This window comes from Myotis nattereri, assembly GCF_964212035.1.
Source record: "Myotis nattereri genome assembly, chromosome: 4".
In the NCBI taxonomy this organism is placed as follows: domain Eukaryota; kingdom Metazoa; phylum Chordata; class Mammalia; order Chiroptera; family Vespertilionidae; genus Myotis; species Myotis nattereri.
Genome location: NC_138079.1, coordinates 65,045,954 through 65,106,901, shown reverse-complemented (window position 1 = coordinate 65,106,901; position 60,948 = coordinate 65,045,954). Strand labels below are relative to the sequence as shown.

The window sequence follows — 60,948 nt, the reverse complement described above, 5'->3', positions numbered from 1 at the left end:
ATCAGTGGCTTTAAGTTTATACACACTTCTAAAAGAATAACAAGAACATAAAACTAGATTGGCTTATTTCTTTAGCAGTTTACTAATTCTACCTTATACAATTAAACTACATGCTTGATGTAAGTTATCACTGACAACTCCTTGTGAGGACTGTTCCTTCTGGAGATTATTCTGTAAAACCTTCTTACCCTAATGAGAATGATGATAATTGGCATTCAAATACAACCAGGTGAATTTTGTGAATTACACTACTTTTAAGTATATAAACTAAAAATTGTTTTTACTTTATTTTTAAAAATATATTTTTATTTATTTTAGAGAGGAAGGGAGAGTGATAGAAACATCAATGATGGGAACCATTGATTGGTTGCTTCCTGCACGAACCCCACTAGCTATGGCTAAAAATTGTTTTTAGAGCACTGTGCTTTTAAGAACTGCTTATTTTTAATTCATGTATTGCTAGAGTTTTGAACCATGAAAGGAAAATAATGGTGAGAAAGGAGGAATTGCCAGAGCTATCTGGTTTCACAATGGTGATGAGAGAAAAGTTGAGTCAGCAGTTTCTTGCTAAATAAAGAGGTCATCAGTAAGGAAGACAAACCTTTGAAGGATATCTTCAATGGAATTTGGGATTTCCCTCATCTATCTTAGGTATCTGTTCAACTGTCTCCTACAGCAATCTGCCAAGTCAAAGTGCCTCTCACATCCCTAAGAGAACATTCAGAAAGGCTGCAATGGAGGGAGAGGGCACTAGGGCAGTGTCAGAAAACCTGGCTCTGACGCTGAGGTCCCGCGCTGACATTAGCAGATTCCTCCTCTGACTACAAGAGGGCTGCACTAATGTCTGACAGCCTCCCAGCTCTGAGAATCAATGACCCCATGTTCAGCAAAGGCCACCAAGAAAGGAAACACACCTTTTTACTTCATATCATCAAGGTGCTTTCATAACTGTACCAGAGGCCCAGTGCATGAAATCTGTGAACTCAGGGGGCGGGGGGAGAAGCAGGGGGTCCCTCAGCCTGGCCTGCACCCTCTCGCAGGCAGTCCGGGAGCCCTCAGGGGATGTCCGACTAATGACTTAGGCCCACTCACCTGCTAAACCATCAGTCAGACATCCCTCTGGCAGTCTGGGCCCCTCACTCCTTACCGCCTCCCCTCCCCCCCCCTCCCTGCTCCTTACTGCTCAGCTTGCTGCTCCTTAGCACTATGGCAGAGGTGGGAGAGGCTCTCGCCACTACTGCTGCGCTCGCCAACTGTGAGCCCGGCTTCTGGCCAACCGGCGCTCCCCTGTGGGAGTGCACTGACCACCAGGGGGCATCTCCTGCATTGAGTGCCTGTCCCCTGGTGGTCAGTGCACATCATAGTGACCGGTTGTTCTGCTGTTTGGGTCAATTTGCATATTAGCTTTTTATTATATAGGATTATATATCAGTTTTATCTTCCACATGATTAAGCAACATTTTACATGAAATATCCAGAATCTCTTATATACTACAAATATTCAAAAAAACAGGAGCTTGTGATGACAATTTTAAAAAAAGTCATACCTAAGTAACTAATGTGAAGAGGATCAGAAAATAAATTATTTGAGTGGATTCTTTAAGTTTTTAAAAAGAAAGGCTGGTATAATTTTATTTCAAGAAAGTATTTATCTTTTAAGTAGAAAATGACTGACTAGTCAGTAATGCTACTTTCTCTTACAATGAAACTTGAAAAACAAAGTATGAGTTAAACTGAACCCATTTAATATAAAAGTCTTTGGTTTATAAAAGTCACAAATTTATTTTTATTGTAACAAAGCACTTTTTATATAATTTAAAATGCACATGCTTTGATTGAAGAGTGATTGCAAATGAATCCAGTTTTCTTCCACCTGGGATGACAACTGTGTCATTTCTTCTAGAAGTTTTGGCTCTGAAGGAAGCATTTTAAGGTGTAACTGAAGGGAAAAAAATAGTTGACCATTTAAGAAAATTAAATTTTGTTTATTCTGGACTCAACTTTTTTACTAAGGAATGTCAGAAGACACCACCCATTCTGAATATTTTTTTCTTAATTGCTGATTTGTTACCATCTCCCATTTCCCTGTCCTCTATCAAACTTTTCTTAGTTTGAGTTCCTTTAACTGTCTTACATGTCACACCCTTAGCAGAAGTGAAGTGGTCCTCATTCCCCTCCACTAAGAATAGTCCTCAAACAGACCCAGAAACAAGGACATAGTTCCTACACTAAATCCTTTTTCTGTGCTTCTTTAAGTTTCTCCTTCAATTGTAACCCACTGGTAATACATGCAGATGGGCTCTTTGTTTTCTAAAGATTTAAGTAACTTTTTATTTTTTTGATAAATTTGGGAAAAGATATAGAAACTATTAGTGGAATTTCAGTATTTTTCATCCCACATGCTATCAACTAAGTATCTACTTTTTAAATAATTTTAAATAATCAGATCAAGTGAAAAGATTTTATATATTAATGAAGAATCATATATGCTATCATTGAAAAATGAGCATCATCTACCTCCTTCAATCCATTATACCATTGAACTTAACATAAGTCCTCCATTACATTAGTCATGATAGCAACTCTGTTATTGCCAAATCACTTGAAACTCCTTCAACCAAGAGAAAAGTATTTTTACCTCAGCATAGAAAAAAAAAGCAAAAAATGAATATAAACCTGACTTTCTCTTCATGATCACAGAAAAACAGCCAAAATGTAACTACTTTAAAAGTTAATAGATGTCATAGAAAATTCAGAATTGAGTCTAATTTCTGCTGAGTAAAAAAATTTAAATAAATAAATAATTAAATTAAATTACAAACTACAAAGCTGTGTAGTCCAGGTGCCCAGCATGGTAGTCAGGAGGTACAGGTGACTGTTCACATTTACTTAAATTCCCATAAACTAAACAGTTCCGTTTCTCAGTCACATCAGCCACATTTAAGTGCTCAGGAGCCACATGTGACAGATAAATGGCTGCCATGCTGGGCAGCACAGGCATAGAACATTTCCATCTTTGCAGAAAGTGCAATGAGACAAGTTGCTTCAGAGGAAGGCAAGCTGAGAAGTACTGTCTTACATTAGACTTACCTTTAGAAACAAAGCAAGGTATGCCTGGGCTAACTCAAAATCACGCTTTCGGGCCAACATCGTTCCAATCATTTTTAAGAAACTCTGCATAACTTCTACAGACCCACCACATTCAGGAGACAAGCTCCGCAGCTCTGTTTCAATTGCTGATGGACCTAATTCTTTCAGAAGGTTAAGAGCAGCATCATCTGTATTAAATTTTAAAAAGAATCCAGTTATTACCTGTATCAATTTACTTAGGAAACTAGTTTTTCCATTTCATATCCCAAGCAACATATACATAAATTGCACAGGAAATTCTCTCTGTGGATTAATTTTTTTCTGTTAAGTAGTAGAATAAACCAAATTAAATAAAACCAGTACAAATAATGAGAGCAATACAATAAAAAGTACTAAAAATACTAAACTACACTAGTGCTTCCCTTCTTTGTCTCCCACCCCCAAAAGTAAAACTCCTTTTATGAACTTGCTGTTCTTCAGTCATCAGTACCATCCTTTGACTTTGCAAATGTGGACTCGAGTAATTTTGGTACAAAAACAAAAGCATTTGGAACAGACAACAAGAGGATAAATCAAATAAGAGAGTGATTGTGATTTTGTAATTGCTTACAGCTCTTATTGTTTATCATTACTAGCTACAGACTATAGCTTTCAAAAAGGTAAATCTACTATTAACAAACTCAATAAATTTTAAAATTATCTTTTGATGAGATAATTTGGGAATATCTAAAATCATTGAAGACAAAAGTCTCTGTTATATTTCCAAACTGTATGGCAAACTGTTTTTGTAAATAAAAACAAAAGCATTAGAAAAAAATCTAATTTTGCATGTAAAAAGTGTGAATATTTTCAGAAGACTATTCTGATATCAATATCATCTTAGTTTAGCATCACTCATCTATAATAATAAAAAGGTATTATGCTAATTAGGCCAGACGTCCTTCCAGATGAAGCCAGGGCTGGAGGGAAGCCAGCCCTGGGTGCCAGTGAGAGGCCGGAGGGAGGCCAGCCTGGGCCCCGGGTGTGAGGGAAACCAGTGCCGGCAGCTGGGGGAAGGAAGGCCTATTCTTGCACGAATTTCATGTATCGGGCCTCTAGTTTAATATAACAGTAGAAAAGCTAAAGTTACTTCAGAGTAAAACCCAAGTTCCAACCCTTTTAGTTCTTACTATCTTCTTTTAGCTACTGAGAAACCTGCTAATATTTCACTCAATTTCTTTTCATAGAAAGTAAAAATACTTGGTAAATATTTTATAATTTTTTATAATTAACTTACATTTATTATTCATGAGTCCTTCTTCAAGTTTCAAGAAGAAATCTGATTTTTGAGCCAAAATTCCAAGATTTACCACTTTAGACTTAAAAATAAATACACATTATTCAAAGAAGACAAGTGTAAGGAAAAATATGTATAGTCTATAATTAAAAGCTATCATTAATTTCCTCTATATGCATAAAACTGGGTGTTGGTAAAAAAAAAAAAAACTACAACTGTATAATACAGAACACCCCCCAACCCCCATCCCCCCCATATACTTAGAATGCTCCAATTTGGTTTTTACCTGCTGTGGATCATTATTTTGCTCAGGCGCAGCATATCTGGGTACAAGGCCAGGAACTGTTGGTATAAAAAATGGTGCTGACTTGGGTACTTTGGGAGGTTCCTTTGGTTTATTCTTTTTCTGATTAAGAGGAAAAAATAAAAAGATGAGCAAGTAATCATCTGGCTAACAGTTACTAATATTTAATTCTCAATAAATTTTTTTTTTAAAAGTCCAAAAAGTAACAAAAATTTTTCAGATTAGAATGTTTAAATAAAATCCCATTAATCAATATCACAGATATCTTTAAAATAGGTTTCCCAATGCAAATCTCCAGAACCCCTGCTAATAAGTCAGAAGAGAAATGACAGGGTTCAGGAGAAGCCCTAGGACAAACACACCTCATTTTCCTGAAACATGAATATTTAGGTGAAGAAATAATAAACACCTCTGAAATTCTTTAATATTAAAATACAAACTTTTTATCAAAGTGGGCTAGAAAGCAAAATTTACAAATGCTCAATATTTTCCCAGAGCCCAGAGCCTTTAGAAGTAATTAGGTGTAATATTTTTTGTGAAGTTTACTGCTAATTCTTCTACTTTGTTAAAATTTTTATTTTTCCTTAGTAATCTGTGTTTTTAAGAAGAGAATACTATGGCCTGTTTATAAAATGTTTCAAGTGTTAGTAAAATTCAATCAGGAAAACCACTATCAGATTTCCCACCGACAGAATTTAGTTTTGATGACTACAGGCTACACATCACTATCTCAAGAACATTTGATGAAGAGCCTTTGTATGGTAAACTGCCTGATAAAGGGGTCTCACAATTTTACCTCCCACTATTTTTCTTCTATTCCAGGAGCTCTGTAACCTTAGGGAGATTTGCTTTTTGAAAGAAAGCTAGGGATATTGGTGGCCTTAAGGAGGAATGGAATAAAAGAAAGTTACTACCTGAAAACAGGATAAAGTGCTGCTAAATTACAGGGTAAGCACAGCCCTTCTTTGAGATGGTAGAGGAATAAGAGTCACAGTTTCACTTCTAACTCTCTTTTACAGAGTGACAAGGGAGACAGTCCCTGAACTGTAAATAAAAATAAAAGGCTTTTGGAGGAGTTCCACAGTGCTCTGGAGATTATTTATCGCCTACGGAAAACCAAAAGTAGAAAAATTGCCACAAAACAAATACAAAATTCTAACTATTTTCGTTCAGTAGGATATAAAAATATTGGAAGTGAGAACTTCTCTCATAAAATCATTCACTCAGGTTTGTATTTAAGTTTTTACACAGAACAAACTATGTCTTAGCAAGGAACAGAGTAGTCCAAAAACTTAGCTCATTAATTGGGCATTACTCTGATTACTCCCTTCACACTCATCTACTACTTATACTTTTTCATGCGTCGTTTTTAAAGCTAGTCCTTGGAGGACTACCTTTAGCTGACAGACTGGGCAACAGCTTTGAGGAAATTAACATGTGAAAACTTTCCTTACCCAAGACACTCATATCTATCTGTTTGGGTACTAAGTTATTGGTTACAAAAAAACTTACTACTTTGTCATAGTTATCGATGTCCTTACACTTTTTTTATGGCCAGACCACAATATAACTTAGCATACATACGACCTCTAGTGAATGTATGTGTATATCTATCCAAACCGAGCTTCATAATCAATGCTTAGCATTATCACAGGACAGCCTCTAAAATTTTCTACTCTAGTCTATTCCTCTCAATTGTTTTCACTACTCACAAATGAGGATCATGAAACATTCTTTGAAAAACACTAATATATTATCTATTTTTCATGAAAAATTATAATTTCCTCAAATACAAAGGGACCAGGTTTTTTTCATTGGCATTGTCACAGGACATTACCTAGTACCTAGTTCTTATTAACTTACATGCCTGGATCCAACACAGCAAGCTCTAAACATCTTCTTATAGTTGGCAGAGTAGCATATAGAATAATAATGGTAGTTGAAGTTTAATTTTAAAAAGACTAGTGAAAGTCTTTTCGTTTCCAAATGACTAGTGATAGATATCACACATGGTGGCAATATTTTTTTCTTGTTTTAGAAATTAGGGGGTGATTGGGGGGGGGGGGCGTAATGTGGGGATAAGGACACATATGTAATAACTTAGTCAAGAAATTTAAAAAAAAAAGTTAAAAAAGTAGTTTAGAGGCTGGATTAAAAACATCAAATTTATAATAGCTCTGCAGTTGTAGGCTGTACTTCTGCTATACCCAAAGGTCTGCTGAATGCTCTCAAAATTAATGCATATAAAGAGAATTCTGTGATAATCACACTAGATTAAACAGGATTCAACTAAATGGCATGCTCTTAGGTATTAATACATTTTATGCGGGAAACGTGTTTACACGTTTTACGTATTTATACGTTCTACCAGTGTAGTAGAGCGCGGGGCACGTATTAATACGTTTTTTATAGACTAGCGGTAGAATGCGGGTAACGTATAAATACGTAAACTAAAGTTATCGTAATTTTACTGAACGTTGCCATTTGCGCAAAAAATTAGCAAAAATGGCCCGCACCACCTGTTAGCGCGCGATAAAAACTACCCGCAAACAATGTGTTAACTGTTCCTCCTAAAGTTCTCAAAGTAGGGGAAGCTATTTCTACTAAAGAAAATGCTTCTGGAATGTGTTTTTAGGGGTGAATATTCAGTGTACTACAGTAGTACCTTAATAACATCAAGATTAAGAAGGTTTTTCCACCGTGATTCAGGAAGGAGGGATAGAGTCACCAACTGCTCATTCAACTGTTCTGGGGAATCATACTCTATCATTTCATCACTTGGTTCTATGGTTTCTTCTGATAATTCTACATCTGAAAACAAAAATTTGGGGGTAAAAAAAAATTAACACAGAATATTTTTATCATGTAAAAGAAATTTAATTCAGACCAAATCCATTAGTATTTCATAACACATTTACTCAATGTAGATTTGTAAACTCTTAATTTCCTCATCTTCTCATATTAACTATAACTCCCATCACAATACCTAAAACACTTCTCCCTAATACCAAGAGATTACCAATAGATAATCTTATCAATTACATTTTTGTAAAAAATTTATGAAGTCATTCAAAATATTTCATATCAGTTAAATACTTTGATTGAATCCACTAAACTGTGCCTTCATTAGCAATACACCCATGTTAGGTTTATGATCTTACACTTCAAAAAATTACTATTTTGTGATTACCTTCAGTTTGACAAGTTCCAGGAAGCATCACTACTGAAGGAACATAATCTGTGGGAAGTGGCCGTAATGAAACAACTGAATACAGGGAAATATTGGACCTGAGAAATAAAAACATAAGCCATATTTTAAAACTTAAAAATACAGGTTTTTTGGGAAAAACTTCAATTACTGGTCTGAAAAAACTTCAATTACTCTACAATCTTGAATTTGGCTACAGATTCCAATCACGTACAACTTAAAAACAACCTCAAAGATAAATAAAATAGTATTAATTTGAAAATGCCTTGATTCATGTCATAGATGTTATCACAAGAAAGCTGTGCATAAACATTACTAATGTAGTACACAAAAGTATTTGAGAGATCAGTACTAGGGAGTACTTTTATAAAGTAACATAAACTCCATGTCTTTATATTGTTTTGACAATTGTCAATCTTCAGTTAAGAACATAATACCTAACTGAAGGAAGGACAGACTCAGAGAGTTAAGTCAGACACAGAATAAGATAATCAGATCCTTGAGATTGTAAACAGTCATGGATTTCTCCTTCCCTAGAATGGCCCTCTAAGTGGCCATGTTTCTGCTACCTTGACCCTGCACATGACCTTGGATGACTAATCAAGATGTAGCTTCCTATCCCCAAGTGAGTTAATCAGATTCTGTTTTCCATACATTATGAATTTAGAATGAAAACAAAAAGTTGGGGAAATCAGGTTCTGAGCTATATGTATCACATTGTTGCTAAGGTCCCACAGCTACTATTCTTCTCTTATCTTGATTGTTCAAGCCTCACAGATTCCAGGAGATACTCCATTTTGCTTATTAAGGTGGCCAGAGTGTATTTCAATTGCACACTGAATTTTTTTGTGTGTCATAAAAACTTAATTAGAAAATTTTATAATTAGAAAAAAAGGTAAGTTTTTTTCTCTTCCTCAATAATTAATAACAGTTAAAAGACATAGACATCTGACCCTAAGAAATACCCAGCACTTTTTCTCGGTCCAGATGATGGACCATCTACCTTAACCTCTTACATGTTCATCACAATGGAGTTGGGTGTGAAGAGTTATGTAACTAGAATGATCTTAGCAAGCATCTTTCCCAAACAATGCCTTATAGATAAAGTAGTCTGAAGTTGACAGGTGACTCACTAAGGTTATAAAGCAGTATTGGGGTAGTAGCAGGAGGGCCAGAACCTGGCTAGGGACTCCCATTTTTCTAACATTTTAAAATTCACATATCCTTTTTGCAAAATAAAAGCTAAATAAGAGATAAAAATCAATTGTGTGGTTGAACAAAGGTATCTAAATTATCAAGCAGATGTTGAATCAGCCATAAACTTATGGTAAGTTAACCCTCTGTCAACAATGTGACATTTCCATTTTATAAATTAGGGAAAAAAAAGGTTATCTTAGCAACTATGGTTGTCTGACAATATCATCTTTCTTCTCCTCCTTACCCCAAACAGAACTATATGAATGAACTCACCATAGATAAATTCCAAGGTGGTCCACGTGGGAAGTGGCCAGAAAGTCTCCGGTAGGGGACATCGTTACATTGAGAGGAGCTGAGTCCAACAAAAAGCTGTCTATAAGGCTATAAAAAGGATCAAGATGTTAAACTCTACCAAAACATTTAACTCACAAATATATTTTTGTTAAAAATAATACGAAATAATACAGAAAAGTTTCATTTTTTATTTTTTAATAATCACCAATACCAGAAAGGCATCAATAACAAAGAGCTTTGTCAGTTATGTTACTATTTGAAAATAACCTCTCTTAATGAGAATGACTTGGAACTTCAAATTACCAATTAGCGAGAGAAAGAGTTTCAACAGGGAGAACACAGGAGGAAATACTTTTCCTGGAATGCCATTTTGGTAGACTGACTTGGGAACATTTCTCTTGTATTTTTGTTATCCCAGTGAAAATAATAAAAGGCTTAGGTAGCCGTAACTGGTTTGGCTCAGTGGACAGAGCGTTGGCCTGCGGACTGAAAGGTCCCAGGTTCGATTCCAGTCAAGGGCATGTACCTTGGGTTGCGGGCACATCCCCAGTAGGAGGTGTGCAGGAGGCAGCTGATCGATGTTTCTCTCTCATCGATGTTTCTAACTCTCTATTCCTCTCCCTTCCTCTCTGTAAAATCAATAAAATATATTTTTTTTAAAAAAGGCTTAGGCAACAGAAGAAATTAAAATGACTGTAAATAAGAATAAGAAAACAGTAATGGAAAAAACTCGAGCAAATCTGTTTTTCAAATAGGTAACCACACTATACATGAAACATATGAAAGAATTCAGTCTACAGAGCATAACCATAAAGCAGTGTATAAAAACTAGTCTCACAGCTTGAAAAGTTGGAAGGGTTGAAAAGATGGGTAAGAAGGGGGAGTGATCACCCCCAGGTAGGAGGCCTGGAGTAGTTGGAGTAGGCTTCTCAGAAAACACAGTGTTGGAGATGAGCCTTCCAAATGGATGCTGATGATAGAGAAAGCGTATCCTGGATGAGGAAAGTGTGGAGGGCAAGGCAAAGGAAAACACAACTGGGTTTAGTGAGGAGTGCAGTTTGGTACATAAGCATAAGGCTACATGCAGGCTCCTCAATACAAAATACCTAAATTTGTTTTTACTTTAATCAATGAAAAGTCACTGCAGGCTTTGAAAAGATAGTAATGTAATCTTCCCTTTCATAAGAAATCTGCCATCAGAATGTAGAGTATATTTGAACAGGAAGAAGAGTGAAATTGTGCTAGCAGTCATCTAACAGCATTAAAGATCTGATCTAGGATGATGACAGCAGGAAGTGACCTGAGTGAATTTAATGAGCAAAGAGAAAGATCCGCAAAGGAAGCTTCTTAGGTTGGCTGAGGGTGCGAATACTTTGTGTACTTTAAGAGAAATATACTATTTTAATCACAGCTATTTTAAAAACTATTTTATTCACTGAAGGCAGTACATTATCCATGGGAAGGCACAACAAAATGCCTTAAGTTCAGAATCTACATTATATAAAACATCATCTTAAGAAAAACAATAATAATAGTTAACAGTTTTTAGGATTTCATGCTAGGAAGTATCCTGAGCCTTTGAGTCTACTAATTGAATCCTCACTACCCTATAAGGCAGATCTGTATTATATAAATCAGAAAATAGGCCCAGTAAGATTTAAAAACTTGCTGAAGGTAGAAAATTGAGCCAAGAATGTCACACAAGCAGTCTGTACTCTTAATCACTATAAACTCAGTAAAACCACTGCTGAAACTAAAGTATAACAAGCTGCTCAACAGCATATTTACATGCTGGGAATGTGTACACTGGTGATTCATGAGCAGCGTAAATGTGAATGAAGTCTCTCCAGTGGAGACGTTAAGTGACTTGTCCAAAATAAAATCTCTTGCCCTCGCCGGTTTTGCTAAGTGGATAGAGCATCGGCCCATGGATTGAAGGGTTCCGGGTTCAATTCCAATCAAAGACACATACCTAGGTTGCAGGCTTGATCCCTGGCCATGGTCTGTGTGCAGGCGGGAGGCAACCAATCAATGTGTCTCTCTCACATCGCTATTTCTCTCTCTGTCTCTCTCCCTCCCTTCCACTCTCTCTAAAAATCAATGGGAAAATATCCTCAGGTGAGGATTAATTTAAAAAAAAAAATCCCTCAATTTGTTCAGAGTGTAATTAATACAGTAAAACTTAAATAATGAATGATAGGAAAATAAGCCTTAAAATTAGGAGCACTGGAAAGTGTGCTCAGGACAATGACTGTTATTTAATTCTTAGTTATGGTGAAAAAGGTGAAGAATAACCTGTCTGATTTCTGCTCAAACTTACTCTGGAAGCTCACAAGAATGCCTTCTCTTAAGAATCAAGAGAATTGGGGAAAATAAAACTTTGGTAAACACTTATATACCAAAGACTATTAAATTATTTATGTTATTTAACCCAAACAACCCTGAGCAGAAACATTACTCCAATGTATATAAACGAAAATTAAGCCTAAACACAGCAGTTTCAGATCTTACCATTTCTTGTCTTGATCAATATTTGTGCATTAACTTAACTATGTGAGGGGTGAATCATCCTAACATGTCTGCTAAAAAGAGGATCTACAATCTACTGCTTAAGCAAATTTATTTTATATAATACTATAATTATTTTGTCAAATTCATTGTGCAACTTGATTCCATAGCTGTTGCGTGTGGGTAGACAGACCTTCCGTTATGTAAAAGCATCAAATTGAGGAAGATGATTTCCACATACAAAGCATATTTTACATGGCCATATTAATTCATAAAGTATAAGTGTGTCCCTGCCAAGGTCACAGAATGAAAAGTCCCAGATAAGGAACATAGTTTTTGAGAGAAGATCAATAAAATCCTCACAGTAAGAAATCAGATTTTCAAACACAAAGCCTTGCATACCAAGTCCTTTCTGGTTATATCAGGGGTGGGGAACCTATTTTCTGCCAAGGGCCATTTGGATATTTATAACATCATTTGTGGGTCAAACAATATTGTCAACTTAAAAATTAGCCTGCTATATTTGGTCAAACATTTAATTAACTCATTCCTAATGCCTTGCCAGGGCCAGACCAAATAATTTGAGGGCCTTATACAGCCCACTGGCCAGATGTTCCCCACCCCTTGGTTATATCCTGAACAAATGCAGACAGCGTGTAGATGATCAATCTCCAAAGTGATGGAATCAACTTACACAAAAATCTTTAATGAATAGAAGAAAGGGATAGTTTTGCCTCAGTGAGAAATGCAAAATAATATTCTATTCCAATTATTCTCATGTAATGCTCCTCAGAAAACAGCAATGAGACAGAACAAAATGTAAAATTCTATTAAAGCTGCACAGCTGGTGTGGTTCAGTGGTTGAGCACTGACCCATGAACCAGGAGGTCACAGTTCAATTCCTGGTCAAAGAACATGCACGGGTTGCAGGCTTGATCCCCAGCAGGGGACATTGCTATTTTATACTTTTCTCATCCCCCAAAGAGTTCAACATGAACTTCCAGTAGATTGCAAACAAAGAAATAAAGATGGTAGTGGTAGGGAATGACAAAAAATTTCAACTGGCTATAACTGGATTGGCTCAATGGATAGAGCGTCGGTCTGCAGACTGAAGGGTTCCAGGTTCAATTCCAGTCAAGGGCATGTACCTTGGTTGCAGGCACATCCCCAGTAGGGGGTGTGCAGGAGGCAGCTGATTGATGTTTCTCTCACATCACTGTTTCTAACTCTCTATCCCTCTCCCTTCCTCTCTGTAAAAAATCAATAAAATATATTAAAAAAAATTTCAACTGTGCTTCTATGAGAACCCTACAAAATAAGAAAACTTTCTATATTTTAAAACAATTTTACAGGAAACAGTTCAGTGCCTATGCAATTGTTTTAGATAGGCACAACTCCAGGTAGATTACACCTGTATGTTACCACACCCAAAGGTTTACTCATAAATAGTTTCACTTTTCAGACTCTGTTATGAGCATATTCATTCTTTAAATATTTAATATGTGATGTAAATGACGAAGCTGCATACTGAAGAAAGAACTAGGAATCTCCAAAGATTGTCATACAAATTATGATTTAGAAACAGGGGAATCAAAAACCCCAATAATTACATATGGGTGTATGATGAAACACTAATCCTCACTTCCTCATTATCTTCTACATCAAGAAAATCAGTTCATTCTTAATAACATATGACACAGCCTAAGCAAGGTGGAAAGCACAACTGTTGGGAAATGTTTTTCCTCCAATGCTTATTGCAGCAAAATGTAATTCATGAAATATGCCACCATGGGCAAATCACGTCGCTTCTCTTTGAGTCTCCATTTCCTCATTTGTAAAATAGAACTAATAATAGTAATAGTACCTGCACCCACTCGAATATGAGGGAAGGTGAAAAATAAAAGTATATAAAGTGCTTAGTAGCTAATGGTAAATGCTAATTTAGTTGCAATTAGACAGCAGCAGTTGTGTGACATGGTTTTTCAAGCTTCCTCATTTACTCCACTTCCAATCTTAGCCAAAGTAGTCCTTATTTTTGTCTTTATTAAAATCAGACTTTGGTTCAATCAGTGTAGATGTAATTACATTTTCTTTTAATAATCCCTGTGTGACTCATTTCTTGTTTGTGTGTCTGCCGTCTTCATGCCTTTGTATTCATTTAAAATTGCCGGTGTTCACCAAAAGATATCAGAATCAAAAACTTATCAAATTTAAATCTGCTCAACTTTTTACTGAAATAAAAGATTTAGCAAAAAGACTAATGCTGAGTCAAAGGCTGATAGATTTAAATGCTTCTAGATCTTATTTTTTCCATTCGAAAGATAAATTTGCTGCTTTGTAAAAAATATTTTGTTAATTTAGTACTACTGAACATTAATCTATCTCTCCCATCTAATATGAACTAAAACTACTAAAAAGGAAAATGACAAGGGCATGTGTCAAGTCTATTACTTGTACAACTTTCCTACTGTAATTAAAGCAATTCAAATTACAATGTTCAGTTTTAGAAAAATAGCAAAAGTCCTAGACTACCAATATTTCTAATGATGCCTTTTTTTTTTTTTAAAGTAAGGAAATACCAACTTTAGGTGAACTTTTTGAAGTCAGAGGATATAGCCCAGGAACGTGTGTGGACATGATAGTTTTTAGAGTTGGACTAATTAGCAACAACACTTTTGTTGCACATATTCCAAATCGGGTGCCTATGCTGCATAAATAGCTGTGTCTCATTCCTATATCAAACTTGAAAGGAAATTATTACATCAGGGTTTTTCCTTTCTAAAGGTCAAACTGCTTTCAAGTATGAGCTTATCCAACTCCTCAGGGAAAAAAAAAGTAGAAATGGACAGAGCTTAGTAATTTAGAAATATTTCAAAGATTAAAAAGTACCATCTTCTTTCTCATCTTTCTTACCAATGTCTTTCCTTATGGTATATTCCTGTTAAATTAGATATTTTGCTATTCCCATCACTCCTTCCTAAGCAATTCTATGTTAATATGATTTTAAATTGCATCTATTCCCATGTAATTTTTAAGAGTATTTTTAAGAGTATTTTTAAATAGAGGAAGTGAGAAAGAGAAACATTGATGTGTTGCCTCCTGTATGTAGCCCAACCAGGAATTGAACCCAAAACCTGGGTATGTGCCCTGACCTGGAATCAAACCTGCGACCCTTCGGTGCATGGGACAATGCTCAACCAACTGAGCCACAAAGGCCAGGGCTATTCCTATATAATTTTTAACAACAACAAAGCACACAGACACACAAACATTCTCTCAGTCTCCAATGTTCAAATTAATTAACTGAATTGAATAATGTTTTCTCTTTGAGAACTGTTTTAGTAGCAAGATTAAGTCTATGAGATAGATTTCTGAACACTACTGGGTTTTACCCAAATCTTAAGATGCACATGTTTCATTCTTGAAGGTATCTAAAATGTCTTCCTTCAAGAATTATGTTAGAGACAGAGAATATACAACATACATCAAGGAAAGTTAAGGTTTTTGATCTTTTAACTAAATTCAATATGAACAAAAAAACATACAAAATAAAAGTTTGAGTCATATTTTTAAAAGCACACAATCCATTAATTACAGGTAAAAGATAATGACTGAGAAATTTTCTGATAGAGGTTAAGGATTTAAAAATAAACTCACCACCCAGAAGGAAGGTCCCAAGTTCTAATAGAGCAATCCATTGAAGCAGTTATTAACCAACGACCATCAGGACTGAAAGCCTTTAAGTTAAAAAAAATAAATAAAAGTACATACATAATCTGTGTGTGTGTATACATGTATATGTATGTTTGTGCCTGCATTTTTAACAGCTTAAAGAATGCAATAAATTAAAAGATACAGACTACATGAAAAACTAAGTTTGAGTAAAATTTAGACTACCTTATTTTATATAAAAGAAACCATTTCTTATATACCACTGATTTGGATATAGATAAGGATTAGGCTTTTATAGGAAATATAAAAAGTTTTGAAATTAACACTAAAAATTAAATCTTTATCTCCTCTATTTATAGACAATTAACAAACTGTGTTTAACTACAAATTATTTTTAATATAAAGCTGCTGTTCTGAGAGCATTCAATTACTAGTAGAAATATTTTGTTACCTAATTTGATTACAACGTATCTGTGAAAGCAACAAAAACTACATTTTCTTAAACAGTCTATATATTAGACTAGCTTTCTAAGAATAAACCTAATTTTGAATGCATATTATCTTAAAATATTAAAGTTACTAAAAAAAGTCATTATACTTTCACTTGTAGTTTCAGTTAAAAATCTTCTTCACTAATCATGTTTGATTTCCAAAGTGTAATTTAAATCTGCAATAAGAGTTTCAAAATAAATTTAAACTATAAACTACTTATAAAGAAGGTATAGCTTTTCTATCATTAAAAATGAATAATAATAGCTCTCTCCTTGCCTATAGCAAGTGTTTTGAGGCTCAAATCACGTAGGATGTGGAAGAAGGCCCAAAAGGAAAAACTTTAGGGTTTATAATGGCAGTAGATTGTATTCATCCAGAAGTCTAAGCACATCAAAGGGATCATGACTACCCATATTAGCACATGATTTTGGATAAGTGAACTCTAATTTGTTCATCAGGGCTGCAGTAATATTGTGGAAACTCAAAACTTAAGGTACAGAGAGATCAATTTACAGAACAGAACAAGCTATTAAAGGATGGGAAAATAATCTGATAAATAAATCTTATAGATTTAATTTAAGAGGAGTAATTTAATACTGAGTAGTAGAAACTACAGAAACACAAGTTGAAAAATGTGAAAAGGAAACAAAAAACAAAAAACAGGAAGATTGTTGGCACTGACAGATGTTTTAAAAAATGCTATTTCATCATAAATTACCCCACTCCCACCCTCATTTCTATAGATACTGTCACAACAAATTCTGTTGATGGGTAGTTCTACCAATCTCCAATCTCCAGATCAACACCATTTCTCCTTATTTTTAAGGAAATGGGTAAGCATTGCAAATTCTGATTTTTCGTATGAGAATGAATAAGTAAAAGTAGCTGTTGGAACTGGCATTCAGTAGCTAGGATTTTATTTTTTTCTCTTTTCAAATAAATCAAGGAATCTGCAATTGATGAAAAATGACAATATAAACTTAATATGGTCCTCTACAAACAACTTTTAAACCAGAGTGCTTATCATAATATCATACATCCCACCGTAAGAATATAATAATAGTAAGCTAAATCACATTACCAGTTAAACTCTTGGAATTAAGCTATACAAACTCTAGAAATAAAACAAAACTAGCACACACCAGGTACCAGATATTCCAAGTCTTTTAGTATTAATTTTTTATGCATGTAGAAAATCAGAAATAAGTTCCTTCAGCCTAGTTTAATATTAAGTCAGAAATGATATACTTATGTTTCCACAGATCATTCAACCTCTAGAGTATATTTTGGTCCTGTTTACAGTCTAAGAGAAAAAGATAAACTCTGTGATATATATTTGTTAATCTGATGGCATTAACTCCCTGAGAAATATTTAACTTTCTTTTAATTCTGCATTTTCCTTAAAAAATCTACTAGTATGATGAGTAGTTTAATGCTATTCAAGGAAAACAGTTTCAATTATTTGAACATTTTTTAACCTAAACAGAAGCAGAAATGAGTCAAATTTTGTTTAAACATCTGGTTTGTTTTACCATGTCATTGATTTGGCCTTGGTGTCCAGAAAACTCTCTGACAGTCTTTCTAGTTTCTATGTCCAGAACACTAATGGAGAAGTCATCCAAGGCGAGTCCCAGAATGCCACTAGCAAGATAAATACATCAGTTTTAATAAACAAACAAAAACTTGAACTAAAATCTCACAGGCATTTTAATTTTTTAAATCAAGTGTACCTTTGGAGTATAAGCAAAATGCTGTTCTTTTTATATTAAAAATCGGATTTTTTTCCCCACTTGGTAAATTATGTACTTTATTTAAATCAAGAACTTTTTACCAAAAACATCAAGAGGAAAATTCATTATCATTAAAAGAGAAATTTTACCTGTCTCTGTGTAGCAGCATCATATTTGGAGATGAATCAAGGCTCATAGAATGGATTAAAATTTTGTTTTTAAAATTCCAAAACTTGAGTAATCCTTCACTACCAGTTGTAATTGTCAACTGGTTTAATCCATCCACTGCAACACCTCTAACAGACCCTTTATGAGCTTTAAAGCATATGTTAAAAGAAAAAAGAATAAGAATTGATATTGCCTCTCTGAATACTGCCCAAAGAGTGATTCCCTTATTTAAATAACTAAGTTCCACTATTTACCTTACTAAAATTTTAATATTACTCTGAATTTTAGCGAGTAGGGAGATTATTATATTGCTTGAGTAAAAATAAAGTCAATCAGATTAATATACAAAGGTTTCAAAAAAAAGTTAAGATTTTCTGCTCAAAGCAAGAAGAAAACAAAAATTTTAATTTGTATATTATCTACTTTCCTTTAACATCTGTGACTTAATTCTCTGAGTATTTCAACATGGTGGCTATAAGATGTAATGGCAGTATCTGTCATATGGAGTTGACAATAGCCCATCAATAACTGTAGCAAAATGGCTGGCAGTTAAGAATTTAATACATGCCAATGAGTTATTAGCCTCGTACCTATCTATATTATTTTTTTAATAAGAAAAAGAAAAACATGCAATACCTTGATCCTCACCAAACCTTCCTCGATGTATACCAGACTGCATGTTATATACATCTACAGATCCTGATGAGAGACCAATTACAGCAAAGTTTCCACAAGAAGTTATATCCACTGCCTTAGGGGAAAAAATATTAAACACAAGTGACACAGCAATTAACTAACATTTTTATTGTACTTAAGCTTCCATAGTGTTTTTTTAATCCACTAATTACCTTATTCTTTTTTAAAATAAAGCATGGCATGATAAATTAATTAGTTCAGTAATTTTCTTAAACATTCCTATATTTGGATATCTAAGACATATCTGCTTGATTCTAACTCCTTTCTCTAAGAAGTATGAAGAAATTATTATCCAAGACCATAAAACATAACCAAGGAAACTCAGTTGAAATTTACAAAGTCAGAATAATTGTGTTATCAGCTGGCCTTCAATTTTTAATTTATTCACCACAGTGCATTCCATTCCTGAATTTGTCTTTATCTTACCTTACTTTTTAATTGCTTCTACAGCTATACAAAACTAAAAACCTACCATTAGAATGTCCAATAAAAAAGCTCAAAATATTTTAATTATGACATATTGGGAAGAGAATACACAAGGCATTACATAGAAAACATTAGTTTATAAGCAGTTTCTCTAAAATAAACTCATATCTTAATACTTTTTTAAAAGTGTCAGTCAATATTGTATTGATGAGGTGTCTTTTTTTCTATGTTAAAAACATGAGACTGGTTCTATATTGGGTTGTGACCAGAGAAATCCCTGATTGCCACTGTGTGTCAGTCTGATATTACCCACCCAAGGAAGAATTGAAAATACTGCTAAATTTATGCCTAAAGAAATAAACTTCTAAAACCTAAAATAAAAAATTTATTAGAGGCTATGACTCAGATACACTATGACCCAAGTCAAGACATACTTACATAGCATTTACATAAGTATGCCCCACTTACATTATTTTTCTAGATAATTAAAGCTTATTCCATAAAAATATATATTATGAACTAATCTTAAAAAAAGCATTCTCTCTTTCTAAACAGAACATAAACATAATCTTACCGACTTTGAAAAACTCATAAATGTTTACACTATATTGTAGTTATAATATCAGGAACTAATGGAGATACTAGGCTATAATCTACAAGTAGCAAAGGACCTCAACGTGCTTGCTATACTTTTTATAATTTGTATTTACTTATTTTAATTAATTCTGAGAGGAAAGGAGAGGGAGAAAAATAGAGAAATATCCATGGGAGAGCAAAATATAGATCAGCTACTGGGGAACTGAGCCCACAACGTAGGCATGTGCCCTGACCAGGAATGGAACTGAATCTTTTGGTGCATAGGATGATGATGTCCAACCAACTGAGCCACACCAGCCTGGGTGAACTTGTATTCATTTTAATAAAATTTACTGTTGTTAGTGGGCCTGCTTCTGTAATCTCCTTTTCTTATTTATTCATGCTAATCTCTTATCAAAGGCAGCATAAACAAAGCAAAATGAGTAAACTGAGAGAGGGTTACCTTTGAGTAACAAATTGTACTTTAGTGCATGGGCTGTCTAATAAATACTACTGTTTATTACTTACTGGTTACTGATTTTGTTCCAGGTAGCTGAGTTTTGCCAAACATATGACTAAGTATATACATACACTTAATATTCATATACTCAGTGATCTATGAGTCATCATTATAGGCTGTGAGTTAAGAACACAGGTTCTAAATTGAATAGTCCTAGGTTCAAATCCCAGCTCTTCCATTTACTAGCTTTACTGACCTTAGACATTTTACTCATTATATTAAGCCTCAGTTTTATTGTCAATAAAAAGAGGCTAACAATAGACCATATCATAGGATTGTTGTGAGAATAATATACAATAATATGTGCTAGGCAGAGACACTAGAACAAAGCAAGCATAGAAAACCTATTAACTGTAATTACCTATTAACTGTAATTATCATTACCACTACTATCACAACCGCTACTCAAAATTGAGCAGGTAAACTTAAGACACTTAAGACAGAATCTCTATTGTTAAGAAAATAGTATAAAATCTTAAGATTGGATTTTTGTGCTATGGTTAATAGAGCATACATACTTACAAATAAACTTGCACAAAATAGGATCAAATGTGGAGTTAAATTTTTAATAAGTATTTTCAAAACCCTAGCTGCTTTCTTTGCAGATACGGACAAGCTCATCCTAAAACTCATATGGAAATGCAAGGGACCAGAATAGCCAAAACAATCTTGTGGGGTGGAGGAGAGCAGGAGAATAAACTTGGAAGATTCAATCTTCCTGAATTCAAAACTTACTACAAAGGTAAAAGGTACCATAATCAAGACAGTTTGGTACTGGCATAAAGATGGATATATAGAACAATAAAAGAGAACTGAGTGTCCAGAAGTAAACCCTCACATAATGTCAAATGATTTTGGGCAAGGGTGCCAAGATCATTCAATGGTAAAAGAATAATCTTCTGAACAAATGATGCTGAACAACTAGATATTAACTCAGAAATGATTATAGATCAAAAGTAACAGCTAAGACTATGAAACTCTTATAAGAAATCACAGGGGTAAATCTCCATGGCCTTGGGTTAAGCAATGATTTTTCTAAAACCACGAGCAGTATATATAAAAAAAAATAGGTTAGACTTCAATAAAATTAAAAAATCTTAGGCAGAAAATGATACCAGCAAGAAAACAAAATGATGGCCCATAGAATGGGAGAAAATATCTACAAATCATGTATCTAATAAGGTACTTGTACCTGGATTATATAAAGAGCTATTAAAACTCAATAATAAAAAGATAAATAATTCCATTAAACAATGGGCAAAGGATTTAATAAACATTTCTCCAAAGAAAATACACAAACAGCCAATAAGCACATGAAAAATGTTCACCATAATTAAGTCATTGGGGAAATGCAAATTAAAACCACAATGAGATACTCACTAGGATGGCAATAATCAAAGGAACAGACAGTAATAAGGCTAGGATGTATAGAATTTGGAACCTCTATACATTGCTGGTTAGAAATGCAGCTTTTTTGAAAAACCGGTTGACAGTTCCTCAAAAATGTTAAAGAGAGTTATACTATGACTTAATCATTCTTCTTAGATATAAATGCAGAGAAATAAAACACATGTCCACATAAAAATCTGTACACCAATGTTCATAAGCAGTACTGATAGCCAAAAAGTAGGAACAACACAAATGTCCATCAATTAACTGACCAATGGCTAACCAAAATGAGGTTTATACACAAAATGGAGTATTATTCAGCAATAAAAAGTATACAGTTTTGATACAAGCTACAACATGGATGCATCTTGAAAACATTATGCTAAGTAAAAGAAGCCAATCACAAAGATCATATATTGCATGATTCCCTTTATGTGAAACTAGAGGCCCGGTGCACAAAAATTTGTGCACTCGGGAGGATCCCTCAGCCTGGCCTATGCCCTCTTGCAGTCTGCAACCCCTTGGAGGATGTCCAGCTATTGGCTTAGGCCCGCTCCCTGGGGGATCAGGCCCAAACTGGCAGTCAGACATCCCTCTGGCAGTCTGGCAGTCCTCGGGGGATGTCCACTTACCAGCAGGGAGCAGACCTAAGCTGCAGCAGGACATCCTTAGTGCTGCTGAGGAGGCAGGAGAGGCTCCCGCCACCACTGCTGTGCTGGCAGCCATCAGCCTGGCTTGTGGCTGAGCAGAGCTCCCCCTGTAGGAGCGCACTGACCACCAGGGGACAGCTCCTGCATTGAGCATCTGCCCCCTGGTGGTCAGTATGTGTCATAGTGACCAGTCATTCCCAGTCTTTCTGCTGTTAGGGTCAATTTGCATATTACCCTTTTATTATATAGGATAGAAGCCTGGTGCATAGGTGGGGGCCGGCTGGTGGGTGCCTGCCAGCCTGGGTGAGGGGCTAATGGGTGTTTGCAGGCTGGTCAAGCCCCCCCCAGTGGGGACCCTCACCCCGTGGAGGTTTGGCTAGCCTGGGTGAGGGGCTGATGGCTGTTTGCAGGCTGGTCAAGCCCGCCCCAGTGGGGACCCTCACCCCATGGAGGTTTGGCTAGCCTGGGTGAGGGGATGATGGCTGTTTTCAGGCTGGCCACACCCCCTTTAGGGTGGGAGGTCCCCACTGGGGTGCCTGGCCAGTCTGGGTGAGGGGCTGAGGGCCATTTTCAGGCTGGTCAAGCCCCCCGGCGACGGAAGCTCCCAGCCTCTCCTTTTTTTCTTTTTCTTTTTCTTCTGAGATTTATTTACCGTCTATAATTGAAACTTTGTAGCCTTGAGTGGAGCTCAGAGCCGGCCAGGATGGGCGGGAAGATTGGCTTCCTCCATTGCCAGGGGAAACCCAAGCCTCCTGCTCGCTCCAGTTCCGTGGTCACGGCCGACTGAAAGCAGGTATCTGGGGTTTATTTATCTCCTATAATTGAAACTTTGTTGCCTTGAGTGAAGCTCAGAGCCGGCTGTGGCAGGTGGGAAGCTTGGCTTCCTCCATCACTGGGGCAATCAAGCCTCCTGCTTGCTCCAGCTCCATGGCTGCTGGCTGCCATCTTGGTTGGGTTAATTTGCATATAGTTGCTCTGATTGCCCAGTGGGCATGGCTTAAGGCATAGTGAAGATACAGTCAATTTGCATGTTTGTCTTTTATTAGTGTAGATGGCCAGAATAGGCAAATCTATAGACAGTGGGGCCTTGACTTACGAGTGTCCCCACTAACGAGTTTTTCGAGATATGAGCCGTCTCTTGGCCGATTTTTTGCTTTAAGTTGCGAGCTAAAATTCGGGTTATGAGCCAGCTTCAGATATCCCACCACTAGCTGGTGCAGCGAACGTCAGTAATTTGACATACGAGTGATTTGAGTTATGAGCACAGTCACAGAATGAATTAAACTCGTAAGTCAAGGCCCCACTGTATACTAGAGGCCCGGTGCATGAAAATTCATGCATTAGTGGGGGGTTCCTCAGCACGGCCATCTGAGGCTTGCCTGTGCCTCAGGCCGGCCCTGGGCAGTTGGGGGGCTGAGGGCGGGTCCGGCTGCACTGTGCGCCTGCTGCACCGCCGGCAGGGCTGAAAGGACTGGGGGACTCCTGCAGGGCTTAGGGGACTGGGCGCCGCCATCTTTGTGACAGTGTGATGGTCAATTTGCATATTCCTTCTTTATTAGATAGCCTAAAAACCTAAGCTATTTATAGGCCGGTAGCTATGACGCACACTGACCACCAGGGGGCAGACGCTCAATGTGGCAGCTGCGGTTCTTGGGTGACGCACCCAGAACCAGAGAAGAAGAAGCCCGACTCTGGGGTGTGTCACCCATGAACCATCCTTTTGCAATCCGGGAGCCCTCAGGGGATGTGGGAGAGCAGGTTTAGGCCTGATCCCTGCAGGCCAGGCTGAGGGACCCTGTGCACCGGGCCTCTAGTCTATCTATAATAATAAAGGCATAATATGCTAATTAGACTGGATGACCTTCCGGACGAAGCCGGGGCTGCGAGGGAAGCCAGGGTCCTGGGTGCCAGAGGGAAGCCGATGCCAGCAGCCTGGAGAAGGAAGGCCTACTCTTGCACGAATTTCCTGCATCAGGCCTCCAGTACAGTATAGGGATAAAAAGTAACTTGTGATTGTCTAGGTTAGGGAGATGGGAAAGGGAAAAAGTGAGAGAATACAGATGGTTTCTTATAAGTATAGGATTTCATTTTGAGGTGATGGGAATGTTCTAAAATTAGATTGATAAAATTTTTGTGATGACTGCACCAATTCTATTAATATACTTAAAACCACTGAGTTAATTATATACTTTAAATGAGTGAATTATATCTCAATAAAACTGTTTAAGAAAAAGCAGAGGCAATATTTCTGCAAACCAAACTTGACATCTTTCTCTATATCTTAAATCTCAACCTAACAGAAAATTCACATATTAACAAAAGAAAACAAAAATGAAATTTCAAAGAGGAGTAAGAACTCACAAATAAACACTGGCATTTAAATGTAAAGCTTGTATTTAAATATGCTTAGACTGTACTCAATCAGAGTTTCTCTAAAAGGCATTTATCACAATACACATACACGAAAAAACAAGAAATAAAGGATTTAAATAACTTCTACACCTATTACTCATTAAAGATTTACCTAAATCCTACTCATATAGTAAAAGAAATCAAGGAAGGATGGAAGGATGAAAATAAAGAGGGGAAGAAACCTTCAAATTCATATTTATTGAATACAATACTGTACACTCAACATAATTCAGGTGAAGAAATATATGAATAGTTCTGGCTGATATGGCTCAGTTGGATGGAGCTTTATCCCGTGCACCAAAGGGTTACTAGTTCCATCCCTGATGGGCAGATATGGGAGACAACCAAATATGTTTCTCTCACATTGATGCTTTTCTCTCTCTCTCTCCCCCTTCCTCTCTCTTTAAAATCAATCAAACATATTAAAACGTATATTTGTGTGTGTGTGTGTGTGTGTGTGTGTATATATATGTATATATATACATATATATGTATATATATATTAATTATATATATATATTAATCAATGCTGAAATAATCTTCAAAGGGTATTCTGAGTAATCCTATATGAGTAACAAAATGTAAGAAACCAACATACTACATCTGATTAAGCAAAGCTTAACTTAAACCTAAAGTAATTCTCTGTAAGCTGGAAAACTTAATACTATTAGGGACTAATTTGAAAATGCTTATGTTCTTTCAACCAATATTATCATCAATGAAGCTGAGTATAACAAGATTACAAGATGGTTTTATGGGGGGAAATACTCTTAAAACAAGCTCACTTACTGTTGCAGTAATGTCATCTTTCTTCAGCTCTTTTGGCTTGAGAAAGTAAGAGCCTATTGTAGATCTTTGATAGTTCCAGGTTGAGCAAGATAGCTTACTCTGATGGCAAGCAATAATACCATCCCAGTCACTTTCACGAGCTTCCTCTAAAACATAATTAAAATCATAAACCAATTGCTTTCATTCCCCCATTCATTTCTTCACCTATCATTTATTAAGCATCTAATCTTCCATGTTATCATTAGACATTAGAGACACAATTATAAACATGTAATTTCCTGATAGTTATGAGCTTGTAATCCAATAAGAGATTCTGATCAGCAGAAATTACAGTAAAGTATGATTGTGCCTTATAAGAGCACTCAGGAAGTTTGCTAAGAAATTTGGGAAGAACAATAAATGGCTCCATGAAAAAAGCAGTAAAACAAGGAAAAATTAACTGGATGAGATAGAAGGGTACGCACAGGTCCAAGAGTAACCTGAACAAAATTAAGAACAGCAAGTAAGTGAAGCATTTTCTTGAGGGGTGAGAGGAGGCAGGGCAACTGGGGCCACGTGGCCAAGCGTCTTGAAAGCCATGTAAAGAAAGGAGATTCACCCTAAAGGTAATAAGGGGCCACTGAAAGATTTTTAAGATGAGTGACATGATTCAGATGTTTTAGAAATGTCACTTGGTTCTAAGATAAAAACCAGAAAGGAGGATGGTCAAAATTAAAGTTTTAAAAAAATATCAGTCATCAGATTGTTAAAATAACCTTGAAGTCAAAATGGTGCTTATATCGTTTTTCTATGATAGTTTTCAATCAATAATCCCATTACCTATGCATTTTTCTTCAGATTACTTCTTTGAATGAAGCACTGCTCAAATGAGAGTTTATTTTAAGATTTCAGTGTATTCAGATCTTTATTAAGTTAGTCAGAGCGCTGTGTCCTCAGATCTTGCCTTTTTATACTAGTGAATTTCATTATATTAGGCATATGACAGAATAAAAAGGGCTACAAAGTGATATATCAAATAGTTTATTAATAGCTCTTAGAAATGAGCAAAGCCTGAAATTAATAGATAACAAGTTCAAATTATAAATAACTCTTTTTCAGTCTTCACACAAGATTAGCATGCACTTGGGTTACCTTCCAGATGCTTATTAATATTTGCAAAAACATCTATTAAAATAGAAAAAGATAAAGAAATGTACAGTAGGAAATAAATGACAAAGCAGAACTTCTCAAAACACAGTAAGAAGTTATTTACCAGCTGCAAACTTTGTGATGGGCGGAAGTCTCACTGACAGGGTATTTTGAAGTCCTTTACGTTTAACTCTTTTTTTATTTATTAATCCTAGGGTTGGGGGGAGAGGGGAATATAGCTATGAATCCTTCTTAATGAAATGTACATAAAAGTTATTCACTGTCACATAACTATAAAGTTCAAGAAGTCAGAAGCAAAATAAAGATGTTATTACCACTATCATTAAATTGCTTGTCAAGTTTAGCTAAGTAATGCCATAAAAAATTAAACTATGATATATAAATAATTTATAAAAGATGGTAAAAATATTTTTTGCAGGTGAATGGTGATACAGTCATGTCAATTAAGAGAAACAGCCAAATAATTATTAAAAGTAATAATAGTTTCACTGGATCAGATACTGGACCAATACAAGTAAAAAAGATCAGCAAGTTCCCTACAATGCAGCAATATTTAATATCATTATAATATAAATATTATATATTTTTGTATTACATTATATTTCTTACTGCAACAAAAATCCCATTCATGTTAGCAAAATAATATTAGAAAATCCTATTAAGATATGTAAAATACCACTGAGTGATCTTAACTATGTAGGACAACAAGAGGAAAACCAAAAAGAATTCACTCAGGAAATGAAAAGACGACTTGAATGAGGAGATACCATATTGCTAGACGTGAAGATTCTTAAGGATATCAAATTTCTTCAATTTAAGAGAAATTATTTTGGATATTGATTTTTAAATGATCCTGAAATTCATCTGTAAGTATATACATGCATGAAGAGCTAGGACATTAGCTTACAAAGAAGAGTAATTATGACTAAAACTGGGAAACATTTTTGTTTAGCAAACAAAATCTTTCAAATGCTGGGGAACCCTTGTAAGGGACAGAGAACAAAATGTGCCCTATTTACAAAAAGATGGGATACTTGCTTTCTCTAAGCTCCTTTCCATCTTTAAAATTCTACTCTTTACAGATGGCTCAAGCTAGAGCATCAACGTCTTTGGGGTAGCAGCCATACGTTTTTACACCAAAGATGTCTAACTCTTCAATAATCTTACAGCAGCACCTCAACCACTTCTATAGCAACACTGATCTTAGGAATCTTACTACTGCCCTTTATACAAGGGTTTTTTAATTTTATTAAGAGAAAAATGTATCAATAAAACCTCTTCTGGTAATCTCACAGAATCTTGAAACGTTTCTTTTGTGACCAACAGTTTTTTTTTTCTACCTTGCAAATGACCTACCATGTCCCAAACTCTTGTTAAATTTTTCATGTATTGTGGAAAATGACTGAAGAGTTCCATCTTGACCTGTTGACATATATAGAAAATGCCTAATCAAGCTTCATCAAAACCATGGACCATCTAAATCACAGATCTTACATCCTTCATTACAGTATTCAATTGTGCACTTATTAAGAACAAAGAATAGAATGAAGCATTACCATTGTCTCAGAATTAGTAAACAGAATGACATTCCAAATGAAGATAATTATCATCTACAATGTTTCCTGAATGTTCAAAGTTAACTCATTCTTCTTCACTTCCTTTTACCCTTTCCCCACATTTCCGAGTAAATCAAAGAGACATTTGAATTTTAAAATGTGCAAATACCAAACTTAATAAAGATTAAGCACCCTGTTCTCAATACTTGCTGGAATCAAGTATGCACAGAAACTCACTTGCGCTAAGAATCTGTTGTCCATTTTGTCCATAATATCTAATTTTGGTAAGAGGAGCACTATGTCCCATTCTGAATCTCAAAAGCCGGCCTTCACCAGTGGGACCATCAAATATCCATACCTGCCAAGAAATAAAATGGTAAGGTTCTTCCACAATGTAAGTTATCTGCAAGCAGCCAAATCATCTTTGACATAAATCAACTGGCACTGGGTAGTGCTGGCCAGGCTGCTGACCCTGCAGTGGAGGGTTAGGGGAGCGATAAACTATAATGCTTTCTCACTTCATAGCAATCAATGTAACCTGCTGTGTTTTTGTTTCATCTCTACCAGTATCTTATTCCACATTCCTTCCACCTTCTAGGTGTCAGGCTAAAATATTAAAGCAGACTTGTAATAACCTGAAGAGTAGGAGAGATGAGCCAGGAAGATGACAACAACAATAATCATAATACCCTAAGAGCATTGTCAGCGCCATTTGTGACAAGAAGTGGCTCCCTATGGAGAAATGTCAATCCGGCAATTGCTGTAGAATGTGCATTTCTCATTTGATTGATAAATTTTTTGTCTTCAAGATCCCAGAGTCCAATATGGCCACATGGGCTTCCGGCTGCCATTATTGGATGACCATCTGTTATTAAAATAAAATACATTAACAAAAACATGCACCATAAATTATCAAGTAACTCTTCTTTCTACCCTTTTAATCCATAAAGTGAGAAAAGACTATACACCAAGAATCTATCAATGTTCCTTTGACTCTTTATACTTCAGTATTTCATTCTTTTCTGTTAAATTATAAAAACATCTATTAAGAAAATTTCTGTGAGTTTAAGAGTAATGAATGCACTTTAAGTGTTCTTAAGTCATAGCAATAATTAAGAGTTACCTGTGCGAAATGAAATAGAAGTAATAGGTCCCCAGTCTTGACGAAACTTCATTAATGTTTCATCAAACTTAATGTTATGAATGATAACCTGACCCGACATAAGACCAACAGCAACAACATCCACAGCTGGTGCCTAAAAATTAAAAGATTCAACTTTTAAAATATTTTCAAACAGCTTTAATAATCCTGATTATATGCTTCCTTATTTACATGTTATCAAAAGAAATCATGTTATTTAGCACAAAAGTATTTAAGAATAATTTTCTCCCCAAGTGATTTCTCACCTTCAAATTTGGTAGTTACCATCACCTCCCCTTTCCCAAAACATGGCTGACTTGATAAGAAAACAGTCATAACAGAAACGGAAGTTCATGTCTGAAATCACTATAGATCACTGATTAGTTGTAAACAGAAAAATAAGACAATTCTTAGAAAACATAAAGGCTTGCCATATGCACAGGAACATAAAAGGCCAATGCATGACAACATAAACGGCCAACTACAGCCCTAACAGGTTTGGCTCAGTGGATAGAGCATTGGCCTGCAGTCTGATTCCGGTCAAGGGCATGTACCTTGGCTGCGGGCACATTCCCAGTGGGGGGTGTGCAGGAGGCAGCCGACTGATGTTTCTCTCTCATTGATGTTTCTAACTCTCTATCCCTCTCCCTTCCTCTCTGTAAAAAAAATCAATAAAATATATTTTTTTTAAAAAAGGCCAACTACAAAGGAAGTGAAGAGTTGTTTACTCGAGGAAAACAGGAAAAACCTATAAAATATGTTAAAAGGCAAAAAAGTTTTAAACTTAGTCTGTTTCAGCTATAATCGCCTACGATTATAATCTTCATTTTATATAATGATCTTACATACAGGCTCTATAACAAGTTTCTCTATTTTAGCACAGAAGATCAATGCCCAATCCTATATAATAAAAGGCTAATATGCAAATTGACTAAACAGCCGAACGACCAGTCGCTATGATGCATACTGACCACCAGGGGGCAGATGATCAACGCAGAGGCTGCCCCCTGGTCATCAGTATGCTCCTACAGGGGGAGCGCCGCTCAACCAGAAGCCCTGAGTTGGACTCATGGCTGGCGGCGGTGGCAGGAGCCTCTCCTGTCTCCAAAGCAGTGCTAAGGATGTCTGACTGATGACTTAGGCCCGCTCCCCAGGGGGACGGGGCCTAAGCCATCAGTCGGACCTCCCCCAGGAGCTCCCGGACTGCAAGAGGGTGCAGGCCGGGCTGAGGGATGCCCCCCCCCCCGCCCGCCCGAGTGCACAAATTTCGTGCACCGGGCCTCTACTACCATTATAAAATGGAATCTAGCTCAACATTTTATTAATTTGCTATCATATGACCACTATGCATAAGACCCTGTGAGATACTATGGATACTAAAACAAGTATATCCCTTGCCTTCAAGGGACCCAATCATCTGATATCTTTGGGGTTTTCTGGGTAGGCAAAAACAGAGCAACGTTGACAGTAAGAAAGAATGAAGAAACGCATATAAATTAGACAGGTATAAACAACAGATATTGAGAAAGACAAGGGTATATTGGCAGCATGTTGTGTCCAATCCTATATAATAAGAGAGGAATATGCTAATTAGACATTACACCCTGAGGGGTAATGACCAGGCGCATCACAACCACATCACAGATCAGCAGGAGGGTGGGCCAGCGAGGTACAAGCAGGCTGCGGAGAGCGACAGGAAGGGGGAGGGTAGCAAGCTATGAGGGGGGTAGGGGGGAGAGGGGCGGGAGGAGCTACAGGAGGGAGGCAGCGACCTACTGGCTATAAGCGGGTGGCAGAGAGCGACAGGACAGGGTAGGGCAGCAAGCAAGCAGGAGACGGAGAACTATAGGAGAGCTGGGCAGCAGGCAGAGAGCTACAGGAGAGTGGGGCAGCAGGTGGAGAGCTACAGGAGGGCGGGGCAGTGGGTGGAGAGCTACAGGAGAGCGGGGCAGCAGGCGGAGAGCTACAGGAGAGCAGGGCAGCGGGTGGAGAGCTACAGGAGGGCGGTGCAGCAGGCAGAGAGCTACAGGAGAGCGGGGGCAGCAGGTGGAGAGCTACAGGAGGGCGGGGCAGCAGGTGGAGAGCTACAGGAGAGCGGGGCAGCAGGTGGAGAGCTACAGGAGAGCGGGGCAGCAGGTGGAGAGCTACAGGAGAGCGGGGCAGCAGGTGGAGAGCTACAGGAGGGCGGGGCAGCAGGTGGAGAGCTACAGGAGGGCGGGGCAGCGGGTGGAGAGCTGCAGGAGAGCGGGGCAGCAGGCGGAGAGCTACAGGAGAGCAGGGCAGCGGGTGGAGAGCTACAGGAGGGCGGGGCAGTGGGTGGAGAGCTGCAGGAGAGCGGGGCAGCAGGCGGAGAGCTACAGGAGGGTGGCAGCGACCTACTGGCGCACGGATTCGTGCGCAGGGCTACTAGTATACATATACAATTCTCTGCAGAAATACTTCCATTCATTCAGACATGTCTATACTCAAAACAAATAGTTATTTCTGGAAGAGCCCAGAAAAAAGTATTAGTATTTGGGCCCCAATTATTTCAAGCTACAAATCTTAACAACCTGACAAATGTCTGTGTGACCCACAATGAACAACTCATCTCGATTACGTTCAAGGCACTAGACTACATGCTTGCAGAATGATTGGTAAACATAGTTCCACAGCAACCACTAGTTAAGAACCTAATTTCAGGCAAAACAGTTTCCACAAAGTTTATAGGCAAAGGTTTTATTATCTGTTTTCAATTACATTTCCAAAACAATATTTTGAGCATATTCATAAAGATAAACTAGTCTATATATTATTTTGTGTCTAGGTCTAAAAATATAATCAACCCCTGAAACTAAATTCATTTCTTCTTTGAAAAAAAATACTAACCTGCTGAAGAGCCGTCACTCCAATTTTCCATCCCGGAAATGTATATAGAAGTTTACTACAAGAAGAAAAACAGTTGAAAGCTATTTTTCTGGGAGGAAAACAAAATCAACTACACATTAAAAATTAAAAGAGCAAGTGATAATCATTAGGTTCTTACTCTGCCCCACACTATTCTAAAAATACATATTAACTCATTTAATACTCAAAACAATCCCATGAGATAAACTTATACCACTTTTCAGATAAAGAAACCAAGAAACTTAAATATGTGAAATAATTAAGATCCCGTAGCTAATAATTGACAGAAACCGGAGAGATCAATTCCAAATCCCAAGCTGCTAATAACTACTATACTATTCCAACTCTTTAAAAAATTAAATAGAAAAAAAAAACATGAATAAAAACTACTTTATATTAGAGGCTATAATAGAAAACAATCTTAGAATATAGGCAAATCTCATTTTTCACTGCAACCTTTCTAGAAACATAACAACAGGGGTTATAACTACAATACTATAACTGTTATATGGCAATAGTGAAGCTGCTCTAAATTTCAGAATCAAGCCATAAATAACTAAGCCCATGGAGCAGAGTTATAATCGTTGCTCAGTGGTTGAGCAGCAACCCATGAACCAGGAGGTTGTGGTTCAATTCCTGGTCAGGGCAATGCCTGGGGTGTGGGCTAGATCCCTGGAAGGGGATATGCAGGAGGTAGCCAATTTATGATTCTCTTTTATCAATGATGTTTCTATTTCCCTCTCCCTTCCTTTCTCTGAAATCAATAAAAACATATTTAAAAAAAAACACTACAAAAAAACCTTTATCTTATTTTCTCTTTTGAATGGATAAGGGCTTTGGGAAGGATAATTTAGATAGTCATACACACACACACATTATTGATTTTAGAGAGATAAAAGAAGGGAAGGAGGGAAGGGGAGGGGAGGGAGGGGAGAGAGGGAGAGAGGAATGATTTGTTATTTCACTTATGCATTCACTGGTTGATTCTTATAGGTGCCCCGACAGGGATCAAACTCACAACCATGGCATATTGTGACAACACTCTTAAACAACTAAGCTACCCATCCAGAGCTTGAGGTCATGTTTTTGTTTGCTTTTTAAATACTATGTAAAGAAGCCTGAGCTGACACTTTTTTCTCTGGATAAACCTTCAAATAATAGGTAGAGGTACTCAAAAATCATTTATCTAGCCCTCCAGCTATACCAATAATATTATAGTAGATGTCTATCATGTTTGTGATGGATGATAAGAGTACTTTTAGCCTGAAACCATTCTTAAATGCTACCACTAAATTACTAGAAGCTGCCCAGTGACAATCTTATAATTATTTTCTGGACTTATGTTACTTTACTAGAGCCTTCTCTATAGTTACGAGTTTTTTTTTTTTTTTTTTTTTTTTTTTTACAATGACTAGGGTCATTAGTATATACTTTTCAATGGGCATATATGAAGCTGCCTACCATGTGCTATGACTACATGCCAAACTTTCATGTATGTGATGCCGTAAGTAACAATTCCAAAAATATGTACATTTATTGAAAGCCCTCCAAGTAAACGTATAAAGGCAGAGAGAATTGAGAGACTTAAGTACCCATTAGGTAGGAATAGATAAGGTAGGAGCCACCCATACTATACTCTAAATAAAGTGCTCACTTGGATTTCACATTCCACAACTGCAGGCTTCCTTGTTCACTGCCAAGAAGTATTTTATTCAAGTAGGTACTTGGATGCAAAATTGCAGAAATTTTAAATACCGATTTATCAAAAGTCAATTGCAGATATTCTTCTACAAAAGCAAAAGTTATGAATAACATGTAATTATTTTTTATAAATTAGTTCAAAATGTTTTCATATACCCATATATTCATCACTTAAAATAAGTCTACCACATCAAAGATTTATATACTAATATAAATCAAAGACTTATTTTTACAAACTTATAAACATTCTGTAAGAAATTAAATAAATGTGATGGGGGCAATCTGTAAATATAATTTAAAATGTCAAAAATTTTCTAAAAGTTCCAATATCAGTATTACTAAAAATGTCTCTCACTGCTAAATTGGTTTATAGAAATGAAAAATAAGAACTTAAAGAAAATGACAATAGGAATAAATAAGCCTTAATATTTTTATAATCAATACTGAATGTTCCACGTGAAGTGCTCTGAGCTCTTCCAGGAAATGAAGGGCCAACTACCTCAAAGATGTAATAAGTAAGAGGCAAACCTCAGTGAAATTAAGAACATGTCCCTCACATATTTCCACAGAAGAACCTATAACATGTTTTGAAATGTTATACATGTTTAAAATTCCTATGTATAAATTTTGTTTTCTACTTCATACATGGATCATCCATAATTAAAACAATTTTTTACTAAATTTTCCAATAAGTTTGAGTATCCAAGAAGGTACTTTTCACTTAATCATTAGTTCACATACTATCTGGCACACTGCTACACACTCCCATGGGTAAGTGTATCCCAGTCTAAGAAGCATAGATACAGGTAAAAATTATACCAAGTTTACTTTAAATATTATTTTTAAAAGATTCTCACCGTTATCTGATTTAAGTTTTATTTAAAAGTCATTACAAACAACTCCCTGAAGAAATGTGCTGCTCTAACAGTAATAAAAACTTGGGCATCAGCATCTACGGAAAGCCAGTAGGACTCTAAGAATCAAGTTCTCAAACTTTATAAAAGGCCTTTTAATATCCATCTGCACAGGGACTACTTTTGGAGGTAATACAAGATAAAAATGTAAGCAGATTTAAAAACAGCTTTATTTCATAAAAGACCCACAGTGTTTTACTGAGGAAAGCTGGGGATATTCTGGTGATGAATGCCTAATTTTTGAAGATAATACAGTCCCATAAACATAGCTCAGTGCCACTGTATAAGAATATCACTGTTAAAGAACATTAACTTTTCCTTAGAAAAAGGATGTACATTTTCCTTCAGACTATAGCAGTGGTCTGCAAACTGCGGCTCACGGGCCACACGCGGCTCTTTGGCCCCTTGAGTGTGGGTCTTCCACAAAATACCATGTGTGGGCGCGCACGTACAGTGCGATTGAAACTTCGTGGCCCATGCGCAGAAGTCGGTATTTTGTGAAAGAGCCACACTCAAGGGGCCAAAGAGCCACATGTGGCTCGCGAGCCGCAGTTTGCCAACCACTGGATTATAGGATCTTCAAGTTTACTGTTACTAAAAGTTGAAAATACAAACCAAGAATTAACAGGTATAAACATATATCAAAATTCATTCCACAGAGAATATAACATGTCACTAAAAACTTGGAGAGCTGCAATGGAAAATGTATTAGTCTATATAATATATACTGGTAAACACATTAAACAGGTTTTAAAGAGCTCAACTAGCTGACTAAAATTGCTTATCCAGTTTTTACTTAGAACCCTTTTCCCTATACATGTTACAGATTCTTTGTTAAAAATTTTTTACTGCTTATATATGAAATCTGGTATAGATTTTTTTTCAATTCTATCTCTAAACATGCCATCCCAAGATAAAGCAATAAATTGGTTAATTCTTACCTTCTGAGTATATGTGCCAAATAATAAGAATGCTGTCAGTATCAACAGAGATAACATGATCCCCAAAGGGTTGCAAAAGATGGATTTCTGCCTTATGACCCTTAAAGGTATGTACTACCTACAATGTCAAAGTTCAAAAGAATTTCATATTATTCATTCATCATGCAATATTATTCATATTAACAAGAAAACACAACATGTTAATCATGTTAAGAAACATGATCTAACTTCGGACTATCCATGCTAGATTAACAAATAGCAAGGAATCAGGAATTTTCAACTGCTCTCTAGCCAGTTCAATAATAAGGAAACATGGATTGGAAACAGAAATGAGATCTGAGAGGCTGAGCCTCTCAAGTGAGCTCAGGAAGGAGGCACACACACACAGCTGGGGTCCCTCACTTAATCCAACCAGCACAACTCCATGCATCCTAGAAAAGTGATATATTCTAGAAGGCTGACCTCCACAGACACCATCAAAAGCTGGCTTCCAGATATGAGGAAAGGAGAGAGATATAGGGTAGTTCTTTCCCACAGCTTTGTTCTAGGGAAGAAGTACTGAGTTCCTCAATAACTATGGTTTCAGTTCTCACCAGGCTCCAGTAACACTATTTCTTTTTATCTCATTGGACCTAGTGGTGGTGACAATTTTCTAGGTAATAGTCTTTGATGCCTTTGCACACCTAATCTATAATAATAAAAGCTTAATATGCTAATTAGACCGGATGACCTTCCGGATGAAGAGGGGCTGTGAGGGAAGCCCTGGTCCTTGGTGCCTGCCCAGTGGCTGGAGGGAAGCCCGGGTCCCGGGTGCCAGAGGGAAGCCAGTGCTAGGAGCCAGGAGAAGGAAGGCCTACTCTTTTTTTTTTTTTTAAATTGTGTTCTATTGCTTAAAGTATTACAAAGAGTATTACATATGTCTCCTTTTTTTTTCTTTTCCCCCTTTGACCTTCCCCCAGCCTCCCCTACCCGCCAGTATCTTGTGTCCATTGGTTATGCTTATATGCATGCATACAAGTCCTTCAGCTGATCTCTTACCGCACCCCCCACCAACCCTCCCTGGCAGGAAGGCCTACTCTTGCACAAATTTTGTGCATCAGGCCTCTAGTATATATATAGTCTCTCAGAGAAAACTACAAACTGCAATACTTTGCAAAAAACAGACATTTTCCCTAACTCTCTAAAAACCCAAACATCTCCCATGAAAGAACTCCACAGGTAAGTTGCCATCCTACCACAGGTAGTGATGATGGAGACATTGGGAACAAATGTCAGTCCATTCAACCCTTAACAAGCACAATGATTCTATCACTTGGCCAGGCATCCCTACTGCCACTCTCCCTTTCGTTCTGGACCACTAAAGCCAGATCATCTCTCTAGTTTTCCCAGGACAAACTTAGATTAAGACAAAAAAGAATGGTAGATTAAGAAAAAAAAAGATTCTTCATTATTAGTGGAGAAAACAAGAGAATCTAGCTTTCTTTATGTAGGGACAAGTACTTAGTTCTTAGAAAAGGAGTTAGACGCTGAGCTGTTCACAATAAAAAGCTAATTCTCATAAAGCTGTGGTGCCAATGTGAATAAAGTCCCAGAAGAAGGAGGCCAACTTCAAAGTTCTCTCCACTATCATGACAATTTGACTACTCACTGCAAAAGACAATCAAATTAAAATAGTCCAGTGGTACAAACCTCTTTATTACGGGCAAATGCAGAGAAAACATTTCCATAAGCAGCAAAGACCAGCCTCCCATCAGCTGCCATACAGCAGATATCCTGTGGAAGAGAGTTACCTAGGAAAAAAGAAATATGAAGTGATAAAAAATTAAGATCTTGAAACAGATGGAAACCTCAAGTATACACATAACATTTTTCCTGGTTATAATTTAAAAATATGTGTGTGTACAAATATGAAAGCTAACCATCAGAGTATAAAATTTTGACTTTAATGTTATTTTAGACATCTAATAATAACTATGAGGCTGAAACTATGAAATCATCTTAACCCTCACTAAGAGAACTAATGTCTCGTATTTGCAGACATAAACACGTAATTCTAAGGAAGTGAAAAGAAGCTTTTTGAGGTTATTTGGGAAAAATCCTTAATACACAAAACTTTAGCAGACAGACATTCAGCCCATATGTAAATGTTTTCAGGAACATCAAGTTCACTAATAACTCCAGGAAAGTTTTTAAAGTAAATAAAAACTTAGAATCCCATCTAACTGTACACTTTGGAGAATCCTCAAAAATACTCCATATGGCCCTAGCCAGTTTGGCTCAGTGGATAGACCATTGGCCTGCAGACTGAAGGGTCCCAGGTTCCAGTCAAGGGCATATGCATGGGTTGCAGGCTCGATCCCCAATAGGGAGCATGCAGGAGGCAGCCAATCAGTAATTCCCTCTCATCATTGATGTTTCTCTCTCTCTCCCTCTCTGAAATCAATAAAATTATGTATTTTTTAAAAAATACTCCATATGATATTCTACATGCTGACCCTTAAAATGAACAATCTGGCTCCCACTCCATCTTCTCCAAGATAAATATGCCTATCAACTGTTGTCTTTCTCATATGATATGATTTCTTGAATCCTCTCTCACTGTCATGGTCACCCTGGCCTTTTTAAAATTTTCTGCTTAGGGGGTTAGAGGATTAGAAGATAAAGAATTAAGCATTTTTTATGCTGCATATTACACTTTGGGATTTCATTTACAAAATACTATTTTTATAGGTTTATTATTCACTTCTGTATTCAACTGAGGTTACGTTGTCCTTCTTCTGCCTCCTATAATCTTTTAAAAACTTTAAGTTTATCAGATATATCCAATAGATTCCTTACAGTTCTCCTCTGTCTCTCTTACAAAGACCATAACTGATAGTAAACCTAGTTTCTGCACTTTGGCAAGCCCTTTATTTTATTAAACAATTTCAAAAAAATAAATATTCCTTCCATTAGAAAAATATCTAGATGTGTGAAAAGGGAAAATGTCTTCCTTACAATCAAAGTGATGATGAAATATGAAAAGCACTATTTGGTAATCATAATACTGATTACTGATTCAGGTAAGAAGTATCACTGAATGATAAAAGCAGCAGCTGACACTTTGAAGAGTAACAGGATATTTATAATGTCTCAATGTATCTTACCACAAGATACATATTAATTACAGAGGGCAAAACTTTAAAATGGAGCCTCCTGACAAATGTCACCTTAACAAAACTATCAGTTATCACTGCCAGGAAAAGGGCTAAGAAACAGCATGTGTGTTCTGATATGATTCACTGAGAATTCAGCATCATTTCTTTGTTATTCTCGACACAGTACATAACCTCTACTTAATCACACAGAAAATTTTTTTAAAATAAATTTAACGGATAGTCTAAAAAAGAACTAGCCTATATAGACTTCAAAAATGTCAATGATGTAAAACAAAACAAAACAAAAAAGACAAAAATGTCAATGATGTGAAGCACAGCAAAAGTCTAACGAACTATTCCACATTAAAGAAGATTTAAGAGACATGACAACTAAATGTAGCATATGATCCTGACTTTATATATATATCTTTGCTATGTAGGTCTATCAGAAATACACACTGGATTCCTTATATGTTCTGTAAGTCTTAAATTTATGTTGAAATTTTAAAAAGATACAAAGTATACATAGATTCAGAATAAAGTTTACACTTACTTACTGCGACCAAACTAAGTTTCTGAACCTGTTTTAAAAGAGGAAAAAAAAAGATTAAATTCTCACTAACAAAAATCTATAATAATAAAAGCATAGTATGCTAATTAGGCCGGGCAGCCAAATGACCTTCTGGATGTCATTCCGGACATCCTTCTGGATGAAGCTGTGGCGGTGGGGGCTGAGGCAGAATGGTTAGGGGCGATCAGGCAGGCAGGTGAGTAGTTAGGGGTGATCAGGCAGGCAGGCAGGTGAGCGGTTAGGAATGAGCAGTCCCAGATTGTGAGAGGGATGTCCGACTGCCAGGATAGGGTCTAAACTGGCAGTTGGACATCCCCTGAGGGGTCTTGGATTGTGAGAGGGTGCAGGCCCTGCTGAGGGACCTCCCCCAGATCCCCATGCACAAATTTCATGCACCAGGCCTCTAATAATTATAATAATCTAACACTTGAAGATCAAAATATAATCTCATACATAAATTTGATATGCTGTCCTTCCTAAGACAATTACTGATCCTAATTTTCATTATTAGGAAAACTTATCATTTCAACTATTTCATCAGTAATGGTGAAGGAAAGGGTAGGTGAATGTTTTTTATAATGGGCCACACAGAAAATATTTTAGGGCTTTGCAGGCTATGTGGTCTTTGTTGTGTCTACTCAACTGCGAATGTACCAAGAGAGCAGTCATATATAATGCATAAACAAATGTGTGTGGCTGTATTCCTATAAACTTAATCTTTTCATATGCCATGAAATACTATTCTTTGGATTTTTCCCCCTAAACATTTAAAAATGTCTAAACTGCCCATCTCAGAAGCACAGAGCTCCAGAGAGGTATAAATGTGAAATCAAACCCCACAGATGCAAGAGTGCTAAGATTGAAAGGGCCCTTAGCAATGATTTAAATATCCTATGTTTCACCCTAACCAGTTTGGCTCAGTGGATAGAGCGTTGGCCTGCAGACTGAAAGGTCCTGGGTTCGATTCCAGTCAAGGGCATGTACCTTGGTTGCGGGCACATTCCCACTGGGGGGTGTGCAGGAGGCAACTGATTGATGTTTCTCTCTCATCGATGTTTCTTTCTCTCTCTCCCTTCCTCTCTGTAAAAAATCAATAAAATAAAAATAAAAATATCCTATGTTTCTTAAAAGAGTAGATGTCTCCATCCCATGCCAAATTTGATTATACTGCATCCTACTACTGTGCAAATTTTACTTGGAGCTTGTCATGTTATGTTAGAATAAACACAAAACTACATGGGGAAAAAATAAAATGTCATACAAAAACAAATGGTGAGCAAGGCTGCCTTGCAGACTATCGTTTGCTGACCCTAATCTGTGGTTACTGATCCAGCTGTGAAACTTTGAGAAAGTTACTCAGGCTCCCTGTGCCTCAAAGTCTTCATAAAGCCAGGATGAATACAGATACCTGCTTTATGAAATTATCATGATACTCAATGAGTAAAATTTGTGTAAAACAGTTAGAATGGAACCAGTCATATCATAACTGCTCAATGAATGTTAGCTACTATGACCATCACCTCCACCTTTGGCTTGGCCTTCACTTTCCAATTCCACTAATTCAACAGGCTACCAATAACCAGTTCTTCTTGCTAATAACCCATCTGATTTTCACAATCCATCAAGGAATAGCACTTTATAGCATGGTTTCCAGAAAAAAGTACTTCATTAGCACTTGCCATTATCATCTTCCTCATAAAAGAAAAGCTTAAGAACCATGCGATTGCATTCGTATGTGGGACAGAAAACTGAAACTCTGAGACACAGAGAGACAACAGCATGGTGGTTACCAGAGGGAAGGGGGACAGGAGAGGTAGAGGATAAAGGGGACAAGTATATGACGACGGAAGATGATCTGACGATGGGGGTGGACACACAGTGCGATATACAGTACAGATCATGTATCACAGTAACGGACACTCGAAACCTATGACACAATTGACCAATGTCACCCCAATAAATTTAATTTTTTTTTAAAAAAAAGGTTCCTGCTTTCACAGTGCATACATTCATTTGGAGAAGACAAAAGAAGCAGGTAAACAGCAACAAAGACTATTTCAATCACTCATGAGATAGGGGATGCCAGACCCTCAACATCGGTGGAAAATAGATGCTCAGGGGAAGTTTGGGGAAATTAGTTTGCTATCAGAAGTGGACAGTTCCCTACCTCATAATTAATCCCACCCTCTCCATCTCTCTCAGTAGATGTCAGTGAATCTCTAATCCAGCTGTGGCATCAACTGCCCCATAAATGCCTTGCAGTTCTTCCTCACTAAGAGTGGGGGGCCTAAGCCCTTGTCTCAATCACAGTTACAGCTTCAAGAGAACTAACATGACGACTCACTGTACGAATATACTGCCCTGGGACTGAAATGTCCTCTGGTGCTTCCCCCTAACCCAGTGGTTCTCAACCTTCTGGCCCTTTAAATACAGTTCCTCATGTTGTGACCCAACCATAAAATTATTTTCGTTGCTACTTCATAACTGTACTGTTGCTGCCGTTATGAATCGTCATGTAAATATCGGATACGCAGGATGGTCTTAGGCGACCCCTGTGAAAGGGTCGTTCGATCGCCAAAGGGGTCGCGACCCACAGGTTGAGAACCGCTGCCCTAACCGGACTGCGAGGTCTAACCCAGCATCGGGGGGCGAGGCGAAGGTGAAAAGCAGCAGGAAGGGGTTAAGGAAGAGACGGGCAGAAAGACAGTCCTAGGGGGGCGGGGGGCGGGACGGGGCTGGTGCGGGAGGAGGACGGGGCTGGAGAGCGGGATGACCCCGGGTCCCGGGAGGGTGGTTCCCGGAGAGCGGGTGATGGAAGGAGTCACTCACGTCGTAGGTGTGGAAGCTCTTGCCCACGCAGGTCGTCACGTAGAAGCGGCGCTTCAGCGCGTTGAACCGCACCACGTGTGGAATGTCGTTGCTGAAAAGCCCTAAGGCCCGGAACCCTGCGAACAGTGCGCTGGCCGAGCGGCCTCCTGCGTCCCGCTCCATAGCTGCGGAGGTCCGGTCGGCTCTGGGCTCCATCCAGTCCCGACAGAAACCACGCAGCCTGTCTTGAACACGGCGCGTGGGGCAAACCTGGGCCCGGGCTACAGACTCACAAGCGCTTCCGGTGCCTCCTGCCAATCGCGTCAGCGAAGACTGTCCTCAGTGCAATCGAAAAAGAGCTCCCTCCGGGTCTCACAATGGAGGCGCGATTTCGGTTCCGGTCCCGCAGGCCACAGTCCCCAGCAGTTAGCGGTGCTCCCAGCTCTGATGCAGCTGATCAGTCACTTTTCAGCAGGACCTTGGGGAGGAGAGCTCAAGTCCAGGACGTTGAATGGGAGACCAAAGTCTTAAAACCAAAATGAATCAGGTTAAACATGTGGATATGAAAACGTATAAAAAGTGAGGCTATTGAGAAAATTTGAACGCTAACTGGATATTTGATGTTTATTATATTTATGTGATAGTAGTATTGTTACTATATTTTTAAAGCCCCTTGTCATTTGGATATACATATCGATATATTTACGGATAAAATGATATACCCGTATTTGCTTTCCAATAGTTAGGGACATAATGTCGGGTTTGGATGAAACAGATTGATAATTGTTGAAACTAGGGAATAGATTTATTAGAGTTGATAATACTATCCTGATACTTCCAATAAAATAGAAAATTTTCATAATAAAAAAATATATATATTTTTTCTTTTCGCCGTTTGTTTACAGTGGAATAGACTGGGATATTAACTGATTAGTAATTGTTTATGTCTCTGTTACAGAACATGCACACACAATTTTAATTACTAGATTAACATTTTTAAAGAATTTTTTAAAATTGTATATAATGCATACGTTGTTTTAATAATCAGAAGTGAAGACTTCTGTAGCTATTGGCAGTTTAGGGAGAAAATTGAAAAGTTTCCCAACCAGGCTTTACAGTTCATGGAGCCTTTGACACTTATCTTAATATAACCCTCAAATTAAGACTCAGAGGTGTTTATGGCACAAACTGTAGTGCTGTTTAATACACAGGGAATTGATTCATTGGGGTTAAGTGATTTGTCCAAAGTTCCAAGATTACTTAATGCCCCAAATCAGAGTAACACAGTGTTTAGAAAAGGAGAAGGGGCAATCACTGAAGGGCAGATGGAGGATGGGAGAAATATGCATTCGGCAATCATATATTCAAGATGAAATGAGCCTCATGATGGGTGTAGATTCACATTAGATGAGGGACATGAGGTTCCTGGAGATTACCTAACTTGTCAATGAATTAAAGGTAGTGTAGTATTTTGAATGTAGGCCTGTCTGACAATCAGATTTATGTTTTTTGACCTACATCTGGACACAAATTTAAAAATTAGAACTGTCATGAAAAACCTAGTAGCAATAGATACATATGTTGGTTGTTGTGCTGTGATCGTTTAATGGGAAGATGTTATGAACTGATTGTGAATATTCTAGTTTTAACAGCTGGTGAGAGTTCATTTATTCCTACCAGTTACCTCCCTGAGTTACTTGCTATTCAGCTGCCAGCAAATTGTGTGAGTGTGTGTTGGGAGAAAAGGAATAGCTATTATTATTATTATTTTTTTTTTAATAATAAAAAAAGGTTTATTCACTTTCCAAGGGAGGAAAGGGGCCCAGAGCTATAGAGAGCTAACGGCCAGCTATTATTATTTTTATTTAGAGACTAGAGGCCTGGTCCATGAAATTCGTGTGTGTGTGGGGGGGGGGGGGTGTCCCTCAGCCCAACCTGCACCCTCTCCAATCTGGGACCCCTCAAGGGATGTTGGACTGCCCATTTAGGCCCGATCCCACCGTCCCTCTCACAAACCAAGACTGCTGGCTCCCAACCGCTCACCAGTGCCTGCCTGCCTGATTGCCCCTAATCACTCCCCTACCAGCCTGATCGACACCTAACTGCTCCCCTGCCAGCCATCTTGTGGTGGCCATCTTTGACCACATGGGGGCAGCCATCTTGTGTGTTGGAGTGATGGTCAATTTGCATATTACTCTTTTATTAGATAGGATGTCCCCAAGGATGCTAATACCAACTTAGATTTAAAGAAAAAGTTGATGTAGTATATTATTGACAAACTAGAGGCCCAGTGCACAGATTCATGCACCAATGGGGTCCCTCAGCTTGGCCGGTGCCCTCTCGCAATCCGGGACCCCTCAGGGGATGTTGGACTGCTGGTTTTGGCCCGATCCCCACAGGCCAGGCCAAGGGACCCATTCCTGCACTGGGCCTCTAGTATGCATATAAGATCTTTGGCTAATCTCTTCCCACCCTCCCCCTTCCCTCTGAGATTCATCAGTCTTTTCCATGTTTCCATGCCTGTGTGTTAAGCATCTGCCCCCTGGTGGTCAGTGCACGTCATAGCTACCAGTTGAACGGTCGAAGGGTCGAATGATTGCTTAGGCATATATATATATATATATATATATATATATATATATATATACGTATATATACATATATATACACATATGTGTATATATATGTATATATACGTATATATATATATATATATGTATAATCATTTTCAATTTTATTCAATGCACTGGAGCATCACAATATTCAGGTAAATTAAATATATAATAACTATGTCATGTTGTCATTTCTAACTTTTAAAAAGAGGTTAAATAGGGATGGTTTTTGAATAGTTATATAATAATGACCATTTCCTTTTTGTTACTAACTTCATTTATTGTGATCACTAGCCTTCAAGGTGTATTGTCATCAACAGCCTTCAAGATGGCCCTCAATAATTCTTACCTCCTCATATTCATGTCCTTGTATAGTCCCCTCTCATACTAAATAGCATGTATAACTAGGCTATGTCATAAAAGACACTGAACATTTTGATTGATTCCTTCTTGGGTCATTTGCTCCTCAGGAAGTCAACTGCCCTGCTGGGAAGATACTCACGCAGTCCTGTGGAGTGTTTCACATGCCAAGGAATTGAGGGCCTTCTTCCAACCACCAGCACCACCTTGCTAGATGTGCCAGTAAAGCACCTTGAAAGCAGATCTTCCAGCCCTAGCCAGGCTTTCACATGATTGCAACTGTGCTGACACATTGGCTGCAACCTCAGGAAAGGTTCTGAGCCAGAGCCACCCTATCAAGCCACACCTGTATTTCTGTTTCAACTGTGTAACATGATAAATGTTTATTGCTTTTTTAGGCCACTGATTTTGAGGATACTTTGTTACACATTAATACATAACTAATGTATTTATGGTTAGCTTGCTAATCAAATTTAGAAATTCTTACACTTCATTTCATTGTGCTGACCGAAGCATGTCGGAAACACAGAGAAGCTTCAAGATCTTTCTTGTCCATCCCCTTAACTCATAGTTGTGTGAACTAATGTGCAATGTGGTGGTAGAAGAGGAGGTACCACATGTCAGTTCTCCTTATTCTCAGTCTAAGACTCTTTCCACTTTGGGGAGTTGTTCTTTTTTTCCCTGGTGGTGGAAGATGTATGAGAGCATGTCTGTTCCTGGCTCAGTAGTACCACTAGAAAACACATTGCACCATCATATTGTTAACCAGGGTAGAAAGAAGAGGTAGGCTAAATAAATCAGATCTGACTTTCCCACAAATAAGCAAGTACATATCACTAAAATGTTGTCATGTGAATCCTGATCTGGAGTTTGGAGACTATAGGACATGCTTGTTTTAGCCATCCTCCTTGATAAATATCACTTAAATGTTGCATAGAAAAACCTCTTTACTAGCACACCATTTATTTGAACTCTTTTCATGTAAATCCTTTTGCACATATCAAGCACTACTCTCTGCTTTCAAAGTAATAAGGAATTTAAATTAATCTGCTTCACAGTTTTGCCTATGACCCAGATCTGGATTGACTGTTTCTCTAATCACTTTCTTTGATAACATTGCACGGTCCTGAGAATTATCAACATTGCTTCCTTTATTATAGTTTAACATGGAAATGGATGGTGGTTGCTTTTCCCAAAATTCAAAACAAACTTTGCCTGATAAAATAACAGCAAATGAAACAGTTCTCCAATAGTACCTACGCTAGCACTTAGCCTGAAGGAAGAATCAGCTCCCTGGAGGGAGTGTACTTAGGTTTGCTGTCACTATCAGTGTCCGTTTAACAGTATCCTGTCCAATAGTCTGGCTGGATAAATTCTGTTGGTTTTAAAGAGCCTTTTACTTCCTTTTCAATTATGCTGGGAGCTCAAAGCTGAAGTACTCCATTGTAATGAGCTTGGATAATAGGACATGTGGGCTAAGAACATCAGGATGATATTACAGCAATGCCATTCAATGTTCTGCTGTTCTCTTAAGGACTTTTGTGACTTGAGTGCCCAAAATCTAGCTCCGCTCCAAATGATCTATCAAATGCAGCTCCCAAAGCACATTGTCTTTCATGTAACAGCTTTTCCTAAGTATGTTATACAGCCTTTTCCCTGAATAGCATATTTGGTATTATATTAGACCCATGTAGACTCACTGACAGTGAGACTAGTACCTTTCTTTCATCCTGATTTGAAAGAATATCCCCTGCTACATTGATGGAAATATAGCCTTGATTCTCCATTCATTACCACACGTTTCTGACACTAAGGGACTAAGAGTAGAAAAAAAAAGTACATAAAATGAAGACATTATGATAATAGGTGTCCACCAATCTGGAGAATTGTTAGAATAACAAGACCAATAAAGATTTCTTTTCATCAAGTTCACTTTCTAAAAATGCATTCCGTTCAATGGCCTGATTTAGCCTTTGCTCAAAGTCTTCCAGTGAAACTACGGACGCTCACTCTAGGTCAGTTGTTCTCAACCTTCCTAATGCCGCCACCCTTTAGTACAGTTCTTCATGTTGTGGTGACCCCCAACCATAAAATTATTTTTGTTGCTACCTCATAACTGTAATTTTGCTACTGTTATGAATCATAATGTAAATATCTGATATGCAGGATGTATTTTCATTGTTACAAATTGAACATAATTAAAGCATAGTGATTAATCACAAAAACAATATGTAATTATATAGGTGTTTTCCGATGGTCTTAGGCGACCCCTGTGAAAGGGTTGTTCGACCCCCAAAGGGGTTGAGAACCACAGGTTGGCGACCCACAGATTGAGAACCGCTGCTCTAGGTGGTCATGCTCCAGCTCTCGGACATACTTACGCAGCTGCTCCTGAATGGCCGGAGTCTGACTTAAATCACCTTCTAATACTGAGACCTGCTTGTAGCTCAGTGCATATTGATGTTCTAGTTTCTCCTGTAATCTTTCCACTTCATATTTCAGCCTTTGGTTATCAGCTTGCAAGTCTCTATTTCTTTGTTCAGCCTGTACTAATTGTGCCTGCAACTCTGTTCTAATTCTCTGCTTCCTTCCTGAAATTCAGCTAGCTCATCCTGAGCTTCCTGGAAGCTTTCTTTATACTTTAAGGACAGTTCCTTCCAATAAGCGATTTCCACCTTTAAACTTGAGAAATCTGGCATATCTTCACCATCCATGAACAAGAAAACCTCAAATGTATCAAAAGCGCATATTCGCCGCCACCCAATGTCTCCGCTCTGCTGGCCTCCCCAGACCTGTCCAGCCGCTCAGCTCCACTCCTCTCTGCAGTCTGAGCTCCACCTTTTTTTTTTTTTTTAAACTTTTTTTGTGTGAAATTTATTGTTTCCACATTAAAATATTTTTTTTGGAGGGGAAGTATTTTTTTCTCTCTTTTTTTAACCAACAGAGGTGAGAAGGCATAATTTCGCATGCTTATCTCTTTGGTGCAGAATCAGTACCCATGATTGCAAAAATGGCCTCCTCAGAAGCAATACCCTGACCATCAAAGACCCCTCTAAAAGTAGAAATTTTTAAGGAATAATGGGTTCTTATAGTTCTTTTCCTTGTCTGTCATATACCCCAAAAGACCATATGTTTAAACTATGTTTAAGGGTCAGTTTGAAATTCTAAATACCTGAATACATGGTTGGCTGTCTGACTAAAGTGTCACTGGTGGTGGTCAATATGCAAAAGAATTACTGAGACCCTACAAAACAATATTCTGATTCCGAAAGAAAGCTGGGAACAGGAATCTGCATTTAAATAGACTTTCCAGGTGAGTCTGATGCCAGTAGTTCACAAGGCACCTTGAGACCTATTGACCTTTAAGGAAATGGCTGGCACAGAGATGCTGTTTGTTTGATACTGGAAATGGATGAGATAATGGAATGTGTGCTGCCAGTACATGTTATCAGGGCCTCCAATTCTCTGGCACCAGTTGAAAAAGGCATCACTGAAATAACACAGTCTTGTATGATGGAAAACCTCAGTCACATGTGGTCCTGAATTCATTACACTCTCTCTGAAGTCTTCAGGTAAATTCCAGAGAAAGGAATAACTGAATCTCATTTAAGAATTATTTATAGCTTTTAAAAATAAGAACAACGAGGCTATTATTTTACTCCTAAGGAGACGAGGGTTTACTTTCTGTGGGAAACCGTTTGTTGTCTTCACTAGCTGATAAGCGTAGACAGAGAACACCCCCCCCTCCCCCAAGGCTGGTTGCCTTTGAAGCCCTAGCAAAGGTCAAAGCTGGGCGCCACCTCTGTTTTTCCAGACAGTGGTAGCTGAAGTAACTTCCCCATTTATTATTATGTAAATCCTTGCTGATGGGTTAGTCTGCCTGTTGCCAGGGGTCGCCTGCCTAAGGACTATGCTATGGGTGTACCCCAGATCAATAAAAGCTTGGTGAGGCCTGAGCACCAGTGGAAGTCCTTCCTCCTGAGTTGGACTTACCCGCCTGGTCCCCCAGTATTTCCAAATTATCTCGTGTCTTTCCTCTTTCATTTGTGTGCGGCTCTGCTTCCAGGTCCTGACCCCTGAACCACACGGGACGTGGAGGGAAACACACTCAACAACTTTCTAAAGAAATGAACCCTAAGTAATCCAGATTTAGACAGCATGTTCAAAGAGGTGTTGCAGCTGAGACTGAAAGATGAAGTGAAATCACACACTGACCAGTGGGCCTCCTAGTTCCTTCCACACTATGTTCTCGGAAAACCAACCTTCCGGCCTATATTTACCTCTAAATAGGAGATTGAGGAAAACTCAAATGTCCCAGAGAAAACAGACAGAAGCTGCCACTTGGTGATCTTGCACTGACATGACTTTGTCACCTGAATGATCTACATTTCATTCAAAAAGTATTTAACATCTAACAAAGACACTTCCAGATGCTTCTGATATTGCTAAAATCAAAACAGATTTACAGGATATTTCAGACATACAAAAACTTGAGCTCATGGAGTTTGTCTTCTATGAAAGAGAGACAGATGTTAACGTAAAAAAACTATTGAAACCTGTAAAGAATTTTTGGTGAGTTTATTTGAGCCAAACTGTCGACATATGCCGGGAAGCAGAACCTCAACGAATTGAGATAGTGCTCCGAAGAATGGCGGGGTTACAATTGTATTTATACATTGCAATCAAAGGAGGGACATAGGTGAGTTACATGAAATTCATTGGTGATAGAGTAAGGAGGAGGGATAAAGCAAAGCGAGGGGGTGGGGGTGGGGGGGAATCTCCGGGATTGGACAAAAAGTAAAATGATGGACAGGAACAGTTAACATGACAAATGAAGGAATCTGTGGTATGTGTCCTGGGCCCAGCACACCTGGCTGTGCCCCAGGGGCTCCATAAAAAGGGAAGTCACAAGTTACCCAGACGTCCCAAGGACATGTTATCATAGATGCAAAAAGACAGACAGGCTCAGTTATGGCAAAGGTTGACCTTATCAGTGAAGATACTGGCTTAGGATGTAACTGCCCACCCTAACTGCTTTTCGTTAAAGTTTAATTTCAGACCATCCTTTGTGGTTACTTTAGGTCTCCGAGTCTGCAAAACTGCCATGCAGGCCTCTCCTGAGCTTGTCAGGTCAGCATGTGGCTCCTTTTTGTCCACACATCCCCCTTTTGGTCATAAATCAATCCAAAGGATGCATTGATGACCAACCTTTTGGTTGGATAATGGAGTCCCACGTTGCTAGGAAGGCTCATTCCTAGGATGTCTCAGTGTCAGCAAGTCTTGCTGAACAGGTGGACCACTGGGGATGGGCAAGACCATAACCTCTGATGGCATTTAAGGCCGAATTATTATTATTTAAAAAAGGGCAGGTAAATGGGAGGCAGTCAGGTCCTATACGTCCTTGTTAAAAAGTATTCTGGATCATTTCTAATTTTTGAGCCATCATGATCCGAGTCTTTTTGCTGTTTGTCTTAAATTTTGCTTTTCTGCATCTAGTATAATATTTACATATCATGAACACAAAAAACACAAAGGTATTGATTACATCTCAGGGTTTGGAATGAGGAACCTGGTTCGCAAAAAAAACCGTTTACAGAAGCAGAATTTAAGCATGTTAATTATAGTTCTGGGTCTCGGGGTTACTGAATTGACAGAAACACCTTATCCAGAGCCCTCGGGTCTTGAGACCACTGAGTTGCCAGGAACTCATTAAATTTAGAGTAATTGCGCTGCCCTGGCCTTGGGACCATTGAGTCAACTGGAATGCATTATCTGTGGTCACTAAAACAACCTAGGATAATTGAGCTGTCCTGTTTCCCAGGTACAGAAGAATATGCTTTCCAAAACCAGTAAGATAACAATCAATGGGATAGTCATTCAGTTGAATGGGATGATGTATACAATTCAGAAAATCAAACAACTTTTCCACTGTTAAGCAAAGCAAATAGGTACCATACTTCATTCCCCACTGGTTTTATGTACATGAGTCAAATCATGGACTCATCTTTACTAGTTAGGGGATTGTACTGCCCCCTAACTACAAGTAGTTTGACCGAATTAATTTTTCTAAACTGCCAGTTTGGCACATTTGATTTTCATTTACTCACCCCACTTCTTTTAGGGGCATTCTCTATTCTGTTCCTGCTCTCCTGTCCCCTAGTGCAGCTAGCCCCACTTGTCCCTGGACTTCCTCACTGGCTAGAAAAAATGTTCTTACAGTTACCAAGTGCCTAGTGCCACGGTCCCTGTCAGTACTGTCCTTACTGAAGTCCAGTTCCCCTCCTGTGGGTGTCGAGCTTCCTCCTGGCCTGTGTGGAGTCCAGGCTAGGGATCTCACGGATGAAGCCGCTGGCTGCCGGGATCAAGGCCGTTTTCTGGTGCAGGAGCTGGGAGTGGTGTAGCCAGGTCTGGATGCCATTAGCAGGGCGACTGTGTATAGTCCTTTTCAAGTTGGGGTGAGTCCTTGGGAAGTGAGGTTCTTTACCCACACCGAGTTCCCAGGCTGGAAAGGATGTACAGAGTCCGAGGTGGCACTCGCAGGGCGTTTCGAACAAGCTTATGGGTGGCTTGTAATTTCTGTAAGAGATCACATCCAAGACAGGGGTACAGGCATTCTGGCAAATACAGGAATTCAGGAACCACCTGGTGGCTGCCTAACTGACATCAGCGGGGGCGGGGGGTGGGGGTGGGGTGGGGTGGGGGCGGCGGCGGCAGAACAGTCTGCAGCTGTGGTCCCAGTAGCTCCAATAATGGTGACTTCCTGTCCTGAGAGGGGAGCTGCCTTCTGAGTAACTACCGAGTGCTCTGCCCCTGTATCAACCATAAAGTTCAGTCTGGCCCCCGATTTTCATTGCGACCATCGGCTCATGGGGGCCCAGTTGGAAAGAGCCCAGTCTGTCCTAGTCGGAGTCAGCTGTTGCCAGTCCGAGGAGGTCTGCCTCAGGCGGCTCTGGCCAATAGCGGCTGGGTGGTTTGGATGGCCTTGCCAGCTTCTTCTGGCCTGCTCCTGCCCTGCCTGCCTCTTCACTCCTATTACTAAACCTTACTCTGTCCCTTCTTACACACGCAGAACCGGACCCAGGGCAGCAAGGTTTGAGCAATTTTAAAATTCCTTAACATACATTCTAAAAGAACTAATCAAAATAAGGCTTATTTTCTAACTTCATTTGTCCTTGGGTATGGACAGCAAATGACACTAATCAGATTGACATAAATGATTTAACCTTTGTTTAGGGAGGCAAATGCAAATCATTTACTCCCAAGTGTCCTTGGTTTAAGGAAGATAGGATTTCTGCTCAGTTTCCCTATTCTCCTTGTTCCAGCTTACTGGCCTATCACGCATTCAACTTTCTTTCAACATTTCTCTTTTCCTTCTCATCACATACAAAACCTTCACAAATTTCACACTTTCAAATTAGCCTTCAAACCTTCTTTCTATGTCCTTCAAAAATGCATAACCATGCCTCAGACCTTCCATTAAGGATTTCTCTTTACCTTTCTCCATCACACCAAAGCCATACTTTCCAGTTAGAACTCTTAGCCTTCATTTTTTAGGTGACATTTAAATAATTAACATTTCTCAGATTAGCAATACATTCATATTTTTTTTAAGAGACACAAACAGAAATTTCACTAGCTAAACAATTTTAAACAAAGACAGAGATACTTAAACAATAAAGACAGATAACATTCCCCATTAAAAACTTTGAATCACCACGGCTAGCAATATCAGTTTGTGAGCATACAGGCCTTGTTGACGTCGTCTTGGGATAGCTGTCTACCTCCGTGGTCAATGACTTCTCGTCCTTGAAAGACCTCAGCTGTTTCTTGTCCTTGAGAAGTTTGTGATCTCCACTGTAGACGGAGATAGGTGTTAGAGATGGGAGTAGATGTCCATTCACAGTCAGGTGCCCTTTTTAAATGAGAAATGTGAATCCAGATCTAACTCCTTTAAGTTTAGCTGCACATGGGTTAGTAATACCTGGTAAGGTCCTCTCCAACGAGGTTAGAGAGAGTCTTTTATTTGGTGTCTTTCCAAGACACCAAATCTCCTGGTTGTAAGCTATGATCTTTGAAATCTTCCATCTCCCAGGAGTGCACTGTGAAATGAATCTGTTACCAATTTGTTAGTTCCTACAATGCAGAATGTCTGCTCTTTACTTTTCCTTATATTTGGGAAACAAAAGATTTAGAAGTCAACAATATTTTAAAGGCATAAGAATAATTATCCTCAATTCATTTAGTCCCATAGTTATTTCTGTTTATCCTGATTATTTGCCAGTAGGTTTTGAATTCAGTTAGTCCTTGAAGTTCTATAAATCTTCATCCAGTTAAAAAATATGACCTGCTTACAAGCCTGCAATTTAGATTAAGTCAGAGTCTTTTTCATGGAATTTCCTAAACATATACCTACAAATGCATCAGAATAAAGCTGTCCACAAATGACAAAATTTAAAAGTTGGCATGGTTATAGATTTGTGCTTTTCTATAAAATATCCAAGACAACAATTTTTTGGTAAGTAATAATCCCTGTACACATAAAGAATAAATAATGTGTAGGATTTTAAAATGAGGCACATGGCTTATTGCAAGCAGTGTTTTCAGCATTGAAAATAATTCATAAACTCCCAATCTGTGCAAAGCAAATACCAGAGCATCACTGGCAGACACCCCCCCCTCCCCCCTCCACCGGGGATCCTGACTCTTGGCTGCCCAGTCCCTAACGGGACACATGCTACCCTACCCCATTGCTAATTCAAAGGGAGGGTGGGCCTTTGCTGTTTCAAGATGGCGACCCCCAGGGGAGCGGCAAGCCATGTGGCCAACATAGCGGCTTCCAAATCACGCAGCTCAACATGGTGGCTGTCTACACTGTTCTTTGCAGTTAAATTTAAACTGGTTTTTGTATTAAAAATTTCAGTTGAGATCACAGAGTTAATCCTTTTTTTAATCAGACCAATAAGCAGCATATTTTGAATTCCTTATTATTTCAGAGAAAGCCAAAATTACTTTTTCAAAAATACCACAACTGCACAATTTCTCCCAATTCAATCCGAATCTTAAACTTTTAGTTGGCAAGTCAAATATTTAGCATTTCTTAATCAGTAACATTTTTAAGAATAAACTTCAAAAATATAAGACACAATCAACCAACAGATTCAATTCTACCCTCTAGATTTTATACGAGGCACACTCAGATCAATATTATGTATTATGTCACTTCAAAATACCTAGACATAAGTTTTTATTGTTTGACTCAGTAAACTTTAAGGTCTCAAGTTCCCAGCAGCTCTGGAAAACCTTACCTGAGGCTGGTAAAACAGGCCTGGCCCAGCCCTTGACTTTAAAACGACCATTTTTCTCTGGGGAAAGTCAAGAAGCAAACTTGTAGCTACATAATTTCTTGAGATTCAAATCCAATTATTATTATTAAGGCATTGACTTTGGCAAAGTTTTGTAACAGAGACAATTTTGCTGAATTTTCTTTTGGAGGCTTGTTGCTAGAACAAGCCTGCATTTCTTCCCTGGGTAAAATTCGCCATTTTCCTTAGGAAATAATCAGTCTTGGGTTTTATTCTGTACATTTGTGAAGAGACTCCAGTTCAAAACTCTATCTAAATGTCCAAAAACAGGACAATTGTGCGAATTAGTTTTAAACCAGCTTTTCTCTTTACATGTGAACAGAAGTACCAGACGCATTTTTAAATTTTGTAAAACTTTTCAATTATGAGAAGGAGGTTTTAAATTAGAATACTTGGGGAGGAGGCATCCATATTGGATCACCATGTGTTCCCTTCTTCCCTTCCCCAAATCCTGCTTTGGGGAAGTTTCAGCAAATGACTCAAATGGCGTCTTTTCCCCAAAGTCATGATTAATAGAAAGACATTTTAAATTTTTTTCCTATTTCACTACAACTAAGACACAAAAACATCAAGGTGCACAGAACACACTAAAAGTTTACAGCAGAGAATGTCCAGCATTAGAAACTACCAAAGCAGTGTCTTTTGTCCCTGGTTCAGGAACTTCCCCTCTCTAGAATTTTAGTATATTCCCAATGGACTATTCAAAAAATAAACAAACAATGGGCTAAAGGAAAAACAAGGTGTAGACATTAATTAACTTCAGAATAGTTCTGAGACAGTCTCTAAAATTTTATTAATTTCCATCTTATTAGAATAAATTTTTCCTGTGCTTTTCTCTAGAAGCTTCTAATTTCCAAATTAAGATATGCTTCCCATGTACTCATTCAGTTTAATTTCAGAGCCGGCATTTTCTAATTTCTGCATGCAAAATATTGACATAGGTACCCCAAACAAACTGCATTTTAGCCATTTCTCAGTTAATATTTTCTAATTAAATCTTCCCATTTCTGTAAAGTACTTGCAAGTAAAGGCTTCCTATCAGGAGTATTAAATGAGGGCTGGTGTCTCGGGAGCTTCTGGCCTTAGAGGCACAATTTCCCATGTTAATTTTATTATTGAATATCTGTAGAGTCTGAGCAAATTTTCCAGGGGTGTTATGTAGTGGGTTGCAAAATGTGCTTCTTGTGGGTTGCGCTCCATGAGGCTGTCACCCCTCATGTCACAATTCAACCCTCTTACGTATCTCGGTTTCTCTCCTGGCTGTCTACAATAGCCAGAAGGGCTCGGGGCGCTGGCTTACCAGGCCTTATGGGTGCTCCCCTGGATGAGCCAGTCAGTTAATTACAGTGGAGTTGGAATTTCCCTGTGGGGCTCCTGCACGTCGTGAGGTAGAACCTCTGACACCTCCACAAAGGTTCTTAGTCACCTAAGAACACCCGAGAACCGGGCAGGAGGGAGGATGTGCCCCTTTATCTTTGGAGCTGTCAGCTCTCATTTATACAGCGAAGGTTTTCTTTTTTGTTCAGACTCTCAGAAAGCCATTCCAATTAAAAAGCCAAAATCAAAACCAGCCACCCATTTTTTTCCGCCATTCCTGCCTTAGCCTGGGTTCTGTCAACCCTTAACCTAATCAACCCCGATTCCACCTCGAGGATTTTAAACAGCTCAAATAAAGTCCGACCTTCGACCAAAGCAAGGGAAGGTTCTGGATCTAAGAGACAACTCACCCATGTTCACCCAATGGGTGGAGAACCGGTGGGCTCAATGGGCCCTTTGCTGGATCCTAGCACCAAGTCAAAGTCCAAGGAATGGTCCTGTGTGAGCTTCTTTGGAATCCTGCCATGACTACTCCAATTAATGTTAACGTAAAAAAACCATTGAAACCTGTAAAGAATTTTTGTGAGTTTATTTGAGCCAAACTGTCGACATATGCCGGGAAGCAGAACCTCAACGAATTGAGATAGTGCTCCGAAGAATGGCGGGGTTACAATTGTATTTATACATTGCAATCAAAGGAGGGACATAGGTGAGTTACATGAAATTCATTGGTGATAGATTAAGGAGGAGGGATAAAGCAAAGAGGGGAAACCTCCGGGATTGGACAAAAAGTAAAATGATGGACAGGAACAGTTAACATGACAAATGAAGGAATCTGTGGTATGTGTCCTGGGCCCAGCACACCTGGCTGTGCCCCAGGGGCTCCATAAAAAGGGAAGTCACAAGTTACCCAGACGTCCCAAGGACATGTTATCATAGATGCAAAAAGACAGACAGGCTCAGTTATGGCAAAGGTTGACCTTATCAGTGAAGATACTGGCTTAGGACATAACTGCCCACCCTAACTGCTTTTCGTTAAAGTTTAATTTCAGACCATCCTTTGTGGTCACTTTAGGTCTCCGAGTTTGCAAAACTGCCATGCAGGCCTCTCCTGAGCTTGTCAGGTCAGCATGTGGCCCCTTTTCATCCACACAGACAATAAAAAAGAAGTAAACAATAATTTTGAAGGATGTTGGTAAGTGTTCGAGGTGGCAGGGGGGGAAATATGGTGAGGAATAGAAAGTGTCAGAGTTGCAACATTAGTTACCAGGGAAATTCTCACTTTGAACAACAGTTTGGAATCATAGAATATATTTTTTGTATCCTACATATATTATATCATGAATATGTTTTCATATATCTAAATATTGACAATATTACTTAATTCTTATATTGCATGCACAATTTAAATAACGTTAATGAAATAAATGTTAATGTAACCACCATTCAGATGAAGAAATTAAACATTGACAATCAATGATTCTCTCTCATCATTGATATTTCTACCTCTCTCTCCCTCTCCCTTCCTCTCTGAAATTAATAAAGATATATTAAAAAAAACATTGATAGTAACTTAGAAGTTTCCCAAGTGAATGTCCAGCATTACATAATCGTTGCTAACTTTTGTGATAATTATTCTTTTGCTTTTTAATTTATCCATGTATCATAATTTAATCAGATCTTATATGACATTTAGCTTGTTTCTAATTTTTGCTATTACAAATTGGGTCCCTGGATTGTAATTCTAGTTAAGCTACTGTTTCTTTGCGTAGCTATTATTATGCAATAAACTAAAACGTAACTAAAACTCTTCAGTTTTCCTATGAATCAGATGCTTGCTCACTACACACCGGGAAATTAACAAGAGAGCGATAAATGAATGAGTGTATGAGTGTGTGAATGAGTAAAGGTTTAAAAGGGTATATTCTCAAACAAGTCATCTTTTTATCTAAAGAAAATATTGGTGAATTTGCATGATGTCTGGTCCTTAAGAAATAAGAGAAAACAAAAGTACCCTGTGTCAAATGCTCAAACTACCTGAAAAGTCTGATTTGGATTAAAGGACATGTGCTAACCGTTCATTTCCCCTTTGTCACATGAACGATAAATCAGAGATTGTGATTTTCAAAGGGAAATTTGCTATAGCGATAATGTTAAGGAGGTTAGTTCTATTCCAAAAAAGGAGCTTGTGTGAAGAGGTTAATCTAAAAATGTGGAGTTCTACAGAAGTTATTTTTCAACAAAAAGCTTGTATCAGAATATTTAAAAAAAAAATAAGAAACTGGCTTTCCTAAGAAAACTCTTTTATTTTTGCCCCTACCCATTCTCCCATACTACCCCAGTACCTTTTATTTCTGAATTGGTTAAAAAATGTTTGGATTGAAAGCACAAAACAACAAGTCTTATTGGTCAAAACTGTGTTGTATATTCATGTTTCAGTGTCAAGGGAGACTAGAAAAACAACTATTTGGCATTTTCAGCATCTCTAGAGGAAGATGTTCTCTGTCACTAATCAAAGCAGCATCCTTGAAGCATAAATAGGATTTTCCCCATATTCCAATCCAAAGAGCCAAAAAATTATCCAGCTTAGCGATGCCATTCATAATAGGTAAACATGAAAGTCAAGCTCTAAAAAAACAAACAAAATAAATCCAAACAAACAAAAACAACAACAAAAAAAAACCACAGGGCAAGATCTTAGAAGAAGAGTCTTGGTTCTATCTTTTTATACTATGTCTTTGTAGGAAATTAAAACTCTCATGGTTCTAAACTAAAATGACAAACCACAATACTTTAACAATAATATTAATTAATAATCCTACTAAACTTTGTGTCTTGTTCTATTAAAAGTTATAATTTGTATTTACTGATTTTCCTTCCTAGTATATTACTCCTTTTTTGAAAATGGCACAAATCAGAAGTACAGATTATTTTTAGAAATTATTGTAACAGAATGGACAATTTCTAAAATCTTCAGTCTTAATAAGAGCCCTCAAACAAAAAACTACTTCTAAAACCAATTTGGTTGGAGAACCAAGATGGCGGCATAGGTTAACGCCGGAGTTTGCTGCCTTGAACAACTACTTCAAAAGTGAAACTAAAAGACGGAACGGACATCACCCAGAACCACTGGAACGCTGGCTGAGTGGAAGTCCTACAACTAGGAGGAAAGAGAAACACATACGGACACTCAGAGGAGGCGCAGTGCTGAAGTCAAATTCTGAGGTGCGGAGTGTGCGGAGCGGGCTGGCGGCGGAGGGCGCGGTTGGCGTTTTCAATTGGGAGGGAGTCGCAGACTCTGAGCTCCAGATACAGGCGAGTCTTTAGGGACCCAGACTCAAACGGGAGAAGCGGGACTGTCTGGCTTCGGTCAGAGCGAGTGCAGCTTTCTCTCCGAGGTTTGCAGCGGGTGCTGGGACTCAGAGAGGCAGAGCCCCTGGGGACAGGACTGAGAGCCGCCATAACTGCTCTCTTCGGCCCACCCTGTTGATCCTGTGTGACCCGCCCCGCCCAAGCCCTGCACAGAGGCATTTGCCGGATAGCCTCAGGCAAAGGCTAGATTAGCACCTCCCTAGAGGACAGAAGTTCTCTCACTGCAGACACAGCTGATTCTCACAGCCACTTGGCCTGGAGGTCAAACCCTCCCTGGTATTAGCTACAACAATCAAGGCTTAACTACAAGACTGCGCACAAAGACCACTAGGGGGTGCACCAAGGAAGCATAACAAAATGCGGAGACAAAGAAACAGGACAAAATTGTCAATGGAAGATATAGAGTTCATAACCACACTTTTAAGGTCTCTCAAGAACTGTTTAGAAGCCGCCGATAAACTTAATGAGATCTACAAGAAAACTAATGAGACCCTCGATGTTATGATGGGGAACCACCTAGAAATTAAGCATACACGGACTGAAATAACAAATATTATACAGACTCCCGACAGCAGAACAGAGGAGCGCAAGAATCAAGTCAATGATTTGAAATGCGAGGAAGCAAAAAACACCCAACCGGAAAAGCAAAATGAAAAAAGAATCCAAAAATGCGAGGATAGTGTAAGGAGCCTCTGGGACAGCTTCAAGCGTACCAACATCAGAATTATAGGGGTGCCAGAAGATGAGAGAGAGCAAGATATTGAAAACCTATTTGAAGAAATAATGACAGAAAACTTCCCCCACCTGGTGAAAGAAATGGATGTACAGGTCCAAGAAGCGTGGAGAACCCCAAACAAAAGGAATCCAAAGAGGACCACACCAAGACACATCATAATTAAAATGCCAAGAGCAAAAGACAAAGAGAGAATCTTAAAAGCAGCAAGAGAAAGAAACTCAGTTACCTACAAGGGAATACCCATACGACTGTCAGCTGATTTCTCAACAGAAACTTTGCAGGCCAGAAGGGAGTGGCAAGAAATATTCAAAGTGATGAATACCAAGAACCTACAACCAAGATTACTTTATCCAGCAAAGCTATCATTCAGAATTGAAAGTCAGATAAAGAGCTTCACAGATAAGGAAAAGCTAAAGGAGTTCATCACCACCAAACCAGTATTATATGAAATGCTGAAAGGTATCCTTTAAGAAGAGGAAGAGGAAGAAAAAGGTAAAGATACAAATTATGAACAACAAATATGCATCTATCAACAAGTGAATCTAAGAATCAAGTGAATAAATAATCTGATGAACAGTATGAACTGGTGATTATAATAGAATCAGGGACATAGAAAGGGAATGGACTGACTATTCTTGTGGGGGAAAGGGGTGTGGGAGATGCGGGAAGAGACTGGACAAAAATCGTGCACCTATGGATCAGGACAGTGGGTGGGGAGTGAGGGTGGAGGGTGGGGCGGGAACTGGGAGGAGGGGAGTTATGGGGGGAAAAAAGAGGAACAAATGTAATAATCTGAACAATAAAGATTTAATTAAAAAAAAAAATAAATAAAACCAATTTATAGTAACAGACAAAAAAGAAATTGATAAAAATTTGTGATTATTTACTTAAGTCCATATATTTCATAGAAAAAACAGATTATTCTTGTAAAAATTTACTATATCTTGTTTTATCAAGTCAAGATTCTTTGCAATAGTTTATGACAAAA

General features: G+C 38.1%; 1 protein-coding gene and 1 pseudogene across 2 annotated transcripts; both read right to left on the bottom strand.

Moving 5' to 3' along the window:
- Positions 1-316: 316 nt before the first annotated feature.
- Positions 317-42,517, bottom strand: WDR36 (WD repeat domain 36). Its single transcript, XM_081090176.1, has 23 exons — positions 42,223-42,517; positions 39,376-39,403; positions 37,375-37,475; positions 35,686-35,803; positions 33,784-33,916; positions 32,112-32,166; positions 29,226-29,358; positions 28,792-28,967; positions 28,340-28,460; positions 27,903-27,968; positions 26,650-26,736; positions 25,398-25,543; positions 18,576-18,690; positions 17,921-18,086; positions 17,574-17,682; positions 15,535-15,614; positions 9,349-9,456; positions 7,861-7,958; positions 7,336-7,481; positions 4,653-4,772; positions 4,367-4,448; positions 3,091-3,278; positions 317-1,939 (listed from the first exon to the last, which is right to left on the bottom strand). Exons 1-23 carry the CDS (start codon positions 42,415-42,417, stop codon positions 1,787-1,789), a joined length of 2,724 nt encoding a protein of 907 aa, XP_080946302.1. The 5' UTR covers positions 42,418-42,517; the 3' UTR covers positions 317-1,786.
- Positions 42,518-47,062: 4,545 nt separating this feature from the next.
- On the bottom strand, positions 47,063-47,887 carry LOC308518518 (nuclear distribution protein nudE-like 1; annotated as a pseudogene). Its single transcript has 2 exons — positions 47,501-47,887; positions 47,063-47,169 (listed from the first exon to the last, which is right to left on the bottom strand). The product of its transcript is annotated as a nuclear distribution protein nudE-like 1 (transcript).
- Between the last annotated feature and the right edge of the window lie 13,061 nt (positions 47,888-60,948).

What these genes read in the sequence shown, in the direction of transcription:
- WDR36 (XM_081090176.1), bottom strand. Translation starts at nt 42,417, where the DNA reads ATGGAGCCCAGAGCCGACCGGACCTCCGCAGCTATGGAGCGGGACGCA. An exon ending in AAGGTTTGGTGAGGATCAAG is followed by an intron (nt 18,087 to 18,575) that starts GTATTGCATGTT and finishes TATGCTTTAAAG; the next exon opens with CTCATAAAGGGTCTGTTAGA. An exon ending in TTAATCTTGATGTTATTAAG is followed by an intron (nt 4,773 to 7,335) that starts GTACTACTGTAG and finishes CCTCTTAATCAG; the next exon opens with AAAAAGAATAAACCAAAGGA.